The 72,089-nt window shown below is 42.0% G+C and overlaps 1 protein-coding gene across 2 annotated transcripts; it reads right to left on the reverse strand.

The window, feature by feature from the left end:
• Positions 1–11,352: 11,352 nt before the first annotated feature.
• slc38a4 (solute carrier family 38 member 4) lies at positions 11,353–53,197 on the reverse strand. 2 transcript variants are annotated; one of them, XM_041216370.1, is made up of 16 exons: positions 53,106–53,197; positions 43,663–43,894; positions 41,981–42,074; positions 41,699–41,814; positions 36,749–36,822; positions 36,341–36,433; positions 35,183–35,264; positions 29,908–29,990; positions 28,467–28,525; positions 26,883–27,167; positions 26,716–26,795; positions 26,043–26,143; positions 25,679–25,803; positions 16,587–16,731; positions 16,379–16,476; positions 11,353–14,357 (listed from the first exon to the last, which is right to left on the reverse strand). In XM_041216370.1, the coding sequence occupies exons 2-16, from the start codon at positions 43,779–43,781 to the stop codon at positions 14,256–14,258; spliced, it is 1,656 nt and encodes a 551-aa protein (XP_041072304.1). In that variant the 5' UTR covers positions 43,782–43,894; positions 53,106–53,197; the 3' UTR covers positions 11,353–14,255. The 2 variants fall into 2 exon arrangements, with proteins under 2 accessions (XP_041072304.1, XP_041072305.1); XM_041216371.1 differs by lacking the exons at positions 11,353–14,357; positions 16,379–16,476 and adding an exon at positions 21,877–21,939 and having other exon boundaries at positions 16,635–16,731.
• Between the last annotated feature and the right edge of the window lie 18,892 nt (positions 53,198–72,089).

A 72,089-nucleotide genomic window follows, 5' to 3' on the forward strand; every position in this document is an offset into this window, starting at 1 on the left:
GGGTGCACTCAGACACATGACTAGGGGGGTTCGGGGGGGTGCGGAGTGGATCGTCCTCTGGGCCAGAATGGGGAAGAGTATTTTGCAGAGGGGCTTAAACAAGTTGGGCCAGAATGGGAGGATTGCAGAGTGAAGCAGCTCTTTAGTTTACATTGCTGACTTTGCAAAGACTGTCCTTGTCCCAGGGAGGGGGAGGGCATGTCAGTTCAGTGCCAGTCACGCCCAGCATGTTGTGCACACTGCATGGGCAGGCGTGCCATTCTGAAAGATTTCTGACATAATACCAGGTGCAGATGGCACACTCACAGTCAGGGGAGGCAGCTGTAGCCTATGAATGGGGAAAAGGTAGTGTAGGTGCACTCGAAAGTCTCATGGTGGGGAGGGAATCTCTATATTTCACTGTGTAATATAGGCCACAAGGTGGGAGGAGTCATGTCCACATGGGGCATAGGCACATCCACCTCAAGTGACTCGGGGGTAACACAGGGATATCCACCACAATCACAATGGGATCAAGGATTGGAGGGGGAGTCTTGAGAGGTTTTGGATGGCGGGAAACCTGAACAGTGTGATCCTCCAGGACGTTGGGAGGGATTTCCATGGTCACACAGGGAGGGTCCAAGCTAGTCTGGTGCTGAGACCTCAGCACCACTGTTTTACCACTTGAAGTGATGGCGCAGTACAGAATTAAACTGAAGAAAATCTCTGCTGGTGAGGGCACTGAAGCCATTTGGGGGAGTGGTGCACTGTGCTGGGAGGCCAAGTAAATGGGCACGACTGAACCTAGATGAGGAGAGATGTACAGCTGAGACATGTTAGGAGTCTTTCAGTGACAATGCAGGGAATCAGGAGAGTGATGCAATGAAGTGCATTCATGCAAGACTAATCCCGAATATGGCACTAATTGATCTCTTTGCATTAACCCCTTGTTCCCAGAGTGGAAATTCCCCAGAGCAATAATGAGGTCAGGAGCAATTGGGGGACTGGTCAAGTTGCAGATGCATGTTAAAAGCAAGAGCTCAGAATTTTGGCACTGGCAGGTTCACAGATGAGAAGCCTCAGCTTCCCCTCAAATAACCTTAGTTCCTCACTAAACATGAGCCCTCTTGTGTATTCCAAACAGTGAAATCTTACAGTGCAGTGAATGAGGATACCAACGACTGGCCTGAAAGCAGCACATCCAGGCACCTGGCCAAAGCAATCTCATAGCAGTCAGGCATGTAAAGGGGTAGCGAACGGGGAGGAGCACCTTGAAACGTGTCCTGCGCTGGCCGGGATCTCAGTGGTGTATAGGTTCTGACACTGGAACCAAGACCTTGAACCCACTGTCCTCAACAGATATAGGACCTTTGGAGGCTTATACTGACTCATGGCTTTTTCCCATTAATCCTGCAGAGGGGACACCTTCAGGAAGATGGATGCTGGATTTATTGTTGCCTGCATAAACGCATACAGGCAGGAGAGAAGGCAGAGAAGATTGCAATGGCAGCGCCAGGCTCACTAAAGGGAGGAGCTTCATCCTCATGGGCAAAGGGTAGCAGGGGCCCCTCTGGATGCAGAGGATGATACTCACAGAAATGTCAAGCAATCAAACAATCAAACCACCTAGGCTTACTGTCAGGCACACTTCAGAACAGGTCCCATGAGCCCCGTCATTTACCCTAAATTCAAAGACGCAGTCCCAAAATATAATAATCTTATAGACCTCATAATTCTAACAATACTATTTCATCCATGGTCATTATTTGGAAACCTTCCTTACATCACATTCATTGTCACTGTTATCAGCTTCTTCAGGGAGCATTTCACATAGCAAAACATCTTTGGTTGGCTTCAGTCACCAGAATCAATGCATCAACAATTATGGGCCGGGCTTTTGTGTTCTAAGAAGTCGGGGATGGGTGCGGGAATCGGCAAAACTGAAGCCACAGGATCGGGAATTTAAACTTCCCCCTCAAAAAGAGCCCCACGCAAATTTTCAATAAGCGAGAAGAGGTTTGAGTCTGGCTGGGTTTGCAGCCCCACATGCACCTCACATGACATTGGGATGTCATTTACAGGCCAAAGGGAAATTTGTTTTTAATCTCTTAAGTATTTTTGTCAGGTGGGGTAGATTTTGGAAGTCCCACCAGGTAAGAGAGCTTGGGAACCTTGGGGGAAGCCTGCTGAGGAGCTGGAAATATTCTGATAGATAGTGTTAAATGTTTTGACCACTTCAGCTTCAAATGTCATCAGATGCTATATTATAAGTTAAATGTTTTCCTTCTGCAGTGATTGACCACTGGTCTCTGTCCTGAACAGATAAGTTGAGCATTACATTGACCAGCAATAGGTAAATGTGGACTTGCACTGGAAAAGGTGCTACTGTGCATTCACGGGGAGGCGATAGCATAATGGTATTGTCACTGAACTAGTAATCCAGAGAGCCTGGGTAATGCTCTGGGAACCTGGATTGAATTCTGTCACAACAGATGGTAGAATTTGAATTCAATAAAAATTTGGAATTGAAAGCCTATGATGACCATGAAACGATTGTTATAGAAACCCATCTGGCTCACAGAGAAAGAAACCTGCTGTCCTTACCTAGTCTAGCCTACATGTGACTCCAGACCCACAGGAATGCCCTCTAAACTAGGGGGCAACTAGGGATGGGTAATAAATGCTGGCCTGGCCAGCGATGCCCACATCCCATGAATGAATTGTAGGAAACTGTGCTTGGAAACTCTAGTGTCACAAACTGAAGTGATTTAGATGTCCTTAGTGCTTTAACATAGAAAAAAAAAATGGCCTGCAGGTTTAACTTAGGGAAAAACAGCTACCTGCTCCTGGAATTCTTTGAATGACAGGCCATCTGGTGTAGATTAAAAAAATAACTGATGCGTCCAATAGGCTCCATTGTCTGGAGTTGTAATAGTTGTTTTTTTTTGACAGCTGAACATGTTAAGAATGCTTGGGAGAGTTTCAAAAGCTGTTGAAGCACTTAGTTCAGCAGGTGGTGCGTATACAGCTTGATTGACATTTTGAGTTTATTAAAGGATTATCTATCTCTGATGTGGTTTCTAAATAGATGTGTGCTTGTTTTTACAACTGAATGACCACTTGAGGGTGTTTAAGTTTTTCTCAATGGGTCTAGAGGTTTTTTTCAGTATGTGTGTTTGGGTGACAGCTCGATTAGATTGTTAGAAGTTCACTTTTCTCAAGTTCATTTTAAAAGCTTCCCATTGTTATTATGGCTCTTAAGGTCTGCCCATAACAGCTGTGAAAGGTATATGGGGGACATGGAGGGGAAATGAGGGGAAATGAGGGGGAATGGAGGGGGAATGGGGGGAAAGGGGGGAATGGTGGGGAAATGAGCGGGGAAAGAGGGAGAATGGAGGGGAAATGAGGGGGAAGAGGGGGAATGGAGGGGAAATGAGGAGGCATGAGGGGAAATGATGGGGAAAGAGGGGAAATGGAGGAGAATTGAGGGGAAATGAGGGGGAATGGAGGGAAAATGAGGGGGAAAGGAGGGGAAATGAGGGGGAATGGAGGGGAAATGAGGGGGAATGAAGGGGAAAGGAGGGGGAATGGAGGGGAAATGAGGCAGCATGGAGGATTTGAAGGGGCATGAATGGGGCACGGGGGTATGAAGGGGTGAAGGGTAAGGGTAGGAGGCAGAAGAATAATGTGGAAAGCTGGGTCGGCACCTGAACTCCTCTGACACTGACTGCCTAATGAGCCATATCTTGCCCATACACATCTCCAGAGGATAAAAATATGGCGGCTACAGGGGTGGTGGAGAGCTGATGGGTTCAGGTTGGCGAAGTTTGGAACTGCCTCGATTCGCGTTTCTCCAACCGGAGACGGAAACCCAGCCCTGAATCTTAGGTTGCACCTCAGGGCTTACTTAATTCCCACTTGTTTCTGTGTACACAGTTGTCCTTCCTGAACTGTGCAATGATTCAGAAAGGTTTTAATTTATTCCTATTTCTGCGAATTATAGTTTTGTTATTTCTCCCATAAGTAATGAACAGGACTGGGAAACAAACTGTGGAAAACTGCACAAGGACTTGTAACTTTTTGAAAATATTTTTTGAGACAAAATGTTCTTATAGGCAGGCCCAGGATATTACATAAATATTTACACAGTGACCTAATAAAGGTGCACAACTCAACCTTGTACTTCTGTATTTTTCTTTCCAAGTGGTGTGTTGATAAATTGCTTTTCCAATACTTCTTTTCCTATCACTGATTCCGCTCTGATGCCTGCATCCCTTACAATTTTATTACAAAAGGATTTTAGTACAGAGGAGGGAAATGAGGTCAAAGTAGAAAGCTAAAGCATGGCAGTGCTGTAAACTTTATGAAAGGAAAGTAACTACCTTTATATAGAATCCCCAAAGTATTACAAAGTGCCTCGTAGCCAATGAAGCACTTTTAAAGTGTATTCTCAGTGTTAAAATAGCAAAATATAAAAGTAAGGCCCCAAAAAGGGCAATGAGACTAAAGACCGGATAATCTGTTTTAATTATGTTGGTTGGAAGGTAAACACTGTCCAGGACACTGGAGGAATCCACCTTCTCTTGATCAATTAATAGCATGGGAATGCCTACCTGAGAGGAAAGACAGGGCCTCACTTTAATGTTTTATGAAAGGCAGCACCTCCGACAGCTCAGCACTCCCTCAGTACTACACCAAAATGTCAACTTAGATTGTACGCCCAAGTACCTGGAGTGGGGTTATGAAGCCACAGCTTGTCTCAGCAAAGCAAGTTTGCTACCATTGAGCCAAAGCTGACAATAATGGAAAAGCAAGGCTAGTTTAGGTTTTACAATGCCTAGCAAATGAAGTGAACCACCCACATGAAAAGATAATTTATCCATAAATACACCTAAAAAGTGGCTTTTTTTCCTTGTCTTTCTATGCATTCAAGCAACACAGGCCAGTGATAACACTTGTGTGTGCTTTCAGCAGTAATGTGAGGACTCCAGTAAGTTTTTTTTCCAGGTGAAACACCATTGTGATTTTCGACAGAGGGACTTGTAAATACTTCTGATTATTTCATATCATAATTGGACACCCTAACAGTATTTTCCTACATTGTTATATATTGGCAAACCCCATCACAATCAAAAGATATAACTCCTTCCTTATGTGGTCTCTAGAACGTGCAGCCGTATCACAGGGGGTTGGTACATAGCCTCAATCTGGCTGGAACTTTGAACTTTCAAGAGTCTTGTCATTGGCTGCGTGTATGTGGTTGGTTTTGATTTACTCTTCAGCTGTGATTATGCATGTTTAAGTGTTGAAAAGCACTGCAGACGTCATCACTAGCTCTAATGTGGTACATTGAGTACTGAGTCTGCATTCTGCATTGCAGAAACAAAAACAGATCCGCTCGTTCAAGCCACTGGCTGTTGAAGAGGCTGCTCTCTCTTATCGAAAACAAACTGCATTCAGATATGATGGATTCTGTTAGGTGAATTCAGTGGGGTCTGTAACTTTACTATAAAATGACTGGAACACAAGGAGGAAACTTTGTTTCCCCCTCCCATTCCCCCGAAATCTTACTTTTCAGAAATCAATGCCACTGACTAATAACTAGTTTAGTTACTCCTGGCAGCATTATCACTAATCATTGACTGTGTTTAATTTTACTCAGTTAAGGACCAGGTCTCAGTTGAATCTTGACTTGACTAGGTTTGGTTGTTTAAAAAATAATTTCTATATAATATTAAAAAAAACAAAGACTAAACTCCATTTGATGGAACAGAAGACCCCACCAAGAATTCTTGTATCCAGCTGATTTGTCTTTTGTAGATCTATGTAGCATAATAAACTGAGAGCAGTGGGGAGTTTTACTACCTCTGCTAATGTATGCCAGGTGTCTTGTGGCACATCTTAGTGTTAGCCATGGCTCAGAAGTTGCACTCTCACCTCTGAGAGGGTTCAAATCTTACCCCAGAGACTTGCCTCCTATTTCTCATTTACATGCTGTTCTTTGGCAACATCATCCGAAAACACAGCATCAATTTCAACACGTACGCAGACAACATCCACCTCTGCTCTGCATCACCACTCTTGACTCCCACCACGAACCCGAGCCACCAACACCATCCCTCTCCTTGGCAACTACCTGAGGCTGAACCAGACTGTTTGCAACCTTGGGTATCATATTTGACCTCGAACAGACCAAATGTCCACGCCATTACTAAAGCCACCTATATCCATGCCTGTTTAGAGGGAGGTGATGGCGCAGTGGTATTGTTGCTGGATAGTAATCCAGTGACCCAGGGTAATTCTCTGGGGACCTGGGTTCGAATCCTGCCATGGAAGATGGTAGAATTTGGATTCAATAAAAATGTGGAATTCAAATGTCTGATGATGACCATGAAACCATTGTCAATTGTAGTTAAAAACCCATCTGGTTCACTAACACCCCTTAGGGAAGGAAATCTAATGTCCTTACCCACTCTGTGGCCTACACGTGACTCCAGACCTACAGCAATGTGGTTGACTCCTAAATGCAGTCTGAAATGGCCGAGTAAGCCACTCAGTTGTAACAAACCGCTACAAAGTCACAAAAAAGGAATGAAACCAGATGGACCACTCAGCATCAACCTAGGCACCAGAAATAACAATGGCAATCTCAGCCCTGTCGACCCTGCAAAGTCCTCTTTACTAACAACTGGGAGCCAGTGCCAAAACTGGGAGAGCTGTCCCCCCAGACTAGTCAAGCAACAGCCTGACATAGTCATCTTCACGGAATCATAACTGATAGATAATGTCCCAGCCACCAGCATCACCATTCCTGGATATGTCCTGTCCCACCAACAGCACAGGCCCAGACGAGGTGGTGACACAGTGGCATACAGGCAGGAGGCAGTTGCCCTGGGAGCCCTCAACACCGACTCTGGACCCATGAAGTCTCAGGGCATCAGGTCAAATAGGGACAAGGAAACCTCCTGCTGATTACTATGTACTGCCCTCTCTCAGCTGATGACTCAGTGCTCCTCCATGTTGAACACCGCTTGGAGGAAGCACTGAGGGTGACAAAGGTGCAGAATGTACTCTGGGTGGGGGACTTCAATGTCCAGTAGCTCAGTAGCACCACTACTGACCAAACTGGCCAAGTCCTAAATGACATAACTGCTAGACCCGGTCTGTGGCAGATGGTGAGGGAAAAACATGGTTGACCTCATCCTCATCAACCTGCCTGCTGCAGATGTATCTGTCCATGACAGTATTGGTAGGAGTGACCTCCGTACAGTTATTGTGGAGATGAAGTTCCGCCTTCACATTGAGGATAACTTCCATCGTGTTGTGTGGCACTACCACTGTGCTAAATGGGATAGATTTTGAACAGATCTAGCAACTCAAGACTGGACATCCATGAGGAGTTGTGGGCCATTGGTAGCAGCACTCAAAGACAATCTGTAAGCTCATGGTCTGGCATACCCCCCTCTCTACCATTACCATCAAGTCAGGGGGTCAACCCTGGTTCAATGAAGAGGGCATGCCAGGAGCAGCACCAGGCACACCTAAAAATGAGGTGTCAACCTGGTGAAGCTATAACACAGGACTACATACATGCCAAACAGCATAAGCAGCAAATGATAGACAGAGCTAAGTGATCCCACAACCAATGGATCAGATTTAAGCGCTGCAATCCTGCTACATCCAGTTGTGAATGGTGGTGGACAATTAAACAACTCAATGGAGGAGGAGGCTCCACAAATATCCCCATTCTCAATGATGTAGGACATTAGTGCAAAAGATAAGACTGAAGCATTTGCTACAATCTTCAGCCAGAAGTGCTGAGAGGATGATCCATCTTGGCTTTCTCCGGAGGTCCCCAGCATCATAGATGCCAGTCTTCAGCCAATTCAATTCACTCCACGTGATATCAAGAAATGGCTGAAGGCACTGGATACTGCAAAGGCTATGGGTCCTGACAATATTCTGGCAATAGTACTGAAGATTTGTGCTCCAGAGCTTGCTGCACCCCTAGTCAAGCTGTTCCGGTATGGCTACAACACTGGCACCTCCCCGGCTATGTGGAAAATTGCCCAGTTATGTACTGTACACAAAAAGCAGGACAAGTGCAACCTAATCAATTACCGCCCCATCAGTCTACTCTCCATCATCAGTATGGTAATGGAAGGGGTCATCAACAGTGCTGTCAAGCGGCACTTGCTTAGCAATAACCTACTCACTGACACTCAGTTTGGGTTCTGCCAGGTTCACTCAGCTCCTGACCTCCTTACAGCCTTGGTTCAAACATGGAAAAAAGAGCTGAACTCCAGAGGTGAGGTGAGGCTGACTGCCCTCGACACCAAGGCAGCATTTGACCTAGTGTGCATCAAGGGGTCCTAGCAAAACTGGAGTCATAGCTAGCACAAAGGAAGATGGTTCTGGTTGTTGGAGCTCAGTCATCTCAGCTCCAGGACATCACGGTGGGAGTTCCTCAGGGTAGTGTCCTGGGCCCAAATGTCTTCAGCTGCTTCATCAATGACCTTCCTTCCATCATAAGGTCAGAAGTGGAGATGTTTGCTGATGATTGCACAATGTTCAGCACCATTCGCAACTCCTCAGATACTGAAGCAGTCTATGTCCAAATGCAGCAAAACCTGGACAATATCCAGGCTTGGGCTGACAAGTAGCAAGTGTCATTCGAGTCACACAAGTGTCAGGCAATGACCATCTCCAACAAGAGAGAATCCAACCATTGCCCCTTGGTGTTCAACGGCATTACCATCAACAAATCCCCCACTATCCCCTGGGGGTTATCATTGACCATAAACTGAACTGGACTAGCCATATAAATACTGTGGCTACAGGAACAGGCCAGAGGCTAGGAATCGTGCAATGAGTAACCCACCTCCTGACTCCCCAAAGCCTGTCTACCATCTACAAGGCACAAGTCAGGGGTGTGATGGAATACTCCCCACTTGCTTGGATGAGTGCAGCTCCAACAACACTCAAGAAGCTTGACATCATCCAGGACAAAGCAACCCACTTGATTGGCACCACATCCACAAACGTTCTCTCCCTCCACCACCAACGTACAGTAGCAGCAGTGTGTACCATCTATAAGATGCACTGCAGGAATTCACCAAGGCTCCTTCAACAGCACCTTCCAAACCCAAGGCCAGTACCATCTAGAAGGACAAGGGCAGGAGATAGATGGGAACACCACCACCTGGAATTTCCTCTCCAAGTCATTCACCATTCTGACTTGGAAATATATTGCCGTTCCTTCAATGTCGCTGGGTTAAAATCCTGGAACTCCCTTCCTAATAGCACTGTGGGTGTACCTACACCACATGGACCACAGCGGTTCAAGAAGGCAGTTCACCACCACCTTCTCAAAGGCAGTTAGAGATGGACAATAAATGCTGGCCCAGCAAGCGAAACTCACATCCCATGTATGAATTTTTAAAAATTACACTTTCCTTGCCTCAGATCATCTGCTGCTGAAATCCTCACGCATGCATTTATTACCTCTGGACTTGAATATTCTAGTGCACTCCTGACTTACCTCCTACAGACTACCCTTCATAAACTTGAGGCTATCCAAAATTCTGCTGCCCGTGTCTAAACCCATACCAAGTTCTGCTCCCTGATCACTCCAGTGCTCGCCTGGTGGAGCAATGTCTCGATTTTAAAATTTTCACCTATGTTTCCAAATCCTTCCAGTGTCACCCTCCTTATCTCTGTAATCTCCTCTAGTTGTATAATCCACCAAGGTACCAGTAAAGTTCAGTTCTGTGGGAGTACTTCAAAGAATTTTACTCTTAGCTAAGCTAATGGTCTACTCCAGAAAGCTAGTGGTGAAGGATAGAACTGGAGCCAATCTTTGCACACTTTTATATGTATTTACAGAGTTACACAACACAAGTGTATACTTCCTAACCTAATGGCCACAGTTTTAGTTTTTGCCCATTTATAGGGGCTCAAGTGAATTCCCAGTTAAAGCCCACCACCTGCATAGCATTAATCTTAATTAAAATACAATTAACATGTAAAATTTCTCAGTTTGAACTTTTGGCAGTGGAATTTGTCTGAATGTTTTCTATATGGGCTTCCAGAAGACATTTGATAAGATTCCACACAAAAAATTATAAAGAAAAATGAAATTGGCAAAACGAACCCGAGGGGAGACAAGGAGAATTTTGTTTTTATGTCGAGTTATGATGATCTGGAAAGCACTGTCTAAAAGAGTGATGGAAGCAAATTCAGTAGTAACTTTCAAAGGGAGTTGGATAAATATATACCTGAATAGGGAGCTATGGGGAAACAGCAGGGAAGTGGGACTAATTGGATAGCTCTCAGAGCTGACATAAGCATAATGGGCCAAAAGACCTCCTTTACTGTAAGATTTTATGGCCCTTAGGTTCATTTATGTAACAATGCCAATTAGAACAGGTTTTGTTCTATTCCCAGCCCGATATTGACTTGTAACCAGGTTGACACTGTCAAAACTCATTGCACAGAAGACAGTTACAGCCAACAGACCTAGGAGCCATTTTTCATTGAACACATCTGTTTATTAATTAAAAAGATATTGGAGATAGGAAGAAATAAATGGAAATGAAGCAATAGATTAGGTCCGATGGAGTAACTGGAAGCAGCTCAGTGGATGGTTGTGCGACAGAAAAGTGCATCTGAAACTGAAAGGAAGAAGCTACAAGACAAGTTGTGAGAGAGGCAGAAACTTGGCAACATCAAGAAGAGAGGAACAATCACTGGATCATGAAATGATGAGGAAGGACAAGATCAGGAAGCAGCACATCAAGGGATCACTGGAGATTGTGGAAGCACTGAAGAAAGTAGCTGAGAAGAGATTGAAATGGTATGGATATCTGTTGCTGAGAGAGGGAGAGAGAGAGAGAAAACCTAGGGTGAGGCTAGTGATGGAAATGGGAATGTGAGAAAGAAGGAAGGCCTAAGATCAGGTGGAAGGATGAGGTGGGGGATTGGTAGGGAAATGGGTGACTGACAGGATGAAATGGAGAATAGCGCGCAACCAACATTGTGGTGACACCAAGTAAAATGAGAGAAGCTGAAAGAAGAAGAGGAAGAAACGCTGTTAGACCTGGATTGACAGGATGGAGGCATGAGGGTCCTTGATAAAGCCCTCAGGAGTAGGTCCAACCAGATTTGGTAACTCTAATCTAACCCACTGATCCATACATTTCCTACCCATAAGTTTTGTCAGAATCTCTTGTTGAATGACCCAGCATTGCATCTGTTTCACCTAATGCAAGTCAAACAAAAATTTGCCAAGTTGCATTTTAATTCATTTACAGTTCGTTATCCACGGTTCAGAAAGATCGCTTGCACAAATTCAGCATAACAAAATGAGAAAAATGTCTTTATGAAACTTTATTGAGCATTATTTTTTTTCACAATTTTTTTCCGATACAAAAAAGCTGCCTTTCCAGCAATGGTAAGTTAGAAAGGTTATGCCAATTTTAAGTTAACTGGAAAGCAATCTGTATCTTGCCACAGCAGCTTTACCTACCTGTACAAAAACATAAGTCACTTCATGAATACTGTGCATAATTTATATCATAAAACAAAACAAACAGAACAGAATTCATCACTGCTCCAAAAGAATCATGGTAAGGCATTTGAGAGGTCATGGACAACCAGGTTTTGCTTTATTGGAGCAGGTATGAACTGTTTCTTTGAAAAAAAACACTTGAGAAAAACATCAACAAAAAAAAAAGTTAGTTGTCATTTTGTGGCAAGTTTACTAATGCTGAATTGAAAAATATCCTTAAAAGATTTCCAGGGTAAATTGCTCATCAGGCTTTTAAATGCTGTTTGAAATACTCCTGGGTCTATTATGCACAGCCATGCCACTACCTCAAGTGCTTATTGTCCAAGCATCACATGGCATGCTGTCCGATTTCCTGACCCATCAAGGGCAAATACAAATGGTCGGAGGCCAGCCTACAAGGACAGGATTCATCATAGGAGTGAGTCTTAGTCAGTGTCAGATGACTTAGTGCCACAGAGCCCTAAATTCTGGCGCTCATCAGGCCCAATCCCATGGAGAGGCTGGCGGAGTGAAGCACTTTGTCTGAGGTGACACAATCCCGAGGACCATCTCCGTGTATCTGGCCCCAGATCCTCAGTGCCCACGGGGAGCCCTTCATTTTACTAGGGACATATTGACTTCTTCCTTTACCACTCTTTCTGCCTGTAGAATTTTCTCCCTTGAGACCAGCTAAGGTGACACTGAAGCCATCAGAAACCAACTGACGAAAAGTTTGTGCAAAAAGAAAATCTCTCACAATGTAGAGGTTAACTGTCGCATTTCACCAGACAATAAAACTTACATAAGTTTACCATGGGGATCCCTATTTACAATACTTAGAATACTCATGTGAAGACACCATTTGAGTAATCAAACACACCCACACAACATTGGAAATATTCACTTGTCACGCATACTTAGGTCTATAAATAAAGTTCCACTTTGGCTAGTTAAATAAAAATACCTCTGCTGGGCATTTCTTGTCATCATAATGGTCAAAGATCTTCATCATGATACAAACTTGCTCGTAAAGTGATGCAGAAAAATGATTGATATGTAAACTAGGAATAGAAACAAACTAGTTTTGAAGTTCTGGGGTATCAAAAATCCCTTAGAAATCTGTTGGGGCACCAAAACTTGGAGCCGTATCATCAAACTAAGGAAGTGTGAGTTTGTTTCATGTTACATTTTCTAAATGCTATTTTCAAAGCACATTGTTGATTGTTAAATGTTAATCGTGGTAAATCAGACCAACCTCTGAGCAGCTAATGCAGATGTCAAAGTATATTGTGCAACTGAATAAAGGCTCATATTAAAATGCAGCTCACAGTTAAGCTGTGTTACAACCCAACAATTAAAATAACAAGCGCCTGAAGACTGAGCAGACTAGTTTTAAAAAAAAATCTGGATTATTGATCTTTCTAGAGATTTTTTTTTTAAAAAGTAACTGGACAGAAAAAAAGTACTATACATTTAAATTCCAAAAATATCAACTCATAAAAAAAATGTAAATTATATACATTGATGAAATCATAGTTGCCTGCAGCATAACATTCTTGACAGCTGGTGCTGGTTTAACTAAACAAAATAGTTTCTTATGAGAACATTTTGCCCTTTAACACCTTTCTGTTTACGTATGGAAGACAAAGCAGTTAATAAAACCAACACTTCTGTGATTTTTAAAGTATTTGCAAAGCACCATTCATAAGAGAGATATCCTCTAACTTTAAAATGGAAATATATATATATTTGGAGAAGGGGGCGATAGCTTATTTACTTGAACGTATCTTGTGAAATGGTTAAAAAGTTTCAGATTGAAATGAACCCTCTACCTTTCTAAGAAAAGTAATAAATAATGTATACGCTATACTAATATTTCAGTGAAGTTAAAGATTTCTGACACATTGCATATCTTTGCAGATTAAAGGTTAAAATTAAATAAGTTAACTTTTCGAATCAGGTAGCGTAAAAGGTGTAATTTTGTACCTAATCTTATGATTCTTTTATTTGTAATAAGAAGCTGATCACCACTCCAGACTACTAGTTCCAGGTTCCATAATTGGTAGGTAACCAGTGGCATAAAATGGGAGGAGGAAGGTAGGGCAGTTGAGATACAGGATCGGGACATGTGAAAATTGCTAGCCAAATACTTTTTATTCGAATTTAATCTTTAGCTGAAAAATAAAGAAGCTTTGATAAAGGGATGCTCTCTCTTTCCAGGCCCAGCAGGCTGCACCAGATAGATGCACTTTCTATACCTTAAAAGATAAGAAGCTAAATGCAACTGAAGCCTAACAAATCCTGTAAGTTAAAAATGCATGCTTGGTGTAATATTTGAAAATTATATACAACTTCAGAGACAAAGGGTTTCCAGTATTTGAGCAATGGGTACAGATTTTCCTAAATTAACTACAACAAGCAGTTAAGTTGCACTATGTAGTATTGTTCTATTATGTATTTGTTCACAGCGTATCCTACCTATCCTGAATCTGGATTTTTTTTTTTGAAGTCCAAAGATATTTTAAACATCAGCAAAACAATCCCTTGTAAGAACAGATCTTCAGTTATCTACAGACAACATCTAGTCTTAACTCTTGTATGCTTAAGTCTCTGGAATCTTGCTTTAAAAAAAACGAGGAATGGCATCTGACTCCTGCTGTTGCTATTTGCCAGGGCTCTTTGTAAGATGCAAAACGGTTGGTTCCATTTAGTAGCACTGAGCATCTGGTTAATGGCCACCTGAACCTTGTGGGTTGTGAATCCAGTCAATAACAATAAGAGTCATGCTCCCAATCATAAAAATAACTCCAATGGTAAGGAAAATCATAGCCTAGAAAACAAGGAGAACAAAAAAATTAACATTTCATGACCTTTTTTTACCACTTTGATCTAAACAAAAAATGTTCATTCCTAAAAGTACCAATAATAATTGCACATTTCAATACTGAACTAGAAACTATTACGGAATTCCTAACTAATTAAAGGTTTCAGGTACTGGTGCCAGACATGGAATTAACACAAAGAATCTGCAACCTCCATGATAATAATGGCTTCATTACTTAGCAGTTCATTGCCTGATGAACAGCAGGAGCAAAAGGAGGTGCTGCTTTCCAATCATGTTAGATTTAGGGAGCTAGACTTTTTTGCATTCTGTCTATGTAAAATCACTGTTATCTGGGTGAGTGGAGGAAAAATTTGGGACAGGGCCCAGTTACATTAGGTATCTGTCCCTTTTTTATAACCTCCTGCAAACTACATTTGTGAGCAGGCAACCTCTCTTATACCAGTACCCCACACTCACCCTCACTACAAATGCATATGTCAGAAGAGGAGGTGAAGGTGGTATTGCTTCATCACTAGAAATCCTATTAGTTTTGTCCCTTTACCCCCAACAAAAAGTATGATGATACAGACACTGCTGGCATACAGTTAATATTACAAATGGATGGAGATGGTTAACATTGTTGATTAATGAAAGGCAGGGCGATTGACTTAAATTATATTTGCCTGTTTCTCAAATGGCAATTATCGTTACCAAACAAAATCCAAACTTTTGCCTGGAACAGACTGCCCTCTCATAGGACTCCAAGTCAGTATTCCCAAATTCCTCACATCTCTGTTCGGTGATTTCCCAGAAAACATCACAAATAGCATAGGTGCCAGTCTCCTTTATTGTTGCCAGGCTTTGGGAGGGGGTCAGACAGAAGGGTCCTATCCTGCCGATTCTTGATGGTGCCATAGCCCACCAGGAATACAGAAACCTGGATTCAGGTTAAAATTATGCATAAAGGGTAAGCATAGAATTGGAAAAAAAAATGTCTGTTAATGAGTTATAAGGTAATGGAGGCTGAAAAACGGGCAGCAAGTGAAAAAAATGTTACGTTGTGTTGCAGGATTGCAGAACAAGCAAGGTAAAGTCAATTATTAGTTTTTTATGTCCATTTTTATTTACAGTAGTCAATTTTCCAGAATAAAAGAACACAAACTGGCCAATTTTTGGGCTGTGATGGCTTTAATGGTGTGACACCAGAAGCTGTGGAAGAGCAAATGGATTTAGGTGACCACGTACACAAATCACTAGACTTGTACTGCACAGGTACAAATGGTAATCAGAATGGCTAATTGGATTGTATTATCTCAATTGGGCTAAAGCGAGGAAGTGGTGCTTCTGTTGTAAAGAGCCTTGATCAGCCCCCATCTAGATACTACATTTAGATTTAGACATGGAACCTCAGGAAAGATAGATTGGCTGTAAAGTGCAAATTACCAGAATATCACGGCTTAAATTATGAGGAAATGTTGCATAACCTTGAATTTTATTCCCTTCTATTGGTAGGCTGAGGGAGGAGCTGAACGGGGTATTCAATATGCTAGATAGAGAAAATTAATTTCTTCTGGTGGGGAAGCTAGAACAAGTGTGCACTTGTTCACACAAAGGGTAGTGGAAATCTAGAACTCTCTTCCCTCACAAAGGTGGTTGATTAAAAATGTCAAGACTGGGATTGATAGATTTTTGTTAGGTAAAGCTGTCAAGGGATGTTAAACAACAATGGATAAATGGAGTTAAAAGCACGGATCAGCCAAATTCTAACTAGATAGTGGAACAGGATCGCTGGGCTGAAAGGCCTACTCCAGTTGTTATGATTCTAAGACAGCGATGTAGTACAGTGTTAAATTATATTGGTAAATTTCTGGAATCGTGCTCCTAAGTACAGATCCTTTAAACTTCTAATGTGTGCAAGCCACAATTTCCATGATTTCCGGTTCAGAATGGGAGTGCACCTTCACAAAGTTACCCTAACAATATTGGCGTGAACTACTTTGGTGTGTTATGCTGTATCATTTACTGACCCCGATCTTTTGCATGGATTTCATTGATTCTTTCTTCACAAGTCTAATGTAACATGCTGAGGGGAGTATGAAGATAAGCATTGTAGCAGCAGATGCACCTGGAACACAGGAAAAAAAAAAGACAAAAACAGAATGGGATTGATGCATCACATCTGATTAATAACAATAATATACAGTGTCAGTCACACAGCGGTACCTGTGAGCTTACCTATAAACCCAAAAATATCTCTAATGTTTGGAACAAATATCACAAGAAGGTTGTCCAAAATCAGCAGTATTCCTCCAATTGTAATATGTCGTATCCAGTTGAAAGATCTTCTTGGAAATATCAGTTCCTGAATTGATGTTCGGATCTGTAGAGACAGAACATTATTAAAAAGTGTTTCAAACATTTTGCAAACAATGTTATACTGCATCCCTACCCCCTCAACATACCTAAAAGTAACAAATAATTGAGTAACAAATAATCCCAAGGACTGCCCTTGTCAACAGAACATTAGAAATTTTATAGCATCCAATTTCTAATCTACACGGGTTCGTTTTCAGTGTCAGGACCATATGATGCAACATTTCCTAAACTTTATAATTCAAAGTGTTCAGATCTGGGGGTGAAATGAATGGAGATTTGACCTGACGCTTTCAACTGATGTGAGCCATTAAAGAATGGTGCAGCAGCAGCAACTGCAATCTGAAAGCAACGGTCAATATTCAACAACTTTTAGAAAAAGATCAATTTGTGTTAATCCTTTTAGCACAGCAAGCACAATCTGCAACAAAAATGAATACATAGGAACATAAGAACAGCACATGGACTGCGGCGATTCAAAAAGGTTTCTCACCACCACCTTCTCACGGGGAATTAGGGATGGACAATAAATGCTGGACCAGCCAACAGCACCCATATCCCATGAAAGAATTAAAAAAGGACATTTGGTCTCTTGAGGCAGTTCCACCATTCAATAAAGTCATGGATGATCAGCGATCTAATTCCATATACCTGTCTTTGTTCCGTATCTCTTAATACGTTTGGCTAACAAAAATCTATCAATCTCCATTTAAAAATTAACAATTGATCTTACACAATTGTTGGTTGTGGAAGAGAATTCCAAACTTCTACCACATTTTGCATGAAGATGTGTTTCTTAATTACACTCTTAAAAGGTCTGGTTCTAATTTTTAGACTAGGCCCCCTTGTCCTAGACTTCCCACTAGTGGAATATCTATGTAACATGTTGTCTCACAATTTATTCAAGCGCTAGTTAAAATTGACTCTAGGCTTGGAACATTTATTTCTGATAAGCATTTGAATACTCAAGTTTTGGCTTTTTATGACCCCTGAAATTCTGCAGGCCCTCTCCTGGTCTCTCATCGGAACTACGGCAGGAGAACGGGAGAACGCCTGTGAAATTTCAGGGTGTAACTTTGAGAGAAATGGGAAATTATATTGGCAAAACCCTTTCATTGTTCAATGGTTTCATAGTTCATTAATACTAGAAGGGGAAATGAGAGACTTGGTGGCATACCTGGCTTTAAATTTATAAAAACGGAGTTAAAATCGTGTGCGACATGCTTCATCATTGATGTAACTAAAAGGCTAAAGCCGCTCGTGGGATGCAGTACATAAATTGCACTGACCTTTATTTGAAACAGGAATACCAATGTGAAGTTTTGAGCAGTGGATCAGTTGTAATGAACACATGGAAATACTAGCACGAAAGTTCAAGTACAACAGTAGGTGTGGTGTAAAGAAAATATTTCAATGCAGACGTAAAAGACTTTTTTGTCTGTTGAAGGATATAGTGGTAAAACTAAAATATCTTCTATTTGAGAATAATTCACAGCTGAAAAGTGTCCTTTTCCCGTACACTTGCCAGCTCAAAAAAGTGGTTTACAAATATTTTTGAATTCAACAAGGAAAGACTGTGACTCTTGCTTCAGTTTAATAAACTTTGAAATTAAATTATTAGTGTGGCAGCTTAACACCGTTGTATGATATTCCTCTACCTCCTATTTCAACAGAAATGTAAACTGGCTTGTTTTGAGTCAGTTAAATCCTTTATTAAAGTAGCAGATAACAAAATTTCATTCTAAATTTTTAACGAATTATATGGTAATATACCCTCATTTTATGCAATTGTATTACATCTGCAAGCCCTCAAAATTGTCCATCATATTTAAATAGAATCAAGCTAGAAAAATGATATATCATTGAAAACAATAGAAGAATGTATGGAAAAGGAGAACACTGCAGTAGATTAGAATCCTCCCTTCTCTCTCCAATATCCTCAAATGCATTGGTACCTCCCAGTTAGATGCTCACCACCCCTACAATGATTTGTTAAAATCAAGATAGCCCTGGTCAAGGGTACCTCAACATCCTTTGTAACTATGACTATATTTCTGCAACACTCATTCACCTCTCTAAGGTATTTAACTGCCTCTGCTCCATGGTTCACCTTCAAAATACTTGCTTTGTATGTTCTGCCATCACCTGCTCCATTGCAGCCAGCACATCACCAGCAATTGCTGTCCACCTGTCCTCTAGATTGTCCAAAGTTCCATCCTTGGTCCCCTTCATTTTCTCATTTCCACATTACTCTTGGTGGTAATAATCAAAATCACGGAGTCATTTACATATAACTGTTGGGGACATCTAGCTTGCCCTCTCCACCATCATCCCTTTGCTATATCTCCAACATCAATTTGTGGATGGGACAGAACTCGCTTCGTGGCAACTGCTACAATGAGAAGACTGAAGTCACCTTAATCAGATCCTGCTAAAAGCTCTATATCTTTGCTACTGATTCCACCTTCGCCATAGCTTCTTACCCAATTCAAACAAGATGTTGTGCAACCTCAATATCTTGCCAGCACAGAGGTGGGTCCGACTCCCATATCTTATCAATTAGGGTGCTAATTGCCACCTCTGCAATATTAACCCTGTCTGTTTTTATCTTACTCCCAATTACAATCCTTCTATATGCTTTTGTTAACTCTCCTCAACTGCTTCAGTGATCTGCCCATCAGCCTCCTGAGCTCCATAAGTTCCAATTTGTCCAAAGTTGTGTTGCCCACATTCAGACCAGCTCATCGCATCACTACTGTCATCCCGGTCCCCACCGCATCACTACAATCCTTCACGGTCATCCTGGTCCCCACCGCATCACTACTATCCTTCACCGTCATCCTGGTCCCCACCGCATCATTACTGTCATCCCGGTCCCCACTGCCTCACATTTTTAAATTTGTGGCCTTCATAAAATCCTCCATGGCTTCAGCCTATCCAAATGCTGAAATTTCCTGCAGCCTCACATCCCAGTCTGTGCCCTCTGTTCTCCTGTGCATCTCCCCACCCTGGCTCACAGCCTTTAGTTGTAAGAATCCCTTCCTAATTCTCAGCACCTTAGATCTATCTTTCCCAACATCAAAAGCCTCATCAAAAAGCATACTTTTCAGCTTTGCTTCCAGCCATCTCTCCTACCACTCCTTGGTATCCTTTTAGGTTCTTGATACAAATTGCTTCATTACATAAATATATTAGCTGGAAAAAGTATTAATTTAATTTGGATGTGGGGTTGCTTCACAAAGCCTGTATTAATTCTATAAATTCAAGTGGACAGTCCTTCAGAATTGGTTAGTCATGTGAATCATGTGATATAGTTTAAGGATATAGCCCTTCAGGCAATGAAGGACAGGTGGAATTGAAGGAAAGCTTCAAATCAGTTTCCCCTGATACAGTAAGTTATTCTTTCATTAAAAAAAGTGCTGTAATAAAGCCCTGATTAATTATTGCAATATTTCAAACTTCTAAATTCTTGGTTAACAGACAGAAGGCCACAAAATGCCACTCAAATGGTTTCTCAGGCCTAATACGCCAAAATTCTTTAAGTGTATTGAGATCACTATAGCGCAAACTAGTCTACTAGGTCAATGCAACAATTTCTGAAGAAACAGCTTATGAAATTTCAGCTTGTAAGGCATGGTTGTTAGCTCTTTCGCATTAGCAGCAACTGTTCTCAAGATAATCTTTAAAGTTTTGCGTTAAAGGATGGAGTAGCAAGCTCTAGTGTTTCACCTCAGTTCTTTGCAATGCAACAGACAAGCTTTTAGGCATTAGTTACAGTAATGGGGAGGATTGAGCATGACACGTATCCCACTATCGAGTCTTGAATGAATGGCTAGCAACTTTCAGCAATAAGAAAAATGAATGATAAGTAATTTATATGTGCATTTTTCCACCAATGTATCCTTTTTTAAAGCGATGAAATGCACTTGTTGGTGAACATTTTATGTTTAGTAAGGTGAGAAATGGAATAATTTCCATGATGTCAGAGTCAAGCACTCCCCAGTCAAGTGTACATAGTTAGACGCAGAGTAACTCAACCCAACACTGTACTTCAGCCCTAACTTCAAAAGAGGACACAAAAACAAAAAAAACGCTGGAAAAACTCAGCAGGTCCAACAGCATCCGTGGAGAGAAAGACAGAGTCAATGCTTTGAGTCCGTATGAGGAGTCAAATGAAGTGTTGACTCTGTCTTTCTCTCCACAGATGCTGTCGGACCTGCTGAGTTTTTCCAGCGTTTTTGTTTCGGATTTCTAGCATCCGCAAAATTTTGCCCTTATTCAAAAGAGACATCCTGCTGCACCAACAGAACAATGTTCTATTCCCACATTAGCCATCTGTCTGAGATAGCCAATTTAGTATCAAATTAGGAGTTGTCTTGTACTGTTGACTCATGCACTTTAACACTGAATTAGACTACCCACGTTAATTTCGTGATAGGTATTGCAGGTGAACTAAACTCTTTAGTCACAAGAAAACAACACTGGTCAACACCAAGGTTTGCATTCGAAACAGTGCCTAGCACATTTTCCAGTCAGGGATTTCCAGATCAGTTAATGTACAGCTTCAGCTGTAACCTCTTCTAAAGTCTTCCATTTCACTTATATGACCTAAACTGAGGTGGCAATCAATCCAGCGAGAACTTGGAAAGATCTAAATCTGCCGTGGCTCAGGTTGGATCAATCAAGACTCAATGGCAACACTTTGTTCTATGGTGTTCAGGACTTTCATAGACACAGCAGTGCATGGGCAACAAGCCCCAGGTGAGTCACACTGCAGATACTTTTTGTGATGCAGACATTGTAAGAAGATGGGGTGGGGGAGGATTTCTAAAAGTACATTTAACTGGGATGAATCACAATTAAAAAGCAATTGCAGAATGCCACATAATACGAAACAAATGCTTCAACGCAGTACCATAAAGCTGGATCACTTGATTCTTTCTGGCATGTACAAAAGGCTGGAAAGATTGTATGAATCAAACTGAGCCAAGCAAATACCAGACAAAAATAAGTAATTGCAAGGCAATGCAAAATTGCACTAACTTGTTGCGAAGCTATATTTCAATGGTTAGGTCACTCAATGCCACCTTAAAATGTTTTTTTGTTGTGATAGAACAGTAATGGTTCTGAGATACATTACAATTAAACTCACCCCACATTCTGCCTATAGGCCTCGACTGGAAGAGCCACCTCTCACTAATAAAGTGCTCAGATCCTATGGCGAAAAGAACTACAACATTGTCTTTACAAATAACGTGACAGTTGATAATGAAGGAGATTTCTGGTAACAATTAAACTCTGCATGGCAAAACCATTATGATATAGTGCAGATCTTTCATAAGTTTCACCTTGTGGTAGTGCTGTCACACAAAATTGGATTACATTCATTGTTAAATCTTAAACCATGCCCGCAACAAGACCCTAATCAGATGCTAGTCTTTCCCTATTTTGAACTCAAAGCAAGTTGTTTTTGTTCATGCAACATGGATAATTAACGATGCCAATCTCATTTTAATTTGTTTTGTTAAAGGTCATTCAAAAATTAAGATTATAAAGTTCATCCAGATGTCTTTTCCATTAGGCTGAACACATTCATTTCTAGGATTATAAATTAATTTGTCAAGTAAATTAAAGCAAATTATCAATGAAGGTTAGTTCATCAAAAACAGCTTTATTTTAATTCAAAGAATGTCAGCAGTGGGAAAATAAATGTTTTGCTCTTTAAGGCACCTCACATCAGCATTAATATTCCTAGGTTAAGTATAGCAGAGATGTGTAATCCTTCTGTTAAATTCGAGATCAGAAGAGCATCCACAACTTGTATCAGGAGGAGATTCTCCATTTCTCACGCTAGCCATGCTTATGTCCTCAGAGCGATATTACAGTATTGTTCCAATTTGTGCAAAATCATAGCCCATTATGACTCAAACCTGTTTCATATACAAAGCTTCTAGCTACCCAGAGCAACTTCCATCCTACAAGCCTAGGCAAGATTTGAATCCAGGATGCAGAACAATGTGTTGCTTCTGCCCAGTCCCCAAAGAAACATGGCTTTAAAAATATTGCTTTGTGGTATTGCTATTTTCACCTCTCCTACTGCTTGACATATATTAATTTAATTCACTGGGAAACAAGTAACTAGGATAGAACAATACAAATGGCTGTGTGGTTGGCAGGTGCTCTCTCAAAAAGTGATTTGCTTTAAGAAACCAAATAGGGGAAGACTACCCAAGGACTCTCCAAACATCGTGTCTTTTAGACACCTCTGGGAGTAATGCTTTATGAATACTAAACTACTTTGTTCTGTCTGAATGCATTCCCAACAAAATTGCTATACATAATTTATCCTTGAAATATACTTCCTGCACTTAAAGGCTTTACCTCCTCAGCATGCCATATTTATAATCACAGAACATTTTTTCTAGGTCTTATTCATATTACTACATATATGTGCCACATATAACCTATATAACTACTTAACCTACATAACACAGTGGCAGCAATTCAAAAGTCATCCTCTGATTGTAAAGCACATTGGGATATCCTGATGACATGATATGGTACTACAAAAATGAGAGTTCTTTCTTTACAAATCTACAACGAGAGAATTGATTTGTGCATCAAGGACAAAGCCAAACATTAGACATCCTGAAACCAAAAATGTTCAGCCTAACCAAGATTTATATCAACAGGAGACTTTCATTAAGCTGCAGTTTGGAAACACTGATATACAATTAAAGTAAGATATACTGCAGTCAATCATAAAAAAGTTCAATTAATTTTAGCAAAGGTGGAGTGAGCAGTAAAACTTGCCATCATTATGAAAACCTGGATTGCTAGAACGAGGGATATTGTGCTGCCTGATTTGGCTTACCCGAGATTCCCAAGCTGAAGTGAGATGGCCTGCAGGCCTAAAGCAGAAAGTTGAAGCTGCCAGCGTGCAAAACACATGCCACCACTGTGGCTGATCTGGCAAGAAGCGTAAGAAAGAGATTTGAAGAGTCATTGCCCTTCACACCTGTTGGATCAAACCAGAGTGAGAACTCACATAAACACCTGTCAGGACAGGCCCAAACACCCAGATTCATTTGGTCATAAATCAACATAAAGAGCTTCTTTGTTATTGTTTTCTTTTCCTTAAACATTTAGTTACTAGAAAACAAGCAACAAAAGCAGTCTGTTGCCAACGGTTTCAGTTTATAAAGTGAATAATACAACTTTATCCAATTTATTTGTTTTAATGCCAAGGAAAATATTGTTCAACATTGCTACTCATTATCTGCTTAATAACGTTTACAAAAATGTACTTGATGCTATTTTAAATACACTAAAGGTCTTATGTGCAGAGAGACCCATTCTTCTGGATTCCCTCGTACACAGGCCAATTTGGTGACATTGTTTGAAGGGGGGGACAATGTGACTCAGAGCAGTACCATTACTGACAATGACAGTTGCAACTTTTGGACCATGTGATTGAGGTCTGATCCAGCACTGCTTGACCCTAGGAAAACTCACTGCTGTTGAAGTAGATAGCACAAGTCAGTTTTTCCAAAAGGTTTGACCTGCTCTGGATCACCTTCCAAAATGGACTTCATTGAACAGACCAGTTCTGGAATGCACAGGGGCTCCTCCATGTCACCAGAAAGTGCTAGAGGCAAGGAAACCCAACAGTGGATTGACTTTAAAAAAATTGTCAAAGCACATTTTAAAAGCATACAACGGGAGAAAACATTGTAAAACCTTCCACCCCCGAAACCTTACTTCACCTTAAAACAACAGTTTATTTCCAGCAACAAAAGCCTGATTTCTCTTATCGTCATTTAAGGAAACATCCCACTGCATATTTTATTTTACTTCATAAAAATAAAGTGAACAGCTGGCAATGCACAACTTTAGATAGCAGAGAACCTTTAATGAGTTTTGTTTATACAGCACAACTTGCTGAACACATGCCATTATTTTCTAGTTTAACGGTTTATACAAACGGTGTATCCAACCTACTTACAAAGCCTGTAAATTCAGACTTTATTAGATCTTCAGGAGAAGGGATTTATGTCAGGGTGCTTTTATTGCTTTTATTTCATTAAAAGTTTTGTTCAAGGCCAAAATTAGTGCCAACATTGCAAATTATTCCATTCCAAGACATTGGTGGGGGGTGGGGGGGGGGGGTGTGGTGGCTGATTTTAACTTCTAGCCGGGAATGAGGTCTAGCAAGCGGCTCACCCACACAGCAGCAAGAAGCAGTTGCCGAACTAAAATCAAGCAGCTCGGAGGATGCCAGGGACCAAGGGGACAACCCTTGGCACAAGATAGGTAGATTGGTGAGATTCTGGACAGGAATTTCAGTCAGAAAGTGGGGGAAAGCCCAGGGTAGAGGAGGCCCAAAGTTTCCTTGTGGGGTCTGGAAGATTGAAAATTATCCCCCGAGTGACAATATAAAAGTTCTAGGTTAGCGATAGACAATAAATTACGAAGTATAGCTTCCTCTACTTTGAAGTGTGCCAAGCTGCATTTTCCATTTGCCATTCCAGTCATCCATTTATCCTCATTATGGAGTGTGTAGTCCTTTGAACCGTAACTGCTATGAACTTTGTTGCAATTACCTAAATTTGTTTCTGGGTCCTTATGGCTAAAACAATACATTTACCCTCCCAAAATGGGTTAGATTTTACCTGAGATCATGGATGAAAGACAGGCTAAGTTGACACATTTTTAGAAACACAAGTAGTGTTTTGATGGGCACTTTGAATGAATCTGTCAACTTCAACTTCCTTCACAATCATTCTGAATTCAAATTTCGACATGCTGGCACCACGGTGTTAAGTGTGATAGTTGGTGACGAATGGATTGTGAATTTTTCATAAATGCTAAACATGGAGAACCTTCAAAAGTAATAAAAGGTAACCACTTGTGTTTGAAAGTTTAGGATCATCATGAGGCATGTTCTTACTTACTGGGAAAAGCACTATGGGCACAGTCAATGTGACAGCCACCAGCACAGCTAGACGAACACACAACACCAAAATGTCAAACTTGTACACTCTTGTAAAGGTATGAAGCAATTCCGTTTCAACTTGTCCTGTGCGTGGGAAAAAAAAAACACAATCACAATTAGTCTTGGCTGGAAACAAAGAGGTAAACATTGGCACTTCATTACTCTTCAATTTGACATTTTGGGAGTTAGATTAATTGGAACACTGAAACAAAAACGCGCATTGACAGTCAACCTTCACATTTGGTTCGAAGAAAAATAAATGTCTAGATTATCAATCTCAGTGTGTTGGATTTTACCATAGCATTCCTTGCATTCTGACTCACCATAAAAGGTCAGGTAACCAAAAAGAGCAGCCAGCAGATACATGATGAGCATTGCAGTAATCGACAGATTGGAGACATATTGCATTTTCTTCTGAGAGCGGCTGGAAAGTAAGCAGAATTATTTTAAATTCTCTGCAAGATACCTTGCCTGCTCAAAGGAAGATTTGTCCTTCCAGTTTCAGGCCCCACGCCCGCACCTGAAAAACACATGCTGGCGGAACCCGACATGCAAATAAAGACCTGAAGTGATGTAAAAACAGCAAATACTGGAAATACTGTGAGTCAGGTAAGGGCGTGTCTGTGGAGTGAGAAAAATAGCGTTCATGTTTCAGGTCAACGACCTTTGATCAGAATTCGTCAGATCTGAAAGGTGAACTCTGTATCTCTCTCCACTGGCGCTGCCAGACCTGCTGAGTCCTTCCAGCATTTTCTGTTTTTATTTCAGTTTTCTAACCATCCACAGTGTTTTGCTTTTACGTGAAGTGACAATTCATAAGAGGTGAAATAAATTGACAAAAAAAAATCTAACTTCTTCAATTTTCTTTTGAACAGAACATGGGGAAATACTCCAGTTAGACTTTAAGCCTCCTCCAATACCTTTGTGAACTTTTTCATGGAATGTTTGTAAACATAACATATTGCAATGCTAAATGGCTATCTGTGAAGTTCTTACCCTTTAAGTTCGCTGTAGATTGGAAGTACTTCAGGATGACACACAAATGCAAAGGCCAGGATGGGAATGGTGTAAGCTGTCTAAAAAAATGAAGAAAGTTGACCCATGAAGCACTGAACTAGCATACAGGGGAATTGTTTGCTAAGTACATTTAAATTCTGGTATACCTGCGAGTTGAAGACCAAGTATTTTGGTTTACACATGTCGGCTTCAATGTGGGCTTCATAACTGACACCATTGGTATGGATGCGGGAATCATCTTCATCTTGTGTTGCTGTGTGCCCATTAACGTAGGGCATCATGAGGTTCAGGTCGTGATCAGAGGTTTTGTTACGTACCATTGGATACATGGTTACCAAGTGTCCTGTAGTGTTTGCCAGTGCTGTCAGGTTTTCTGAATAATGACCCAGTGGAGGCAATGGACAGGGGATCTGAAATTTCTTATATATTACCTGTAAGAATATTTTAGTAGTATTTAATACTTAGTGTAAATATACAGTATCAATATTGCTAAGGTATAAGGCAATCCACCATACTACAAAAGACGACTTTGACCGGAATTTTACTTGGAGGCAGCGGCCCCATACCCCCAGCTAAAAAGTCAGGGACGAGCTCACCTCCACTGGACTGAAGAGTCATGACTTAATTTTACACCCGTGCCTAAGATCTTGGCTTCCATCTGGGAAGAAGTCACGCCTCTGAGAGCTACTGGACAGTCACGGACCTGGACCTAAAAGTCTGGGTTTTTGCCGGTGCCAGGCTGGCCGGGGGTTGGAGCGCCGGGTTCATCCGGGCAGGTGGGGTGGATGGAAAGGGGAGGGGATGGGACAGGTGCCCGGAAAGGAGCCCGTCACCCCACCCCCCTCCCCAACCTAGCAACAAGTCTGCTAGGTTTTAACTGGCAGCCTGGACACTTGGCCCTGGCACCAGTTGCTGCAGGTAAAATCCCAACAGCAGCAGAAGGAGGTCCTTTGGTGCCATTGATTGGCCACTTAAAGGCCTCAATTGGCCCACGGGCATGCCACAACACCTCTCCACACTGCAGGTGAAATCCCAGCTGCGGAAGGTAGGGACAAGCATGGTGCTGCCACCATGGCTTTTGTGCCACCCCTCCTTCGAACAAGCCATGGGGGAGGGCATGAATATTCGGCCTTTATATATGAGGGGTAAGCAACTTATTCAAACTGACTTAAGGTATATTATAGAAAATTGGTAGATGGAACAACGTTCATTTATTCAGCACCTTTAACCAGAGAATGGGCAAGCAATATGCTTTCTACAGATGCCCTCTAGGGGTAGGCGTCACAAGGTACAACGTGTCATTCAGGCAGAAGGCCCAATCCAATTTTCCCGCCTCTTGAGGAACTCTTCTGCCCAACAGCTCCCTGCTTGCCCCGTTCAGACTAGGGACTGATTAGAAGTTAGCAGTGGGTGACATTGAACCTAGGCAATAATGCTGAGTTTGATGGTGCTACTGTTCTAATGCTAATACAGAAAGAGTAAATGGTTTCTTATGGTCATTATTTATGGGAGCCTTCTAATGTTTCTCTGCAATTGATGCGAACATGTGATTACAAGCTCCTGCTATTATATCACAGATGCGATCTTAAAGTGCTAGTTCTCTACTGGAGCAAACACCTTGAATTTACATAAACTGATGGATCAATTGGCCAGTCTGCATTCCTGCACAGAATCTCCCCATTCTAACACTAGCCTTGTTTTAATATTGAATGTAGTCTGTTTATACTTACAACGCTAACAAAAAAAACCATACAAGAGAGAGAGAATCCACTTGTGTAACCAAGATACCCTGCACAAACAGAAAGGAAATAATAGTGATTTAAATTATCTATTTTTTGCTTCTATGGCCACACTAACCATATATTTAATTATGATTTCTTAACAATTAAATACTTCAGTATATAGTCAATGAACAATTCTGATCATTATGCTAACATCAAAATAAATTATCAGTTGTTCCTGAGTGATTTCAGTGGGTCATATTACCTAAATACAATTACATAGAATGTACAGCACAGAAACAGGTCCAACCAGTCCATGATGGCATTTATACTTTACTGTCCTCATCCCATCCTTCTTCATCAATAGGAATAACTTCTCCTTCATATGCTTATTCAGCCTTCCCTTAATGCTTTATATGATTTGCCTCAACTACCCCCTGTGGTGATGAGTTCCACATTCTCATTGTACTCTGAGTGAAGATGTTTCTTCTGAATTCCCTAGTTGATATTTCTTTTCATGGGACGTGGGCTTCACTGGCTGGGCCAGCATTTGTTGCCCATCCCTAGTTGCCCTGGAGAAGGTGGTGGTGGCTACCTTATGTTGATGGCTACTAGTTTTGTTCTTCTCCACAAGTGGAAGCAAGCTCTCTGTGGCTATTCTATCAACATTTTTCATAATGTTAAAGACCTCTATTAAGTTGCCCCTCAGCCTTCTCTTTTCAAAAGAAAATAGACCCAGCCTGTTCATCCTATTGCCAATGCTGGTGATAATTACTGTAACTTTATGAAAGCAGATCTTGAAACAATATATATATTTTGATACTTCATTTCAACTGAGACAGAACACAGTTACTGAAACAGAGCAATTTCTGAACCTTTGTTGAGTATATCCATTCCACAACCAGTTTGATAAGGCTGTGCCATCAGTAAGATGCCAATACATGCCAAGCAAGATGCAAAGGATAATTTTACAAATATGTATTTTACAACTGTGGAACAGTAATTTTCTGCGATAAGGAAAGAAGTCTTTTTGATTCTTCAGTTCAACTGCAAAATACCAGAAAGATGCCTAAATTGGATTGTGATAATATAAGAACATACGAATTAGGAGTAGGAATGGGCCACTCAGCCCCTTGAGCCTGCTGCACCATTCAATAAGATCTTGGCTGATCTGAGTGTAACCTCAATTGCACATTCCCACCTACCCTTGATGACCTTCCAACCCCTTTGCATATCAAGAATCCGCCTAGCTCTGCCTTAAAAACATTCAGACTGCTTCCACAGGCTTTCGAGGAAGAGACTTCCAAAGACTCATTACTATCAGAGAAAAAAGTTCTCCTCATCTGCCTACGGTTTAATTTTAACACTCCATTTAGTGCTGGCACAGGCAGCAGAAATAAAATCTTGCTGCTAGACTACAGGAATGTTATGTACAGGAGAAATAGCTTACCTAAATTCTTTAGAAAAGTCAGTGGCAGGATAATACACAGCGACACAATCACAACAAGGTAGTTGCCATTCATATACCATTCTCTGAAAAAGAAAATTTTATCTCATTATAATTTCATTGCATTATAAACAAGGCTAAAAACTGAGGAACGTCTGCAACCTTCAAGTTCAAATTGCTTTATGTCTTACCACTGGGAATGCTGTCTCAAAAGCTAACATAATAATTCTCCCCAGATCCCATAGGTAATGATTTATAAGGTTAAAAACTTTGGTGACTGTTTGTGGGTTGAAAATGGGTGCTGTCTTATACACAAGTAATATGAACGTACGAACACGGAACAGAAGTAGACCACTCGGCCCCTCAAGCCTGCTTCGCCATTCAATAAGATCTTGGCTGACCTGATTGTATTGTGATGTATGGCCCTGAGTGTGAGCCGATGGGCAGAAGAGAGCCAGCTTAAGGAAGAAGATGGCGGTTACACCTTCTTCTGGAAAGGTAGACCAGTAGAAGATCACCACCTCCACGGGGTTGGCTTCGCCATTAAAAATGAACTAGTTGGCTGCCTCAAAGATACCTCTTGCAGGATAAACGAGCAGCTCATGACCCTTCGGCTCACCATAGCCTAGAACTAATGTGTTACAGTCCTCAGCGCATACACCCCAACACTGGGTGTTACAGATGAGACCAAAGAAGAATTTTACTGCTGCCTCGAACAATCCCTGGTCTGAGTCCCAGCAGGCGATAAGCTGATCCTTCTTGGCAACTTCAATGGGAAGGATACAGTCATCTGGGGAGATGTAATTGGCAGAGAGGGGGTAGGGAAATTAAACACCAATAGTACCCGGCTCCTGACAAAATGCCTAGAACACGGCCTTGTCATGACCAACACCTTATTCCGTCAGAGAGACAACTACAACACCTCATGGCAACACCCTCACTCCAAGCACAGGCACCTGCTCGACTACATCATTGTCCGAGTAATGACTGCAAGGACACGTATATCACCTGCGCATGAAAGGAGACGACGACTGCCGGATGGACCATCACCTAATTCGCTCTGTCATCATCATCAATGTAGCTCCAAAGCAGCAATGGCAACAGAAAAAATGCCACAGGAAAATCAACACTGAGGCACTCAAGGACACTGATAAGAGAGCCCTATTCAGCCAGCGCCTCATTGTCAACCTGGCCACTCCTGCCCACAGTGCCTGATCTGCCCTCAAGGCCTCCAATGTCAGCTCCTGCGGAAAGACATCACTCGACCAGGAAACACCAAGATTGGTTCAATGAGAATGATCAGAAGATCCAGGAGCTGATAAGCCACAAGCACAAAGCATTTCTGAACCTGAAACAGCAGCCCAACTCGGGAGCAAGAAAGCAGCTCTATAGCAGCTGAAGGCTGAGGTCCAGCAAAAATCCAGCGAAATAAAGAATAGACGGTGGGTGGAGAAAGCGCAGGAGATCCAACAGTTAGCCGACAACCATGATGTGTGAGGTTTCTTTAGAGCAGTCAAGACCACCTATGGCCCAAGCATCCAAGACCCTACTCCACTGCTGACCAAGAACAGAGAGGTGCTCATCAAGGACAGAGGGGAACTAAAGTACGGTGGAGAAGCACTATTGGCGTGAATACATGGCCTCATCTCCCTTATCTGGAAGGAGAGCATGCCAGGAGATCTCAGAGACAATGTAATCATGTCCATCTTCAAGAAAGGTGATAAGTCTGATTGCAGTAACTATAGGGGAATCTACCTGCTCCCTGCCACAGGGGAGGTCATCGCAAGAATCCTCCTCAATCACCTTCTCCCTGTGTCTGAAGACCTCCTCCCAGAGTCACAATGTGGGTTCCGCCCACTAAGGGGCACAACAGACATGATCTTCACTGGTGACAACTACAAGAGAAATGTAGGGAACAACACCGATCCTTGAATATGGTCTTCTTTGACCTCACAAAACTCTTTGACACTGTCAACAATGAAGGATTATAGAGCATCCTTCCTTTTGGCTGCCCCCAAAAGTTTGTCACCATCCTCCACCTGCTCCACAATAACATGCAAGCTGCGATCCTGACTAACAGATCCACCACAGACCCAATCCATGTTCGGACCGGGGTCAAGCAAGGCTATGTCATCGCACCGACACTCTTCTTGATCTTTCTTGCTACAACACTCCATCTCACCCTCAGCAAGCTCCCCGCTGGAGTGGAGTTAAACTACAGAACAAACGGGAAACAACCTCTGCTGCCTGCAGGCCAGATCCAAGATCGTCCCATCCTCGGTCATTGAACTACAGTTTGCAGATGATGCTTAGGTCTGTGCACACTCTGAGGACGAGCTCCAAGCCATTGTCAACACCTTCACTGAGGTGTAGAGAGCACGGGCCTTGCACTAAACATCTGTAAGACAAAGGTCCTTTACCAGCTTCCCCCCTCCACATCTCACTGTCCTCCAGTTATCAAAATCCTTGACAAGGCCTTGGATAATATGAACCACTTTCCATATCTTGGGATCCTAATGTCAACAAGGGCAGACATCGATGACGAGGTTCAACACCACCTTCAGTATGCTAGCACAGCCTTTAGCTGACTGAGGAACAGAGAGTGTTTGAAGACCAAAACCTCAAACCCAGCACCAAGCTCATAGTCTACAGAGCAGTAGTGATTCCCTGCCTCCTATATGGCTCAGAGATATGGACTATGTATAGCTGGAACCTCAAAGCTCCAGAGAAGTACCACTAGTGCTGCCTCCGTGAGATCTTACAAATCCACTGGCAGGATAGGTGCACCAGCATCAGTGTTCTCGCTCAGGCCAACATCCCCAGCATTGAAGCATTGACCACACTCAAACGGCTATGCTGGGTCGACCACATCGTCCGCAGGTCTGACATGAGACTTCCGAAACAAGCTCTCTACTCGGAGCTTTGACACGACAAGCCAGCCCCAGGAGGGTAGAGGAAACACTTCAGGGACACCCTTATAGCCTCCTTGAAAAATTGCAACATCCCCACCGACATCCGGGAATCCCTGGCCCAAGACCGCCCAAAGTGGAGGGAAAGCATCTGGAAAGAAGCAACACCTCATGTCTCATCGCCAAGGGCTAGGTGAAGCCAAGCATTGACAGCGAAAGGTGTGCGTGTCAACCGGACAACCCACCCACCCATTCCCCCTACCACCGTCTGCCCCGCCTGTGACAGAGGCTATAGGTCGCGCATTGGGCTTTTCAGTCACCTGATAACTAATTTTTGTGTGGAAGCAAGTCATCCTCGACCCTGAGAGATTACCTAAGAAGAAGAGGAAGAAGCATGGCCCTGTATCTGATCTTGGGCTGTGCATTCCCCTGCTACTCATTTGATTCTGCTGTTCTTCTAACTATTCTTGACTCAGCAGCATTTCTCACATCACTGCAGTTCCCAAACTCCCATTTATGCTTCGCTTTCACAATCACCAGCTCTCGATCCATGTATAGACTGGAAGCATATTGAACTATCTTCACACATTACATGAAACTTACTGCTCTCTATGCATGCTTGTTGCTTGTCATTGTTCCAGCTCCCAATCCCACCAAGGCATCTTAATTGGAGAGTAGACAATAGTCTTATAATTGTATATTGAAACCTATTAAATTTTTATTTATATTTACCAAACATGATGCTTGTGAAAGGTAACAGCTTTCTAACTTGAAAACTTTGTACAATAATTGATATTTACAACACTCATCACAAATAATTTCGATTTTGTAATGATTATACTGTTGCAAATATCTATCTCATATTGGTCGAAAAACACCAGATTCAGATTGCCATAAATGCCCTGCACAACATACTATGTTTCAGGACTGGGCAATATTTTAGAATACAATTTGTTTTCATTCCACCATGGGTGTCCATCTAATTCATTAAATTTGTCCAGTGTTGTCATTCTTAATAGCAAATCAATGATGTAAATGTTCACAGGTTTGGATGTCAGTTGAGGCTTGACAATTAAGAGTTCCCACTACTGACTAGTCTGCTAATACTCACAGGTAGGATTGACAAATATAAAGCCCATTAATGATGATGTTTCTGAAATAAACGTGAAAAATTATTTTAAAACAAAGCTATTTTTGATAGGATTTATTTGGAGAACTGATGTTTTGGTGTTCACAAATTCGACAGAGCTGTTCAACCGATGCCCAGAAATCGGATTTTCATTGCGTGATTCCCTAAGAAACCATGGGGCAGAAACTTTCACTTGTTGGGTGGGCTTGTGCCCGACCCAAACGAGCGTAAAATGACATGCGATGACGTTGGGCAAGCAACCCCCATGCCACCGTGCACTCATGCCATATTTTGGATGGTGGGCATGCGCGGGAGTCAGCAGTGTGCCCACCAACAATTAAGCAGCCTATTAAGGCCATTGACGTCATTATTAAAAGCAATTTTGTGCTGCCTATCCAACCTCATGGTCAGCGGGTGGGCTTATAGGCCAGGTGGATTTTTTGCGAAACCTCACCCACGGGTGGGATGAGGTTGGGATCCGCCATTAAAAAAAATAAATTTTTTTCAAACCATTTTTTCTACCATGTCCCATGAATCACATGAGGGGACATGTTTTTAACATTTTTAAATTCTTTATTTTTTATTTTAAAAATCTTTAGCCCCCCCCTGAGGCAGCTCTTACTGCGTGCACCCACGCGCACGCATGAATTTCCAGCGTGCGATTCATGCTGGCTGGCGTTAATTGGCTAGCCAGCGTGAATTTGCAGTCGGGACCCGATTGCAGGTAGCGGTCCGTTTTGCAGATGCTCCCGCTCACCTCTGCCCGGTGACTGGGAAAGTCTGGCCAATTGACAGGCAGGGACGGACACAAAAAAATGGGAATTTGTAGCGGGGTGGAGGAGGTGGGTGGTGGGGGGGAGGGCGGTTGGTGGGAAATATGTGTAAGGGAAGACGTTTTTCCAGATTAGCAGACGCAAACATGGAGGGAACCAACGATAAAAGTGTAAGCAGAGTTTCTTCCGCCGAAGTTACATCAGAGGAACTGCAGAGATAATTCCTGGCAGGAGTGTCTGTGAGGAGGCAGCTGAGCTGTGAAACTTCATTTGTGACTAAGAAGAGGGACTGAGAAAAGACTTGAATGGTCATCTTAGAAAGAAAATAGTTAATTTTTGAAACTGAAGCTTAGATGGTGAGGAAAGGACAACTATTCACTCTCAACACAATTACTGCTTTACACAATTTTGTAAGGAGCCATGGCAAACAGATATATATATAAAAAATGCTTCTTTTACATACATACCCATTGATCTCTTCAGTTCCCATAAATGACCGTATTACTTCTGGTAGTTCATATTTGATTATAAAGAGGTAGCTTGACATAGCTGTAACAGGAATAGCTTTATTAGATAAAATGCTGCTCTAAGTATAATTTAATTCAGTTTCAGCAAAGGCTTCCTGAGGATTAAAGAATTTAGCAAAATAGTTTTGCTCTGCTTTTGAGGAGTGGTGGTGGGGAGGGGCAAAGAATCCATGTATTTGCAAACAAAATGCTCCAACAAACCTTTTCTGGTTTTTTTTGTGGCAAAATTCAACTTGCAGTGCTAATTTTTTGCTAGCATGACGAGAGTGAGCTATTGGAGGTTGACTCGCATTCATGATTGCGTATAGCAGCAAGAAGGCAACTTCTACAGGAGATGTGAGAATGGAAAAAAATAGACGGTTAAAAAGACGATGGGCGGAATTTTACAGCCCCTGGCAGCGGTGGGATCTTCCGGTCCTGATGAAGTCAATAGAGTTTTGAACAGCTTGCCGTATTTTCCGGCCCATAAAGTTACAGAGGGAATCTCCAGGGGACAAGGTAATGTTTAAGGCACTGGACAATCAAGCTGCAACTTAGCAATAACCACAAGACTTAGGGTAGGATTGCATTTGTCAGTGAACTATAAAAAGAATTCTCCATTGCATAGTGTAATAGGATAGATTATTTTTCTGGAGGTGGGCCTAATGGTTGTGGAATGTCTCGGTAGTGAAAAATGAGAATCCGGCAGGGATGAATGCACGCATGAAAAGGAGCTTGCTGAATTTTCCATCTATTGGGTTAAATGGAGAGAGAATCAGGCATTCCAATATGCTCAAATGCAGGATTTGGCCAACCTGTCCATTGAGCTGGAGTCTCAGGCAATTCCGATTCTGATGCCTGTTTGCACCCAGCAGTTTTGTGAAAATCCACTGGATTCAGGGAAATGTGGATGTGAATTTTCTCCTGGGATTATTGTTTCTAAAGCTTCCCCTCCACCAAGGTTAAACACAGAATGAAAACGAGTTTTCAATAGACACCCCATTATTAAAAATCTAATGTTCAATCCTTAGTAAAATAACATTAACGTGAGGATGATGGATTGGGATGCCATTACAAAAAGAACAGACTTAAATGTAGATTTTACCAAAAAATAGTTACCTCCAATATTTTGCATGGTAATAGAGCCAAAAGCTGCAATTTTCCCAGGCCACCCAAAAGCTCGTTCTCCTAATTTCTCATAAATCAAAGAGCCTGATTGAGAAAGAAACAAAGAAAAACTTCAGTTCAACGAAATGATGGCATTACCGGCATATGATTTAGTGGATAAAAATTCATTCTGGGCAGTATGCAAAATAAACAGTAATGGACAAATCAGGTGCTCATTTACACTCTTGAAAAATATTCTATTGGCTTCATAATAGAACTGAATATCAACTGCAGAATGTAATGGATGACTGATGTGCTACTGTTCATTTAGCACTGAAAACCAGAGGTGATTTTTCACCCTTAAATTTTGGCACACGCGCTGCTAAACAGTATCTGCTACATTTCAGAAAAGTCATGTACCTCCTTCTTTTGCAGTCTTTAGTAAAAGGTGAACAGAATACAAGGATAATATTGCCACTGCAAGTAACAGGATCCTGTAAGCGAACAAAAGGTGGTTTACAAAAAGAATTGAGAACTAACTATGTATATCCCTGAGTACAAACGACAGGCATAGTGTTTGGTTATGTCAAACAATCCTTATTGAGTTTTTTTTAAAACATTTAACAGAAGTGCTTGGTTTAAAGTTTCATTTGTTCATTTCTACTAGCCCTCTGGTTTTGAATACAAAACATCATTGTAGTTAACTTGTGAAATATTGCCTGGCCAATTCTGTCTAGATAAGTAAATAGGAAGGAAAATGGAGATGCTGAAAATCTGATACAAAAACAGAAAATGCTGGAAACACACAGTCAGTATTTGTGGAGTGCTGAAGAGTCTGTAGCTGAAGCATTGCCTTGCCTGCTCTTTAGTGTTTCTTAGAGATGCTGGTAAGGCTGCTCCACACTTGTAGGGCAGAATCTTCTATCTGGTGTGCGGGTAGCGGGTGCACTATGCAGTGGGATGCGTGCCTGTCATTAATTAAAGGCCTTGTTAAGGCCATTAACTCTCTAGTCGATCAGGATTTTGAGGGGCCCGTGCGAACTTCGGCTCAGCGCACGGGCACAACAGGCAGGCGGTTAAGTGATGTTTTTTACAAACCTCATCCAGTTGCGGGTTTAAAAACTTTTAATAAAGTGTTTGTATTCTTCACTAACATGTCCCATCTCATGTGAAATTTTCACATGAGGGAGACATGTTAATGATTTTTTAATTTTTCTATTTTTAGAGTTTCACAGAGTTTCAACGATCTCCCTTAGCCTCAGGGAGATGTGCGCTCTTTTGTGCACATGTGTGAAAGTTCGCACTCTGACAATTGAGGAATCCCACCACCCCCCCCACCCTGCCTGCACAGGAACTGCATAGCGCTTCCTGTCGGGCGACACGCTGGGCGGGCCTTAATTGGCCCGCCCACTTAAAATGGCAGCGGGGCCCGTTTCGGCGGCGGCGATTGGCTGCCTGCCCGCCCATCAAGGGCAAAATTCTGCCCATAAAGATTAATAGGACCTTGGGCAGTGAATGCTCTGACTAGTGTACATGAATTTGTCATTTCAACCCGGGATCAAAAATGACCACAAGGGTTTCAGTTCAACGCTACAACTAACAACAATTTAAATAAATTGATATTATGATCTCTTGTGCACAATTGCTTCATTAAGGGTTCCAGACATTCCTTTTGTTGAGACTCTGAGCACAAGACTATTAAAATATTTTGGGATCAATATTTTAGAGGGAAATCAGATTATTAATTGTATTTTCATTTATTATTCTCTTGGTATTTTATTTACTAATTAAACAAAGCAGGTTTCTATAAAATGTAAAAAAAAATGGATTATTTTTCACTTTGATTTCGATGACTGTTTATTCCTGGATAATGTTTTTGCCGTAGATTGCTTCAGATCATGATTTTATCTTACATTCTTCCTGTGTTCTTGCAATGTATTTTAAACAGACAGGAGACACTGATCAATTTTACATGGTTCTAAAGCTATGTGCATAATTCATGATAACAATTGGCCTCAATAAATTTATGATCACTAGGCATAGGTTAGAAAATAAACTAAAACAATCTATGACTAGATTAAAAAAAAGTGCTGGAAAAACTCAGCAGGTCTGACAGCATCTGTGGAGCGAAAGACAGAGTTAACGTTTCGAATCCGTATGACTCTTCTTCAGAATGAGTTTTTCCAGCACTTCTTGTTTTTGTTTCAGATTTCCAGCATCCGCAGTGTTTTGCCTTTGACTAGATTAAGTTTTGAGGGAAGAATAGTTAAAAATTAGACCAAAAAGGTTAGTTAAAAACACACTGATTTTGTTCCAAAACATTGGACTATCCACACCTTAAAAGTTTGTACCGTAACACTTGCATATCAAAGAAATAATATTAGGCCCTTAGCTCCAAAACATAAATTAAATGTGTGCCAATATACACTGATCACTGATAATTTTGTGGATACAGGAACAGCAATGTTCCATTTTAAGTTCACATACATTTACAAAGTCCAGCAATCAGATATTGACTGATCCTGGAGTGCTCTGGAATGCAGAAATATAATCGCGACTCTCTTTACATAAATAACCAACAGCTGCCACTGTTCATTAAGATTGTTATCCTATATATTTCAGAGTGTCTGCTATGTTATTCATCTGCTTCCTCCCTTGCTTCTGCACACCCTTTTTCAAAAGGAAGAGGCTGACCCTTAATAACTCAGCAATTATAGCCAGGAAGTACAAACTTTGTCCTACAGTAGATCAGTTCAACCTATTTAACCTATTCGACCTTTATCTGTTTTTATTTCAACCTACTTTGTGTTAAGTTTCAAATAGTGCTGTAGTGAACATTCTATATCAATGACAATGCAAAATTTAACGGAAAACATGTTTAGTAACAACTTTATGGGCAGAATTCTGCCCTTGGTGGGTGGGCTCGGTGGGCCTGAGATGGGGGTGGGGTGGGGTTGCAAGCCAGCCGAGTGCAAAATTCGCACATGCGCTGGAGTGAACACTGCATAATCTCCCTGAGACACGGAGTTGCCGTGGATGAGGTTTCCAAACAAATGCCGCTTGGCCTTTTCGCCTGCCCGCCAAACGTTAGGTCGATCGGGCAGTGAAAAACTTACGTTAATAGATAATTTAATGGCCTTAACAGGCCTTTTAATTGTCGGCGGGCGCGCTGTCGACTCCGGTGTGCGCCCGCCCACTGAGCTATCGCTTGGCTGACATCAACGTGCGTCATTTCACGCTTGAGCGGGTCAGGCGCATACCTGCCCGCCGAGTTAAAATTGCTGCCCTATAGGTCAGAAATAAAATGCTGTAAACACACAGTAGCGCAATCAGCATTTGTGGAGCAAACAGACAGGATGCATACCCTTCTGGATAAGCTGAACTATGGGCTGAATGCTTTTTCGTCGATGGCCAAGTCCCACTGCCAGCGATGAAAGCAGGTAACTGACCCCGCTCTGGTGGGTGGCGGAGCCCTGGGACTCTGCTGGGGTTGCCGTCCAGTTGAGGATGGTGGCCTGCCACCGAGAGCTGCTGGCTCAATCAGAGGGAGGCTTGGCAGCCTCAGCTGTACCACCACTAGTAGTGGTCATTGCTGAGGCTCCATCACCAGGGAGAAGGAGATGTCCTCGAAGAGCGGAGTGTTTGGGGAAAGCTGGGGCTAGGCAGGCAGATCCCAGTGAAGGGGTGGGGGGGGTCGTGGTGCACAGGCAGCATCGTTGCTGCGGGCAGCCAGGTAACCATTGCGTCTGGAGGCCCCTCCATGGGCCAAGGAGTACCCATCAAGGAGGGCTCCCCTCACCTCCGAACCCGCTTGGGCAGGGCGGGGGAGGGGGTGGGTTGGAGGGGCCAGTAGGATTTACCTGATGGTCTCCTCGTAGTGGCAGGCCTTCCCAATTCGGGACAAACATGCCCTTAATTTGCCACTTGAGTGGTTCAATTTTTCTCCCAGCATGTGTCCATGTTGCCAAGTTCCTGCTGCTGGTAATATGGCATGGGGCGGGAAGATGTCTGGTTCCCCTCTGGACATCCACCCCCACTATATTGCCAGTCCTCCTGCCTCCCAATCTGTCTACAGAGGGCCAGAAAAATTCAGCCTGAATGAGTTAACAGACATTTCAAAGCAAGCATGGAGAGGAAGCATCAGTGGAAAAATGTAACAGACAATTTCAGCCAAGTAATAATAGCATTGCAGAAGTAAAAGGCATTAAAGTACCACAGGACAAGTGAATAACTAAAGTAGTGAGATGCATAACAAGGCTGTGGAATGAGTGAAATGGAAAATCTGCGGGTCAGATATGAATAAAAAAAACAGGTTTGAAATTGAAATAGAGCTGCTCAAGAAGTACAGAGAGTCCACTAACTCCAAAACAGATCAACAGGAAATAGGTTTGATCTGTCTTAATGATTTACATGAACTGTCTCCTTCTCGATATTGACATTAATTTGAAATGATGATGTACATAATCAGAAACATTTTCCCTGTGATATGTCTTTGTTCTCTTGGCATTAGTGGGATGAGTCAAAGATTCTCCTCATACTTATTAAGATAAAAGGGCGATTGGGATGAACAGACTAATCGCATAGCTCTTTCAAAGAGCTGGCACATGGATATTGGGCTGAATGGCGCCCTCTGTGCTTTGGTGATTCTATGATACCTCTGCCCTTGATGGATAAAATGGCCCTTCTGATTGTGAAGGGCTGAATTATGAGACTACTGCTGAAGAAAGGGATAAACCTCATTGGCAATGAGTGCACCTCAGAGAATTGGGGCTAATGTGTTAATTTTATCTTCAAACCAGGATTGCATCTAGATAGGCTACACGGTGGGATTATCTCACAAAAGCCCTTCTGTTGTGTTCATTCTTACTCCAGAAAACAACCCTTTTGAAGAAAATGGCATGACTGATAAAGCATCATACACCTGCAACAGCTTTTCGATGAGATGTTAAACCGAGACCCCATCTGCCTTCTCAGGGGCAAGTAAAAGAACCTATGGCACTCTTTTGAAGAAGAACAGGAGAGTTCTCCCTAGTTGCCTGAATCAATATTTATCCCTCAATCAACATCACTAAAAGCAGATGATCTTGTCATTATCACATTGCTGTTCGTGGGAGCTTGCTGTGTGCATATTGGCTGTATGTGATTAGATTTTCAAAAGTTCTTCATTGGTGTAAAGTATTTTGGGACATTCTGAGGCTGTGAAAGGCATGATTCAAATGCAAGTCTTTTTCCTCTTTTTGGGCAACTGTATTAGTGCTTTAGTTCATGCAGTTTTCTGTGTTCTACCCTCTGTTTGGCCAATATTTTGGATCCCAGTCAGCAAATTATATTCATTATATCTTATGAAATAAATCAGCTTTCAGTACTCACACAAACAGTACGATTCCAGTATTGGCCATTGCATAGGATAGGCCAAGAATGCCACTACCCATGATAGCATTACTAAGATTAAAAACTGACATTCCAAATGATGTCATTCCAGGATGCTGCACAAAAGCAAAGTTGGAAGTCAGTACAATTCCATATTGTCATGCTACATTTAATATTAATTTTACATTAAGTAAAAAAAAGGAATCTTTTTCACTAATTACAGATTTAATTACTAATAAAAAAAACTGACAAAATAAACAATGGACTGACAGTATTACTCACATATTCTTCTTGATAATCTTCATATTTTGTTTTCCCCGAAAATTCGCTTGTTAAGAACCTCTGAATTTCGACATCATCTTCATCAACAAATTGACTAGGGAAGAGAAGCAAGTCAAAGTAAGGCAAAAGCTTGCTGGAGTTTCAGTCCCCAAGACAGGTCGCAAAACTGATCTTTGTCTCTTTAAATGAAGCACCTCATCCTTGTGAGGTAACTATGAATAAGGACGGCCACTTGGCTCATCTTGGTCATCCAATCAGAAAGATGCTGCCTTCTCCTCATTACTGCATTTTAAATTATTAACTCTTCTTCTCCCAATCTACCCAGAAGACCCTTCCACACATTCATCTCTTTAATTTTGCTGGTATTATTTCAAACAATCATAGTGATTTATACTCCTTTCCTCCTGTAGTATAAATTGTCCTGATAAGCGCAAGATGAAAAGCTTTGGCAACATATCTCTCTTTTCAGCAATATTAAAAGTCCATCGCTTTATGTGAAGTCAAACTTCCTAACCTCAGCCCCAAGTCTTTCATTTTACTACTTTGAACATGCAATCCCATATTTTAACCTGATGGTTTAGATTGATTTCCATCCTACATTTTCCACGTCATTTACTATCCACTATATAATCCCTTAAGATTCACCTCTCAGTTACAGCCTTTCAAATTTCAGGTTCTCCAGTCCTCTGACTCTATAATCCTCATAGTTCTTCACTAATTGTCCTGAGGGCATGAATGACACAAATGCCAGATGCTGTGTTTACTTTTGTTACAGGAAGGATTGGATGGGGTCACAGTATTCAAGCTGAGGTTTGACCAGGGAATGATACAGTTTTGAATATGACTTACTCTAACTTCTACTCTACCATATAGTTGGGCATTCTGTTTGTTTCTGATATATGTTAGTTGTTCATGTTGAGACTAAGATCCTGAGATCCTCTGAACTATCTGTAGTAACTCTGGCTTCTTGAGTAGCCCTGATTTTAATCACTCATTAGTGCCCATGCCTTCAGCTGCCTAGGCCCTTAGCTCTTGGTTGTCCTCCCTAAACCTCTCCACCTCTCTTTCTTTCTATAAGATGGTTTTTAAAACACACCCCTTTGAACAATCTTTAAACATCTGCTCTAATATCATCGTATGTGGCTTGGTGTCAAAATTTGCTTCATAACGCTCCTTGAGGTACCTTGGAATGTTTTATTACTTAAACACCGCAGTATAAGTACAAGTTGTTGTTGATGATCCCTTTCAACTTCACCTTTGGCTATTTTAACAGCACCCAGGGAGTAGTAATTTTATCCTTATGTACATTATTTTATGGTTTCCTATAATAAGTTATATTTGTTGTTGTTCCATCCATGTACACATTGTCTAATGCAATGCCTGGTTCCAGAGATGCCAATTCATCATTAACCATAGCATTCACATAGCCAAGCAAACAGTTGCCCTTTTGTTTGAGATAGTTTAGCATTAATTAAAATGAATCTCCTTCAGGTGCTGTGTTACTTTATGAACCTTAAGTTCTCTCCCATAATAACGTTTAATACATTCAAGGTCAGGTGAAATATTGAAATGCAGAACTCAAGCTCAAATAGATTTACTTAAACTCTCTTCTGCTTTTGAGGTAAATATTCTTGTAAAATATTGATTTCAATCATCTGTTTGTCTTGTACTTTCACGCTTACCTGCTGATGGTAGCTTTTTCTGAATCTGCCAATTTAGTATAGCCTTCATCCATACTGCTTCCACTGTTACTCTCATCATCCACCTCAGTACTAAGTCTCTTAAGCTCCAGGCGATCCATTCTTTTTGTCAATACAAAGTCAATACAATACAAAGAAAAGGAAAAACAGTACGGTGATCCTTCAAATCTTTTAGGATGTTCAACTTTTGTATTTAGTTCCTGTTTAGAGTGTTCTGTTGAATAAAAGTAAGAAGAACAATTACACTGGGTCAATATGCTCTGCGTAGCAAATAGCACACTTATTTCATGCCTTAGCCCTTTCACATTTACCCTTCTGTAAAATATTAAAAGAGGTGTTGTCATATATTTGTCAGGGCGTTTATTCTCTCCATTGACGTCAACAGTTTTACTATGTAACCAAACTAAAAGGTAGGCTACAAACATAATGTAGTGAGAATATAATACCCTTAAGACAATATAAAAAGTTCAGACAATTAATGAACAAGCAAATAAAATATATAAGAGCAAGTAAGGATTTTTTCCGCTGCTCATTATACTATTAGAAACTTTACCGCAAAAGGCTATTGAGGCACAGACTATGGCCTGAATTTTTCAGTCAGTGGGCGGGCTTGGCGGGAGCAGGCTGGGGCGGTCGCAGAGCTGAACGCCGCCCGCAATCGGCTCCGTGCTGCCATTTTATGCTGGCAGGCCAATTAAGGTCTGTCCAGCGTAAGACGTGAGCGGTAGCGCTACCTGTGCGGGTAGAGGGAGGAGGGAGAGTCGGGGCCAGCAACCTTTTGCGCATGTGTGCGAAAGAGCACTTCAATCTCCCTGAGGCACGGAGCTGCCTCAGGGAGATTGAAGTGCTTTTGAAATAAATAAATAAATGGATCGAAAATTTAATTAAACATGTCCCCTCATGTGACTGTCACATGAGATGGGACATGCTTTTATATTTCAGAAATTTAAAAAATTTTATCCATAAAAGCTTTAGGAAACCTCATCCCGTTCGTGAATGAGGTTTCCTAAAACCTGTGAAAGCTGCTTGGCCTTTTCGCCTGCCCGCCAGCCTTAAGGTTGGACGGGCAGCATAAACAATGTCCTTAATTACTTCCTTAATGCCCTTAATAGGTGGTTTAAATATTGGCGGGCGCGCAGCCGACTCCAGTGCGCGCCCAGTGAACAAAACATCAGGATGACGTCAGGATGCATGCCCAACATCATCGTGCATCATTTTACGCGTCAGCATGTCAGGCCCATCCCCGCAGGCTGACTGAATAATTCAGGCCTATGACATAATTTACATAGGAACTGGGCAGGACTCTGAACAGAAGGAATATTAATGGGAAATGTCAGAGACATTTTATTAAAGTAGTTAGCTTCATCTGAAATGCAGGACCAGTCAAATGACCTATCTCTGTGTCTGAAAGCCAGCAATGAGTTATGTGGATTAGCTGGAGAAGCTAGGTTTCTTACAGCAGTGTAGATTAAAGGCAGATTTAGTAGAGGTGTTCTAAAATCCAAAGGGTTTCATAAAGAGTAGACAGGGGAAAGCTGCTTCCATAGGAGGAGGGTTGGTAAGCAGTGGATCCAGATGTAAGATAATTGGCAAAACAAAGGGTGGTGGGGGGGCAGGTAGGGGAGAATTATTTTTATACAGTGAATTGTTATGATTTGGAATACACTGCCTGAAATGGTGGTGGAAGCAGGTTCAATAATAACTTTCGAAGGAAATTGGATATATACTTTGAAGAGAAATGTTTGCAGGACTTTAGGGAAGGAGTGGGGAAGTAAGATTAATTAGAAGGCTTTTTCAAAGAGCTGACATAGGCGCAATGGACCAACTGGTCCACATCTGTGCATTATAATGGTTTAAAAATGTGGTAAAAAGGATTTAGATTGTACTGTTAAAACATTATCATGCAGATACATTCTGAGAAACTTAAAATAAATAGTTAAACCTTGAATTTATTCATTTAAAATCTATGTTCATAAACAGTAGTTTTATTTTATTCTCCTGTCCAGAGCCTAGCCAACAGTCCAAAAGTTAGCCAGTTAAGTGGCCTATGATCAATGCAGTTAACTACATGTGGGTAAAAGGCTTTGATTGAGTTGTTACTTGAGCATATATAAAGAAACACTTACACTGGGATGAGGGTTGAGTTAGGAGGTGTAATAATTCACTCTGTGAATAAATCTAAACTGAATAAAGATTGGGTCTGGTTTCATTCTTCACCAACTTAACACCCTACCCCCTCTTAATTATTACTTGCTGGGTGAGGGTAATTTTTGATTTCCCCTTCTAAATCCCCCACCCCACACGTCACCTCTGATGAGATCAAATACTCTCTGTGTGTAGAAACCATAAGGGTCATCATGAAACACACTACGATGTGCATGATGCCCCAATATAGCTTAGTGTGTTTTTGAATGAATGGGGGTTTCAGCAGGGGATGGATCAACAACCTGTTCTAAACTCCACCCGATGTTTCTCTCCATGGACAAAAATAGGACTGTGTACATAACAGATGGGCTATTTGCTACTGCTAATTTCCACCACTGCTGAGAGTTAAAATCAGCCCTAATGTATGTTTTTCTCTGCAGTGCTGATTTAGATAGTTGGGTAATTAGCCATAGTCCATGAAGGACCAATGGCATCCTTCTCCATTAGAGACAGACAATTGGTTATATAGCTTGAGGGGCACCACTCAACAGCAAGCCTGGGGGGATGCAAGGAGGGAGGCCTCCATGAACGAACAGAGCCTGTATGGGGATTGAACCAGTGCTGTTGATGTCATTCTGCACCACACTCTAGCCATCTAGCCAACAGAATTTAGCCCTGCCCCAACTCCTTATTTCTGAGTAGTGGATAGCCATAATCTCCAAAACGATATAGATGGGTTGGTGGAGTGGTCGGTAAAGTGGTAGATGGATTTTAACATAGAGAAGTGTGAGGTCATAGACTTAGGGAGGTCAAACAGTTACAGGGATTACACAATAAATGGGAATAGAATAAGAGGGGTAGATGAAGTGAGAGATCTTGGCGTACAAGTACACAGGTCCCTGAAGGCAGCAGTTCAAGTAGACAAGGTTGTAAAGAAGGCATATGGAATGCTCACCTTCATTGGCAGAGGTATAGAATATAATAGTAAGGATATAATGTTGGAATTGTATAAAATACTGGTGAGGCCACAACTGGAGTATTGTGTGCAGTTCTGGTCACCACATTACAGGAAGGACGTAATCGCTCTGGAGAGAGTGCAGAGGAGGTTTACATAAAATGTTGCCAGGGTTAGAAAAGTGTAGCTACGAGGAGAGATTGGATAGGTTGGGTTTATTTCCCTTGGAACAAAGAAGGCTGAAAGGTGACTTGATTGAGGTGTACAAAATTATTAGGGGAATAGATAAAGTGGACAGGATAAAATTGTTTCCCGTGATGGAGAACTCTAGAACCAGGGGACTTAGATTAAAGATAAATGGCAGAAGGTGTAGGGGGGACATGAGGAAGAACTTTTTTACGCAGAGGGTAGTGGGTGTCTGAAATTTGCTGCCCATGTTGGTGATAGAGGCAGAAACTCTAAACTCTTTTAAAAAGTACCTGGATCTGCACCTTAAAGGCTGTAAGCTGCAGGGCTATGGGCTGGGTGCAGGAAGGTGGGATTAGAAAAGGCACCTGGATGTCATCGGGCTGGCATGGACAAGATGGGCCGAATGGCCTCCTTCTGTGCTGCAACTTTTCTATGGTTCTATGGTTCTAACACAGCACATGAGTGCTCAATACCACACACTGCTCATATCAATAAATAAGCACTCCCCAAATATTTACCCTTAACAACCAGTATTATCAACCTTCGCAACTGGCCAAAACCACTATATTAGCTGCTTTAGAAATTGTGCAATAAGGGGAGAAGGTTAAATAGAAACTTCACTGATAACCAGACTGCACTATTTGTCAATGTGATCATGTGGGTTTGATACAATAGTTAGTACTACTAATACAGGATCACAAGAACACAAAAAATAGGACTAGGAGTAGACCATTCGGCCCTTCGAGTTGCTCCACCGTTCCATGTGATCAAGACTAATCTTAGGCTACAACTCCACTTTCCCGTCTGCTCCCCATATCCCTTAATTCCCTGAGAGACCAAATATCTGTCTATTTCAGCCTTAAATGTACTCAATGATGGAGCATCCACAACCCTCTGAGGTAGAGAATTTAAATAATTCACAACCTTTAGAGTAAAGTAACTTCTCCTCATCTCAGTCCTAAATGATCAGCCCCTTATCCTGAGACTGTGCCCTCCCCCCACCCCACCCCAGTGTTTTAGATATCCCCGACCAGTGGAAACAATCTCTGAGCATTTACCCCATCAAGTCCCTTCAGGATCATGTATGTTTCAATGAGATCGCCTCGCATTCTTCTAAACTCCAGGGAGAACAGACCCAATTCAGCCTCTCATCATAGGACAAACCCCCTCCTCATTCTAGCAACCAGTTTAGTGAACCTTCACTGTACCGCCTCCAGGCAAAGAGCTATATAAATGCAAACCTTTTCTTTTCTTTTTTTTTGGGCATTTTCCTGTGATCATCTCGGTCACCATTTACAAAGTACCACACAAAATGGTAAGATTGCGTCTGTGTATATAACAGGTCGGGGGTTGGGGGTGATGTGTGTGGGGTGGAACGGTTGGGGGATTGTTACAACCACAGATAAGGACAATTTCCTTTGGCGTTCCTCCTGTAATATTACATCCAATTCTTCAGCACCAAAGCGGGCAATGTTGTTCAGCTTTGATACTGTGAACAAATTAGTCCATCAGTGGGATTTATTCAGCCTGATGGGGGTCTCACCCGCCAGTCAGAGAACTGGTAGTTCCACCCCACATCGCCCACCACAGCCCCCCCACTCCCCACTCCCCCCAAAGGGCCCGATGGATGTGGCCACTGTTGGGCCTTCCATGAGATTCAGGATCCCGGTGGCAGGAGTCCAGCTGGCCTGGAGATGCCAGCCAATCAGAGGCTGGCAGCTCCCCATTGTGCCAGTGCAACTGGGGGCAGTGGCAGCTGTTGGCAATGTGCCCACCAGAAACCCAGGATCGTCAAGCAGGCCAAAAGTGAATGAGGGCAAAATGGAGATTGTAGGGTGGCGATCGCAGTGGTTGGGGTTGTGAGAGGGTGCCAGGGGATGGGGATCGGGGGCAAGGACAGGATGTGGCTTTCAGTGGCCCCCTTCTTGGATCTGTCAATCGGGCACTGAGTGCCTGATAAAAAGGAGCCAACCCCCATTCTCCAGGAGATTGTTAGCAAACCTGGCAGGATTTGCCAGGCGGCTCTAATGAGGCACAGGAAAGCTATGTGGCCCCCATTTAATCCCTGAGCCGGCACTAAATTGCAGTGGACTTGGGGGTAATGGTGTCAATTGGCTCATTAACCAGTCTAACTGACAGCCTGCTACCGGCAACTAGGAATCTCCGTGTCAGCCCCTTCCACCCTCCGACTTAATTGATGGATGTTTTGCGGCTGCCAGGAGACTAACATGGGGCCTTGCCCATTATTAAGTGGGCCCAGCTGCTATGGTTCCCATCACGATGGGCTGGATTAAATCTAGCCCTACATTTTTGCCATCACAACTTCCTTTGACACCATCAAACAACTAGCCTCTCCTAATCTTAGATCCCCAGAGAAGACTACTGTAGGCCAATCTCTCTATGCAAGCTTTTCATTTCCAAATGCCCTGTTCAAACAAGGGGAAGGGACTTGCGTCTCAAAATTCAGTGCCCATCCACCCCAGCGGCTCAGGCAACCCCATGTCACTGTCTGCTCCAACCCATTCTTACCATAATAGCAAAATCAGTGTAAGGACTTGATCAAGTTAGTAGTAGCTTGTCGATGAGAACATTGGGAGACATTACTATCTGGTAACCAGCACATCATATATGAAAAGAGCCATCCTTCATTAATGCCAAATAATGCATTCAGATGTAGGATATTATGGCTATTAAAACAAACATCCCTTGACTTGAAAATATTTACATAACTGAGAGTGCATATAGATTTTAAATAAATCAAAAAGAACAAAGAAGTCATTGAATGCAGGAATGGTATGAAAAGCATTAATCTGGCATTGATAATTCATGTTATCATCACCTAAAGATATGGATGATGAATTTTAAACCAGGCTCAATGGGGCAGGTTTTGCGCCCCTACTGGGGATGAAGACAGATGGGAACTAAAAATATCCCTTGCTGGTTAGCATGCCGATTCTCTGGCTGCATGGCACACCTGGGCCATTTTTGCAGAGGCAGGATGAAGTGGAGACAGCAGGGCTACCCAGACGCAAGTTCTGGGGACATGGGTTCAAATCCCAACAGGGCAGCTGGTGGAATTTAAATTCAATAAACAAATCTGGAATTAAAAGAAAACTAGTCTAATAGTGACCACAAAACCATTGTCGCTTGTCGTAAAATCCCATCTGATTTACTAATGTCCTTCAGGGAAGGAAGTCGGCCACCCTTACCTGGTCTGGTGTACATGAGACTCCAGACCTACAGTAATGTGGTTGACTATTAAATGCCATCTGAAATGGCCTAGCAAACTACTCAATTGTATCAAACCACTACAAAGTCTAAAAGGAATGAAACCAGATGGGCCACTCAGCATCGACCTAAGCACCAGAAATGACAACGGCAAACTCAGCCCTGTCAACCCGACAAAACCCTCCTTACTAATATCTGCCAAAATTAGGAGAGCTGTCCCATAGACTAGCAATGGCCTGACATAGTCATCCTCATAGAGTCATGGGCAGAATTTTCCCCCCATTGGGGGGGGGGGAGGTTGACGAGCGGGCGCAGGGAGGCGCGCCTCTGATCAACACCCCCAATTAGGAGCGTGCTGCCATTTTACGTGGGCGGGCCAATTAAGGCCCGCCCAGCGTGACATCTGCAAGGAAGTGCTATGCACTCCCTGTGTGAGTGGGTGGGGGGGGGGAGGGGGGGCGCTGTTTACCTAAGCCAAGAGTACGCTCTTTCACGCATGCGCACAAAAGAGCGCACAAAAGAGCGCACTCATCTCCCTGAAGCAAAGTGCAGCCTCAGGGAGATCAGCTGTACATTAAAAATCTGAAAAATTGAAAAAGAAAATGTCCCTGACATGTGCCCTCATGTGACACTGTCACATGAGTTGGGACATGTCCATAACTTTTAAAATCACTTAAATTAAATTTTTAAAAACCTACATGAAACCTCATCTCGCCCGTGGTTGAGGTTTCATGCTTTTTCTAATGCCCGCCAGGGCTCCCGGCCTGTCTGCCAACCTTAAGGTTGGACTGGCAGGTCCATTAATTACTTTAATGACTCTGTCAATGGCCTCAATTGGCCATTGACAGGTCGGCGGGCGCACAGTTGATTTTGCTGAGCCCCTGCCTACCTGAAAATTTAAATGGGGCATCACTGTGCGTCATTTTACCCGTCGGCAAGTGGGCCCCACCCCCCCCGCTCGCCAATGGGAAAATCCTGGCCCATATCTTAGAGACAATGTCCCAGACACTTCCATCACCCTCCCTGGGTATGTCCTGTCCCATCAACAGGACAGACCCACAGCAGGTGGCGGCACAGATGGCATGCAGTTGGGAGGTAATTGCCCTGGCAGTCCTCAACATGGCCTCTGGACCCCATGAAGTCTCATGGCATCAGGTCAAACATGGGCAAGGTAACCTGCTGGTTACCACCTACTGCACCCCCCTTCAGCTGATGAATCAGTACTCCTCCATGTTGAAAACCACTTTGAGGGAGCAATGAGGGTGGCACAGAACGTACTCTTGGTGGGATGCTTCAATGCATATCACTGAGTGTGGCTTGATAGCACCCCTACTGACTGAGCTGGCTGAGTCCTAAAGGACATAACTGCTGAACTGGGTCTTTGGCAGGTGGCGAGGGAACCAACAAGGGGGAAAAACCTACTTGACTCAGTCCTCACCAATCTTACCTGTTGCAGATGCATTTGTCCATGACAGTATTGGTAGGAGTGACCACCAGACAGTCCTTGTGGAGACAAGGTGCCATCTTCACATTGAGGATACCCCCCAGCATGTTGTGTGACACTAACACTGTGCTCAATGGGATAGATTTCGAACAGATCTAGCAACTCAAACAGGGCATGCATGAGGTGCTGTGGGCCATTAGCATCAGTAGAACTGTATACAACCACAATCTAACTTCATGGCCTGGCATATTCCCCACTCTACCATTTCCATCAAGCCGAAGGATCAACTCTGGTTCATTGAAGAGTGCAGAAGGGTAGGCATACCTAAAAATGAGGTGTCAACTTGGTGAAGCTATAACACAGGACTTCTTGCATGCCAAACAGTGGAAGCAGCATGCGATAGACAGAGCTAAGCAATCCCACGCCAATGTATCAGGTCTAAGCTCTGCTGTCCTGCCACATCCAGTCATGAATGGTGGTGGACAATTAAACAACTCACTGGAGGAGTAGGATCCATAAATATCCCCATCCTCAATGATGGGGAAGCCCAAAACATCTGTGCAAATTTCAAGGCTGAAACATTTGCAGCCATCTTCAATCAGAAATGCAGAGTGGATGATCCATCTTGGCCTCCTGCCGAGGTCCCCAGCATCACACAAGCCAGTCTTCAGCCAATTCGATTCACTTAATGTGATATCAAGAAATGGCTGGAGGTATTGGATACGGCCCCTGACAACATTCTGACAATAATACTGAAGACTTGTGCTCCAGGACTAGCCGCACCCCCTACCCAAACTGTTCCAGTACAGCTACAACATTGGCATCTACCCGGCAATGTGGAAAATTGCCTAGGAATTGAAGTATCAGCAAAGCTCAGTATATGTTAAAGCAAAATCCTTCCATGTTGACATAACCTTAGCTGAATTGACATTTCTCTGACAGTACAAATGAAATTCTGATGCAAATGAACAAATTGTTTTTTTTTAATGCAAAAATAATATATGTATTCAGCAAACAAAATGTTATATTAATGACAAAGGTTTTCGTTATCAGACAGAGGTAGTAAAAGAGGGAGAAGCCTAATTTAGTTCTAATTGTGATTGGCAATTTTCTTTTTCCTAATGGAAGCTATAACTCCCTCCCATCAACTCAAGATTCAATGGGGCTCCTGTGTTCAAGGTGGGAATAAACTTCAGAAGCTATTAGTTGTCCTGAGACTAAAGTGTGAAGTAGAAACTTTATATATTTATGTGAGGCTACTTCACCCATGCATATACATAAAATCAGCATTATATAACTCAATATGAAGAAGTATTTTGTACATGAATTAATAAAACATATCCATAAACCGCAATCATTAGATTTAGAGATATTAAACTAGAATCTCCCTGGGTTGAATTTGTTTTAAAATGCTTCAATATCTGCAAAGTTATAATAGTTTAAGAACAACTCAGGTGCACTTACCTAAATTAATCAATTTCCTTCAAGTAATTCAACACTGAGGTGCTGCTTCTTTAACTTTTTAAAATCAAATCTTAATAATTCTGAAATTAATCTTTGCTTGCCTGTTATAAACAAAACAAAGTGACAAATTAGGCATTATGAGTGGAGTAATTAACTAAAATCCAAATTAGGTCAAGGTCAGAATTTAATTCTTGATCTTTACAGAATTTTATTTGAATAGGCAGAGATTTCATTAAAACAATTTTTGTGTGCACAAATATTCTATTCCTCTTAACTTAAACTTGATTCATTTTAATTATTTGTTTATTTCAATTGTAATTCTGCAAAAGTAAAGCTTTTTTTTACCAAAAGTGCTCAATCCATTTGCAGGATAGTTTGATCAGAAAAGAACTTTCCTTGAATAGGTTTTCCTTAAGGAGTCAGCCTAGGCTCAGGGATGACTCTCACTTCTGTCAGAATGTTATGGATTCAAGCCCCACTCAAGGATTTGAAGGCATATAATCTCAGTTGATATTCCAGTGCAGTACTGCCGGAGGGCAGCCGGTGAATGGAGAAGTTTACTATTCTGGTATCTTTGGCAACAGTTATCCCACAATTAACACCACCAGAGTTGTTTAATTGCCAACGTATCCCCATTGCTGTTTGTGGAAACTTGCTGTGTGCAAATTGGCTGCTGTGTTTCCCTAAATTACAACAGAGACTACACTTTTAGAAGTGACCACTTGGCTGTGAAGAACTTTGGGATGACCTGAGGTTGTGAAAGGCACTATATAAATGCAAATTCTTTCTTTCTTCTCTGCCCACTCCTATTCTGAAAGCTCTGAATCTTGCCAAGGTACAGTTGCACAGACATTGGCTGCCCTATAGTACCCTGCTCAATTGATTTCAGATGAAGCACGTAGCTCAGTTTTAAACAAGCCCCACTTGTTTTAAATCAAGTCTGATATAAGCCTGGGAAAACCAGCCAAAATACAAATGAAGTTCAAATAACTAGAATCCATCTTCATATATCTGTGATCATTCAAGGTATCTTAACGGGTTATATATCCATGTCGTGTATTATAATATAAAGAGCTACTAGTGCAAATTCCTAGTGCAAAACAGTACCAGTGAGTCTCCATTTAAAATTATTTTACAGTATTTGCTTTTGGTTTTGAATAAAGCAAATTTATATTACTTGAGGTATAAAACATTTCAAAATTCGGTACATTGTACATATTTTGATATCCTTTTCACCATAAATTACTGACACAGCTCAAGATAACTTTACATCATGTTATCCATTTCCATTATTCCCATTCTTTAACCCTATTATCGAAGTATCAAACAAAGAAGAAAAATTACCTGGTAACATTTCTGAGCTTATGATTATTTGGAACTAGCATCCAAAAGACTGCTGGATGAAAGCAACCAAAACATGATGAGGACAACTTTAACCAAAAGAACATGGTGTTTGGGTGTGCTATTCTGCAGTGTAACTTAATCAATAGTTGACAAGACATTCTTTTCTAAAATTACCACATTACAAGAAAACAAATGATAGTTTTCCCAAAGTACCATCAGGAATAAATTGACTAGTATTCAATTTCATTTTATAACAATGGATTTGGCAACCCTTCTAATTATAATATTGACTAAATATATCCCACAGGCCAAATCATTGAAAAATGATTCTATTACAATTCCATAACCATGTTAAACAAAAATGAGAAGTGTTACAGCCAACATGTTTAAAATATGTAAGCAAGCCAAAGTATAAGCATTTACGCTCATTCATTCAGTTATGAAAGCCAACATTACCTTAATCCATATAATAAACTTCTTTCTCAAATTATTGCTTAACTCTGAAAGGCAACTTTTGTACTGCTGCACATAGGACCTTTGGCTGATTGCATCACATAGACAGGTGAGCAGATGAATAAAAAGAGGGGGAGTACACTACGAGAGCCAATCATTAAATGTACCAAACCCAACACTTCCATTTAAAGATTGCTTACATCAGCAATATCCAAAATCAAGATTAACCCTGTCGCTGTTTAACCTATCAATCTGGCATGAAAACAAAATTCTACAACTGACATGACATTCAGGAGAAGGTCTGATGGAAAAGAAACACCTTCTGGACACTAGTACAGTGCAATGATTAGAAATGATCTCATTGTCAGTTGCATGATTTTTATTGCTAGCGCACATACAGTTTTTACCAAAATGATCCCAGAAAAGTTATATTGTACTTTATGGATGAACATTCATGGAAAGGATAACACAAAACACCATCAGATTTGAAAGCAGCAAAGATTAAGTAACTTGGGAAGTGTTGATTCATTGTAAACAAGCTTAGATTTTAATCACCTGGGGTTGTAGGAAGGAGGAAAGACACTGGAGCGCCATAGATTTATGGAGCTGGGAGAAAATGAATCAGAGTGAGAGACAGTATGCTAAGTTTGGATTTTAACATCTTGGGGAAACAGAGAGGAGCACACATACTACAACATTAGGGTTGCCAACTGTGATTAAATGTATTCCTGGAGGTTTCATCACATGGCTTTCCTCCAATGTTTAGCCATTATTTGGCCAACACATCCATCCTTGTGACGCACTGACTTCCTCCGGTAATTGGAAAGCAAAATGACTCATTACCGAATTGGCTGAAGCTTGGCTGTGAGCCAAACAGCCTTTGCTTTTTTCCCCCATTTTCAATATTTTTATATCAAGTAAAAAGAAATGTTCATGCGGTGAAAACTGATTCGTTGAATTCCTTCAAGCGAGAGCTAAACCAGTTTCTAGACCAAGAGCACCTTGTATAAAATAAAATATATTTCTTTAATGTCCCAATGATTTTTCTCCAGGAATGCACACAGCAGTGTCCTGGAGATTGATTTTCAATTTGTGGAGGCTGCAGGCCAATCCCGGAGGGTTGGCAACACTGTACAACATAATGGGAAGGGACAAAAGCTAATAATAGTACTATCAATAAATTAACAACAGAAGATTGCAGCAAGAGGAGTAGCGATTGGGAACCAGAGAAATGAGAGGGCTCCCCAAACTGAAAATAAGTTTATTTTTATATCCTGAGCAGGGATGCAAGAGAAATGGAAAGCCCCTCCTCCTAAGAGCAGAATTCAAGTGTTAATGTTGAGCTTATAGATGGTTAAATGTTGTTGAGGACTTATGTGTTTGCTATAAGGGAAGAAACCATGGCAATGTGGGACTTCTATTTGAGGTCAGAAGAGGGAGTGAGCTCAAAACTGTTAATGGATGAAGAAGCATTAAGATTGAAATATCAGAGATAAGAAGTAATATCTATTTGTTTGATCATGTCTGTATCTGGTGCCAGTAACTATACACAGATCATTCTGTAGACAGTTAGTTCCAAACAAATACATTAGGAAGGAGTGGCGGACCACAAGATCAAATTATACAAGGCTGGAACCAGCCTACCTATAGGTGGTTCTTTTCCCAAGGAGAGTGAATGTGTAGAATAGGCTGCCAGTTCATGTGGTGAAAACTGTTTGCTGAATTGCTTTAAGTGAGAGCCAGATGAGTTTCTATAGAGAAAGCACCTTGTATAAAATCTAGGTACTGTATAACATTAATACCAAGCAGTCCCGTAGATTAGTTACAATCTTTTAATGAGGTCAGAGGAATTCTGCAAATTTTTCTCCCTCCACTCCAGTTAATTGACTGCAGTTATTCAATGGATTTGCCCCTTTCAGGAGATTACATGGCGCCGGACAGTGTGTTTACTGTGAAGCACAAGACAAGCTGGATTGACCAGTGGGTCTTTCCATGTCCATCATTGTTCGCTTGTTTGTAAACTCGCAAGTAACCTTTTTAAGACGTGACGATTTCAGTTTGGCTTCCGTTATCCTTTAGCAAAACAATTGGTACTCCTGGGAAACAAATAGATTTTGAATCAATACAAAGGTCGGATTGTGCTGCAAGTACCTCACCATGCACCAGTCAAGGACAGTATAGCCTTGTGCACACGTGCCAATCGTAGTTCAATTTTGTCAGTGGAAAGTTGGCTCTTAGTCAACTCAATATCTTTCAAAATAAAGTTTATAAAGTTTGCAGGCACTCATTCTTTACCCTTCACTTGGAACTGATTGCATTTATACTACAGCAGGTGTAAAGCCTCTTTATTTCAATCTAATGCCTTTTTTTTTAATCTTTCATGTGATGTGGGCATCGCTTTTTAGGCCAGCATTTATTGCCCATCCCAAATTACCCATGAGAAGGTGGTGGTGAACCAACTTCTTGAACCACTGCAGTCCATGTGGCGTCGGTACACCCACAGTGCTATTAGAATGGGATTGCCAGGATGTTGACCCAGCGACAGTGAAGGAATGGTGAAATAGTTCCAAGCCAGGATGGTGTGTGGCTTGGAGGGGAACTTGCAGGTGGTGTTCCCATGCATCTGCTGCCCTTATCCTTCTCGGTGGTAGAGGTCACGCGTTTGGAAGGTGCTGTTGAAGGAGCCTTGGTGAGTTTCTTCAGTGCATTTGTAAATGGTACACACTGCAGTTATTGTGCATTGGCGCTGGAGGGAGTGAATATTGAAGGTGGTGGATGGGCTGCCAATCAAGTGGGCAACTTTGTCCTGGATGGTATTGAGCTTCCACAGTGTCGTTGGAGCTGCAATCATCTAGGCAAGTGGAGAGTATTCAATCACACTACTGACTTGTGCCTTGTAGATAGTGGATAGGCCTTGGAGAGTCAGGAGGTGAGTTACTCACCTTCAAGATTTCCTCAGCTAAAATGCCCCATCAGTTCAAAGACTTCACACCCGATAATACAAAGTGAAAAACACTTTGCAACTCAAACTCTGGTCTACAACAGCCAGAAAAAATATTAGCCCAGGTTTTAAGGTTGTAGTGATGGTGAAACTGTCAGTGTTCACCATAATTACCCAGTGAAACTGACAGCAACTGCCGCACAAGCGCAGCTAAACGTGGAAATCCAAAAGTTGCTGTTCCGTGCTCCAACAGAGGGTGCACTGCTGAAGTCCCACGGTTGACAATCTAGCAGATATCACTGAATTGATGAGATCGTTCTTTTACTCTATAATGCCTCTGGTAAAAAAATTCCCAAAAGGCTCTACCTTGTTAACGAGGTATAACTAGGTTTCTAAAATACAAACATATGAATTAGGAACAGGAGTAGGCCATTTGGCCCATTCAATAAGATCATGAATGATCTGATTGTGGCCTCAACTCCACTTTCCTTCCTACCCCTGATAACCTTTGACTCCTTTGTCAATCAGGAGTCTAAATCAGTCTTAAGAAGATTCAAAGGCCTGCTTCCACTAGTCTCTGAGGAACAGAATTCCATAGACTCATGATCCGCTGAAAGAAAAAGAAAATTCCTCATCTCAGCCTTGAATGGGAGACCATTTATTTTAAAACTGTGTCCCTAGTTCTAGTCTCTCCCACAAGGGGAAACATCTTTTCAGTATCCATCTTGCCAAATCCCCTCAGGATCTTATATGTTCCAATAAGATCACCTCGCATTCTTCTAGATGCCAAAGGATACAGGTCCAACCTATCCTATAAAAAAAGGAGACCAAAACTGTACATAATACTCCAGCTATAGTCTCACCCACACCCTGTACAACTGGAGCAAAGCATCCCTACTTTTATATTTCATTCTAAGATAAAAGCAAAAAACTGCGGATGCTGGAAATCCAAAACAAAAGCAAAAATACCTGGAAAAACTCAGCATGTCTGACAGCATCTGCAGAGAGGAACACAGTTAACGTTTCGAGTCCGAATGACTCTTCAACAGAACTAAGTAAAAATAGAAGAGAGGTGAAATATAAGCTGGTTTAAGGGAGGGTGGAACAAGTAGAGCTGGATAGAGGGCCAGTGATAGGTGGAGATAACCAAAAGGTTTTGTCACAGACAAAAGGACAAAGAGGTGTTGAAGGTGGTGATATTATCTAAGGAATGTGATAATTAAGGGTAGAAAGCAGGACAAGCAAGGTTCAGATAGTCTTAGTGCGGGTGGGGTGAGGTGAAGGAATCAAAAAAGGCTAAAAGGTAGAGATAAAACATTTGATGGAAATGCATTTAAAAATAATGGAAATAGGGGGGAAAAGAAAAATTATTGGGAAAAAAGGGGGGGCGATCAGAAAGGGAGTGAGGATGGAGGAGAGAGTTCATGATCTAAAATTGTTGATCTCAATATTCAGTCTGGAAGGCTGTAAAGTGCCTAGTTGGAAATTGAGGTGCTGTTCCTCCAGTTTGCGTTGAGGTTCACTGGAACAATGCAGCAAGCCAAGAATGGACATGTGGGCATGAGAGCAGGGTGGAGTGTTGAAATGGCAAGCGACAGGGAGGTCTGGGTAATGCTTGTGGACAGACCGAAGGTGTTCTGCAAAGCGGTCATCCAGTCTGCGTTTGGTTTCTCCAATGTATAGGAAACCGCATTGGGAGCCACAAATGCAGTAGACTAAATTGAGGGTAGTGCAAGTGAAATGCTGCTTCACTTGAAAGGAGTGTTTGGGGCCTTGGACGGTGAGGAGAGAGGAAGTAAAGGGGCAGGTGCTCTGTGGTTGCATGGGAAGGTGCCGTGGTAGAGAGTTGAGGTGTAGGGGGGTGATGGAGGAGTGGACCAGAGTGTCCCAGAGGGAATGATCCCTGCAGAATGCCACCAGGGGGCGTGAAGGGAAGATGTGTTTGGTGGTGACATTATGCTGGAGTTGACGGAAATGGCAGAGGATGATCCTTTGAATGCGGAGGCTGGTGGGGTGATAAGTGAGGACAAGAGGGATCCTATAATGTTTCTGGGAGGGAGAAGAAGGTGTGAGGGCGGATGCACGGGAGATGGGCCGGACACGGTTGAGGGCCCTGTCAACCACTGTGGGTGGAATACCTCGGTTAAGAAAGGAGGACATGTCAGAGGAACTGTTTTTGAAAGTGGCATCATCAGAACAGATGCGAGGGAGGTGAAAGAACTGAGAGAATGGGATGGAGTCCTTACAGGAAGCGGGGTGTGAGGAGCTGTAGTCGAGGTAGCTGTGGGATTCGGTAGGCTTGTAATGGATATTGGTGGACAGTCTATCACCATAAATTGAGCCAGAGAGGTCAAGGAATGGAAGGGAAGTGTCAGAGATGGACCATGTGAAAATGAGTGAGGGGTGGAAATTGGAAGCAAAATTAATAAATTTTTCCAGGTCCATCCCATTCTCTCAGTTCCTTCGCCTCTGTCCCATCTATTCTGATGTTGCCACTTTCAAAAACTGTTCCTCTGACATGTCCTCCTTCCTTAACCAAGGTTTTCCACCCACGGTGGTTGACAGGGCCCTCAACCGTGTCCAGCCCATCTCCCGCGCATCCACCCTCACACCTTCTTCTCCTTCCCAGAAACATGATAGGGTCTCCCCCTTGTCCTCACTTATCACCCCACCAGCCTCCACATTCAAAGGATCATACTCCGCCATTTCCACCAACTCCACCAAACACATCTTCCCTTCAACCCCCCGGCGGCATTCCGCAGGGATCATTCCCTCTGGTCCACTCCTCCATCACTCCCTACTCCTCAACCCCCTCCCACAGCACCTTCCCATGCAACCGCAAAAGGTGCAACACCTGCCCCTTTACTTCCCCTCTCCTCACCGTCCAAGGGCCCAAACACTCCTTTCAAGTGAAGCAGCATTTCACTTGCACTTCCCTTAATTTAGTCTACTGCATTTGTTGCTCCCAATGCAGTTTCCTATACATTGGAGAGACGAAACGCAGACTGGGTGACCGCTTTGCGGAACACCTTCGGTCTGTCCGCAAGCATTACCCAGACCTCCCTGTCGCTTGCCATTTCAACACTCCACCCTGCTCTCATGCCCACATGTCCATTCTTGGCTTGCTGCATTGTTCCAGTGAAGCTCAATACAAACTAGAGGAACAGCACCTCATCTTCCGACTAGGCACTTTACAGCCTTCCAGAATGAATATTGAGTTCAACAATTTTAGATCATGAACTCTCTCCTCCATCCCCACCCCCTTTCCAATCCCCCTTTCTTTCCCAATAATTTATATAGATTTTTCTTTTCCCACCTATTTCCATTATTTTTAAATGTATTTCCATCCATTGTTTTGTCTCTACCTTTTAGCCTTTTTGGATTCCTTCACCCCACCTTACCCCCAGTAGATCTATCTGTACCTTGCTTGTCCTGCTTTCTACCCTTAATTAGCAAATTCCTTAGATAATATCACCACCTTCAACACCTCTTTGTCCTTTTGTCTGTGACATCTTTTGGTTATCTCCACCTATCCAGCTCTACTTGTCCCACCCCACCTTAAACCAGCTTATATTTCACCCCTCTTCTATTTTTACTTAGTTCTGTTGAAGAGTCATTCGGACTTGAAACGTTAACTGTGTTCCTCTCCGCAGATGCTGCCAGACCTGCTGAGTTTTTCCAGGTATTTTTGTTTTTGTTTTATATTCCATTCCACTTGCAATAAATGACAATATTCGATTTGCCTCCCTAATCACTTGCTGTACTTAACTTTTTGTGAATTCAAAGGCAAGGGCAGCAGACACATGGGAACACCACCACCTGGAAGTTCCCTTCCAAGCCACTCACCATTCTGAATTGGAAATATATTGCCTCTCATTCACTGTCGCTGAGCATATTTCTGGAAATCCCTCCCTAATAGCACTGTGTGTGTGCCTACACCACTTGGACCGCAGCAGTTCAAGAAGGCAGCTCATCACTACCTTCTCAAGGGCACTTAGGGTTGGGCAACAAATGCTGGTCTAGCTAGCAATACCCACATCCCATGAATTAATTTTTAAAAATGCACTAGAACACCTAGAACCCTCTGTATCTCAAGAGTTCTGCAATCTCTCCCCACTTATACAATTTTCTGCTTTTTTATTCTTCCTGCCAAAGAGCACAAGTTCACACTTTCCCACATTATACTCCATCTGCCAAATTTTTGACCATTGACTTAACCTATCTATATCCCTTTATAGACTCCTTTTTTGTCCTCTTCACAATTTACTTTCCTACCTATTTTTGTGTCATCAGCAAATTTAGCAATCATACATTTGATCTTGTCATCCAAGTCATTAGTATAGACCATAAATAGTTGAGGCCTCAGCACTGATCCCTGTGGCATTCCATTCATTACAACTTGCCAGACCGAAAATGACTCATTTATGCCTACTCTCTGTTTTCTGTGATCTAACCCATCTTCTATCCATGCTAATATGTTACCCATTATAACATGAAGTCTTATTTTGTGTCGTAATCTTTCTTGTGGCACCTTATCAAATGCCTTTTGGAAATCCAAGTTCACCACATCTACAGGTTTCTCTTTATTGATGTTGCTTATTACTTCATCAGAACACTAATAAATTAGTCAAACATGATTTCTCTTTCACAAGACCAAGTTGCCTCGGATTGCATTGAAGTTTTCAAAGTGCCCCACTAAAACCCCCTTAATAATAGATTCCATCAGTTTCCCTATGACAGACGTTGAGCTAACTGGCCTGTAGTTTCCTGCTTTCTGTCTCGCCCCTATTTTGAACAGAGGAGTTACATTTACTATTTTCCAGTCTGATGGGATCTTTCCAGAATCTAGGGGCAGAATATTGTCGTCGGCGTGCAGGGGCAGGCCTGACACTCTGAAGCGTAAAATGACATGCGATGATGTCGAGCATGCGTCCCGATGTCATCACGTGTCCTTTCGATAATTTGTTCGGTGGCTGAGCACCCGCCGAACTGTCAACAGCCTATTAAGGCCATTGAAAAAGTAATTTAACTTATTAACAAAGCTGCCCGTCCAACCTTAAGGTTGAGGTTTCCTGAAGGTTTTATAAAACAATTAAATAAATTTTGCAAACTTGTCACATGAGGGGACATATTTAAATAGTTTTTATTTTAAAATAAGTTTTATTCTCTACTTCATCTCCCCGAGGCAGCTCCGTGCCTCAGGGAGATTGCTGCACTCTTTCATGCGCATGCGCGGAAGAGCGCAGGGCCTGACTCTCCCTCCTCGTCCCGCCCGCACAGGTAGCGCTGAGCGCTACTGGCTGCACGTTAGGCTGGGCGGGCCTTAAGCGGCCCGCCTGTGTAAAATGGTGACGCGCAGTCGATCGTGGGTGGTGATCAGCTCCCCATCTGCCCCCGCCCAGTCTGCCCGCCATAGGAGAAATTCTCCCCTAGGGAATTTTGGGAAATTAAAAACAATGCACCTCAGCAGCTACTTATTTTAAGGCCCTAGAATTAAGTCCATCAGATCTAGGGACTTGTCAGCTTTTAGTTCTAACAATTTTCTCAGTACGCTTTCCCTGGTGATTATAATTGTTTTAAGTCCTCCTTCCCTTTCACCTCATGATGCGCACTTATTTCTGGGATGTAATTTGTATCCATGTACTAAGCATGTAACCATGTACTAAGTCACAATTATTGAAGACAAACCTCTCTGGCCCTGGAAAACTAATTTTATACTGTATAATGTAATTTCTTCCCACTATAATAAAAGTTGCTAGATTTTTAAAAATATAATAAAATATAAAAAATAATTTCTATGAAACTTCAGCTGCTATGTGTTTGGCCCAATCTTTATTTGCTCTCTTTTCCCACACAATTTAAATTTTATGAAAGCATGAGAAATACTTTTCCACCAGTCTGTTCAAGCTCCGCAAGAAGATGGCCAACCAGCCTGCTCCCAGATCTCCCAATGTGCCCTGGTCAGCAGCCAGGAAATGCGCCCAGGGCAACATAATGACATGTCACCCTCCAAGAAGGTTATTTTGCCTTCCCACAGAACAAGGAAAAGCCAAACCAATGACCCATACTGCCATGCAACCAAAGTACCAGGTTGGCAATTTTTGTCACGGCCAGTAGCAGCCCATATTTTTAACATGTGAACAGGAGGAACCGAAATACTCATTCCAGCTCCACCTTCAGTTGAGTGCTTTTTTACTGGCTGGTTCCAGCAATTCATTCAAGGCCGTTGGTTAGGCTGCACACAGACTCAATGGGCAAAATCTTCTGCACTCGCCAGCAGCGGGAATCGCTCCCACTTCTGCGCCTGCCACCAAACTTAGACTTCAGAACGGAAGATTCCATCCAATATCTTCTGCATTCAATTCCTGGTTGGCTCCTTAAACATTAGTTCCCAAAGTAGCATATTAAAGGAGGGCCATAGTGCCTATGCTAGACAGATGCCAGAATTTGCTATGGTGCCCAACCTAATACGGATATATTTTCAAGATGTGAAGGTGGTCCCTTAAATTGGACATCTTCCTGCAACTTCCAGGCCTGTATCTCCAATATGACAGGCTGGAATCTCTGTGCCTTACCTAAAATAATCAAGGAGAACCAAAAAGAAAGTTAAAAAAAGAATTTCCTTTTGTGCATGGTTTACTTTAAACAGCAAACTATCCAAATAGAAATATATTGGTGCAATCTTAATACAACCTTCCCAAGTGCATTTTGAAAAATATGTAGACTGACATGTGGCATAAACAAGCACAAGTTGAGGGTAAGGGGCAGGAGGTTTAGAGGGGATGGGAGGAAGAAATTTTTCACTCATAGGGCAGAATTTTGCCGTCGTGAGCAGGGGGCAGGGCCTGCTCACTGACATGTAAAATGACACGGGATGATGTCAGGCGGAACCCCCGATGTCATCCCGGTTCATTTAAATTATCAGGAAGGCGGGCCCGCAGCAAAATCAGCTGTGCGCCCGCCGACCTGTCAATGACCAATTGAGGCCATTGACAGTGTCATTTAAACAATTAAAGGACCTGCCCGTCCAACCTTAAGGTTGGTGAGTCGGCCAGGAGCCCTGGCGGGCAATGGAGAAAACATGAAACCTCATCCACCGGCAGGATGGGGTTTCGTGTAGCGTTTTAAACCTTTTAATAAAGTTATTATGTACATTATGAACATGTCCCATCTCATTGTCACATGAGGAGGACATGTTAGGGAATTTTTTTTTCTATTTTTAATATTTTTAAAAGTGTCAGCGATTTCCCTGAGGCAGCACTTAGCCCGCACAGGGAGTGCATAGCACTTCCTGCTGGGTGTCACGCTGGGAAGGCCTTAATTGGCCCACCCACATAAAATGGCGGCGGAGCCCGCTTCTCCGGCGGGGATCGGCTCCCTGCCCACCGGAGATTGGGTCGGGCCCGCTTGCCCGACAGGCAGAAAATTCTGCCCAGAGGGTGGTGGGAATCTGGAACTCACTGCCTAAAAAGGTGGTAGAGGCAGAAACCTTCATAACATTTAAGAAGTATTTGGATGTGCACTTGCTATACCATGGCATACAAGGCTATGGGCCTAGTGCTGGAAAATGGGATTAGAATAGTTAGGTACTTGTTTGACTGGTGCAGACTCGATGGGCCGAAGGGCCTGTTTCTGTGCTGTAGACCTCTATGATTCTAATTTAGAGTTTTAGCACACTCCATGAAAAAAATCAGAGAGCATTCTGCATATGTACCACAATGCTTCTCTTCAACCTTCTGCAGCTATCTCCAGAAAACAAGGCACTACAATCATCACTGTGTAAGCAATACCCACCCAAGATGTGATGTAGGAACATACATTTAACTTTACCTACTGATTCAGCCTTGTATATGAGCGTCTGTTATAAATGTGCCATTGTCATGTCAGCTGCTGGTTCTTGCAAGTCAGAAATTGCAACCTTTTTATTTCAGTCTGTTGTTCACAAAGTAGACTTAATGCTGATTGTGGTAAGATGAATCCCAATTCCAGTGATAGTTTTAAGGCACTCAGAAAATATGACAGGCTCTCCAATTACACAGCATCATTAACAGGTAAAATATTAGGTATAGCAAATAAAACAGCTCATGATTTTATACCCCATTCACGCTGCAGAAATTGATTCCTACCAGTGCCTCCAGAAGTAGCAGCTGCTGGATGCAAAGGTTGTCACTTTCCACTGGCTTAGCAGTGGGTTTGAGTGCCTTGGTGTCCCTGATCTAGGGAGAGGGATTGAATCAGCCTGGAGCTCCACTCTTGATCAGTATGGAAATGTATGCAGCTCAACTTGACTTTTCACTGAGTCACGTTGACTCAGGAAACTTTTAAAAATGGCAGGTGTGTCCTGATTCTGCGATTCTTGACCCCATTCCTGGGCTGTCTAATTTTTGGGAGTGCCTTATAGGGTGTCGGCTAGTTCCTGTCAAAAAACCGCATCTGGCACTTCCTACCTGGCTGGCTCCATTGCAGAGATAGGCATGCCCTACTCCTCCGCAATTTTCACAAAGTCGGATCAGGTTGTTAAAGAGTCGTGGTTCACAACCCCTCAGAGATGTGCATGAGGGGACCTTTTTAAAGGTAAGTTCAAAATGTCCCCCTCATGTCCCCTACACCAAGCTCAGTCCTTCCACCCACTCCCATGGCCCCACATCCCCCTGATGTCTCTCTACCCACTCCCAATGGCCCCTCATGCCCCCAATGCCAAGCTATGGTCCTTCCATGCCTATTGACCCCCTACACTTTCTAGGACCAATGAACCTCATAGTGTATAATGGCATGCATAAAAAAAGCTTTCAGTAAAAGTAATCAATTGATAGCATTCACCTCTGCTTGAAAAAACAGTCTGGTCTGCAAGCTAATAAAAGTGTCAATCATCCAGGCCCTTCAAAATTTCAAAAATCACAAATCATACACCCTTGTCGGCTGAGAGCCCAGATAGCTATTATAATAATAGAACATCTGCACCCCAGGGGAAACATTGTTTGACAGCTCAGGCTCTCTGATCCCTGCAGCCAGTTTCACAATGTTTGTTGACACAAGCTAAGTGCTTTCAAGAGTTTGCGGACAGAGTCTTGGTTTAACAATACACCTCTGATGTCAACATCTTATTAATCACATTGTTCAGGTCCAATGGCAATCACTTTGTTAAATAGAGATTACATTGTAAAGGTTTAACGACAACAACTGCATTGTTCAGGCAACTTCATTGTTAAATAGGTGATGGGTATTGGTCCATCTTTAAATGGGAGAGGTAACCGATGGGCACTGCGGGGACTGGAGTGCATCATAGACCCCAAAAATCATATTTTAATTCGATTTATGTTTTCTTTAAGATTTTGTTTTTAGTTGCAGTATTCCTTTAAGGGACCACCTCCTTTTACTTACTCATTTGTCCCTGAATTAATTTGTTAATTTGTTCTATTTGTTCTTTGTTGTTAATTTGTTATGTACAAAAGTGTATAAATGGGAGAGTCTGTTACTTTGATTTGCTGTTTTGGAAATAGACCTGTATTAAGGAACAGGCTCGCTTCAAACTCATTCTTCCTCTACATACAATTACTGGAAGTAACATCCGACAGTTCAGTACACCTCATTAATGTATTAGAGTGTTAGCCTTGATTTCTGTTCTCAGTCAGACTTGAATCCTTGACCTTCTGTCTCAGAGACAAGAATGCTGGCAACTAAGCCACAAATGATGAGTTTATCTGTTTGATTGGTGGTAATTCAGAGATAAATGCCAGCTAGCACTCCAGGAGAACTCCAATTTAACATCTCATCCAAAACATGGCACTTCCAACAATGTTGCATTCCTTCAGTAGGAAAATGAAAAAGTTAAATTAAATATTACAGAAGGAGGCCAATTGGCCCATCAAGTCTATGACAGCTTTCCAAGGAGTAATCCAGTCAGCTCCACTCTCCTGCTTGATCTCTATAGCTCTGCAGGTTTATTTCCTTTAAGTGCCCATTCAATTTCCTTTTGAAATCATTTATTATTTCCGCTTGCACTATTCTCATGGACAGCGAGTTCCAGGTCATTAGCAGTCGCTGTATAAAAAAAATCCTCCTCGCATTCCCCCTGCATTTCTTTCCCAAAACCTTAAATCTCTGTCCCCTAGTCCTTGTACTATCAGCTAATGGGAACAGTTTTTCCTTGTCTACTTTATCCAAACCTGTCATAATCTTGTACACTTCTATTAAATCTCCCGTGAAGCCCAACTTTTACAGCCTAACCTTGCAACTAAAATCTCCCATCCCTGGAAACATTTTGGTAAATCTCCTCTGCACCCTCTCGAGGACCCTCACATCCTTCCTAAAGTGTGGTGGCGCCTGGACACAATACTTTAGTTGGGGCCTGACCAGAGCTTTATAAAGGCCCTGCACAGCTTCCCTGCTTTTGTACTCAATATTTCTATGTATGAAGCCCAAGATCCCATATGCTTTGTTAACCAAACTTTCAACATGTCCTGACAGCATCTGCGGAGAGGAATACAGTTAAGGTTTCGAGTCCGTATGACTCTTCATCAGAACTAAGGAAAGATAGAAATGAGGTGAAATATAAGCTGGTTGAGGGGGTTGGGACAGGTAGAGCTGGATAGAGGGCCATTGATAGGTGGAGGCAAAGAAAAGATTGCCAAAGATGTCATAGACAAAAGGACAAAGGGGTGTTGACAGTGGTGATTTTAGTTAGGAATGTGCTAATGGTGACATTAAGGGTAGAAAACAGGACGAGCAAGGGACAGATAGCCCTAGTGGGGGTGGGGTGGGGGGAAGGGACCGAAATAGGCGAAAAGGTGGAGATAAAATAAAGGGATGGAAATAAATTTTAAAATTTAAATATTCATATTTCCAGCATCCACAATATTTTGCTTTTATTTCAACATATCCTGTGACCTTCAACAATCTATCCACATGTACCCCCCAGGTTCCTCTATTCCTGCACAGTCAGCTTCGGTTATATGCTTAAGTCCTTGGGGTGAGGTTTGAACATATTGCCTTCTGACTCCAAGACAAAAGTGGCATGACTGAGGCAAGCTGACAGAGATAAATTTAGAGAGTGCTCAACAAATAGTCCGAATATAATGATCAAACATTTAAAGAAAAGATATTACTTTGCAGTGCTAATATTGCTGGTAATATTGCTGGCAATGTGTTGTGCCCCATCAATTTCCATTTTGATATCAGAAAGTTAACAACTGAAACACAGAATCATTAGAGTGCAGGAGGAGGCAATCCGACCCATTGTGCCTGCATCAACTCTCCAAATGTTGCAATTTACTTACAGCAGATTCATTTGCACAACTGTATGTAGATAAGCAATTAATATTAACCTGCATTTCTTTAATTACCATTGTGGCAATTAAAAATAAAGTCATAGCATCAGGTTTGACATTTAATTGCTGGAAACGTCTACACACCAAGTATTTTGATAGTTTTTATGGTTATTTCTTGCCAAAGAAATGCTTTCTCAAGAGAGAAAAAATACACCTTCAAGGTCTATTATCTTGACAGGTCCAATCTACCTTTCAACAAAATTTACAATTCACATCCCACAAACTGAACAATGTGAAACAGGATCTTAACATCTTTCATGTAAAGCAAACTGAAAATCATTATTTAACCTGAGATGGCACATTGATTGTGAAGGGGTCGAATTTAGTAAGAATGTAAGTGGAAATGCTTGCTAAATAAACCACACATCCCTTTCAAACAAACAGATTGGGATAAAATCTATTCACATCTTTTATTTTAAGCAAATTACAAATCAATATATATATGTTATCAAAGGCTCAAATTAGAAAAAAAAATGTAAGGTGAAAGTACCTCAGCTTGATTTAAGAGAAACAAACATAGGAAAGCCGATTAATCATGTAAGCTCCAAGCTCCCTTCAAAAGTTAGTCTCTCGCATCTGTTATTGTCTTTGGCTGGAGAGAAAGCAAGACTCAGCACAAACCACTCTCTGGACGGTTGTGCCATTCGTTAGTCAACCCGCTGTGGGTGCTTTCGTAAAGTGAGGAGTGATATCTTATTTCTGGGCACACATCCAAAACTCAGTTTCTAGAGAAGATTTAATTGTCATATCAGCCAGCGATTCAAATTTTGGTTCCATTGTTAGTACCACAGATACAGGGCCACCGGAACACTGAAGGATTTTTACACAATCTTATCAAAATAAATTGTCTGAACATATCATTACTATTGCAGTACAGTAAATGAAGAATTAAGTAACCAAAACAAATAGGTTTCTGAGCAACATTCAAACATTAGTCCATTTTTGTTACAGAAATAACACCAACTTCCATTTATGTGGCATTTAAAATGTAATAAAACATCCCATTGTCTTTCAAAGGAGCATAAATCAGACCGCCAATGAAGGAGACATCAAAACTGGTGATCAAATGCTTGGCCAAAGAGGTAGGATTTAAGCAATGTCTTAAAGAGAGGTGGAGAACTTTAGGGAGGAAATTCCCGATCATAGAGGGTAGATGGTTGAAGGCAGGGCTGTCAATGGTAATGCGAAAGATGGAATGCACAAGAGGTTAAAGTTTGAGGATTGTAGGAGTGGCGGGAATTTACAGGGATTTGAGGCCATGGAGGGATTTGTACATGAGGATGTACAATAAAATTGAGACATCAGTAGACTAAGAGCAAATGTAGGTCAGGGCATAGAAAGGTAATAGGTGAATGGGAACTGGGTGCGATTTGGCTATGGGCAGAGAAATGTCACAGTGCTGTATGTTGGAACACTACTGCGATGAAACCATAAGAGGTTTTAATGTGTCAAAATGTTTCCTGTGCCTTCCAGGAACTTCTTTTCATTTGGATTTCTCAATTTCTCAAGTCATTGGTCAATGCAAATTTGTTGATGTCAGAACAGCTGGAAATGCATCTAACTCTCATGATGAATTATTAGTTGAAAAGTGATACTGCATTTCAAATTACTTATTTGAGATCTGTGACATGAAAAAGTGCAAGAAGGAGAGATCAAATAACATCACGTAAGTGCATTTATTTTTGGTTGGATTGACACAATCTACTCAGGTTTCATTAAAGAAGTTATATTAGTCATACTGTAAGTGTGGTCAATAACTGATATTATGCACAGGATATGTAAAAAAACTATCATAACTCCTCAAGCTGCAGCTCCATAACCTACTGAATATCCCACAATCTATTGTTTGATCTCTTAATTATGAAGTGATCCCTTTTCTATGACACCTGCTCCTCTCTTTGAATATAATGTCATTATTTCCCCTTGCTCCACAAAGATGATTTTATTTGCTTAAGTGTATATTAGCTTGTTATAAGCTTGTATGTTTACTTGTCACAAAAGCAGATCACACACAATATTATGTTTGGGCAGTCTACTGTGGATCTGTATCCCTACCGATCTCACTAGATGCAGGTCTCTTGTGTATGTGATGTTTAGTTGTTAGCCTGACCTGTTGCCTTAAGGCTGTGTTTCAAGTATTGTGGGAAGGTGTTGAAAATGAGCACATTCTGTTAATTGTACATACTTTGCAAAGTGCTTAGGTCAATCAGAAGGCAGCTGTTAGCTCTTTCTAAATTTCAGGAGGCTGCTTTGTGTCAGTAACATGTGATAATATCACCTTGAAGTGTGGCATGTGATGGATACATCATAGATTAAATTTTTAATACATATCCATTACAACAACCTGGGTTTATAGTGTATGGTTAACAAGGTACTTCACAGAAGCATAAGGAAAAGAAACTGATGCCAGAGAAGTATAGGAAGTGCAGAGTTTGGTCAAAGAGGTGGGTTTCAAGGGATGCAGAGAGACAAATGAGTTCCAGGCAGTAATACCAAAGCATGGGGCTAGACAGCTGAAGACAGGGCTAATAGTGTGGCATTGGTGGGGGTTGGAAAATAATGTGGGACGAATAAGAGGCCAGAGTTTGAGGAATGGAGAGTTTGAGAGGTTATTGTATAGGGCTGTAAGATGTTGCTGAGATGGGGAGGGGTGAAACCATTTAGATATGAAGATGAGAGTGTTGAACAATTGGAAGCTAACCCAGGTCAGTGATGACAGGGTGGCACTTGGTGTGGGATAGGATATGGGTAGCAGAAGTATGAATGACTGATTTTAAAGGGTGAGAAATGGGACGCCATCCAGGAGAGCATTGAAATAGTTGAGTCTGGAAGTGACAAATGAATGGGTGAGGGTTTTAGCAGCAAATAAACTATGCAAAGGGCTGAGGGGGAAAAAATTCTGGACCTGGAAGTCGGTAG

This window comes from Carcharodon carcharias, chromosome 21, assembly GCF_017639515.1.
Source record: "Carcharodon carcharias isolate sCarCar2 chromosome 21, sCarCar2.pri, whole genome shotgun sequence".
NCBI lineage: Eukaryota > Metazoa > Chordata > Chondrichthyes > Lamniformes > Lamnidae > Carcharodon > Carcharodon carcharias.

Bases quoted from the DNA above. Each gene is read 5' to 3' on its own strand.
- slc38a4 (XM_041216370.1), bottom strand. From the start codon at position 43,781: ATGGATCGCCTGGAGCTTAAGAGACTTAGTACTGAGGTGGATGATGAG. The intron at 36,823-41,698 runs GTGAGTACTGAA...GTTCGCTTACAG, and splicing joins ACTGGAATCGTACTGTTTGT to GATCCTGTTACTTGCAGTGG. The intron at 29,991-35,182 runs GTATGTATGTAA...TTTCTTTTTCAG, and splicing joins GGAACTGAAGAGATCAATGG to AGAATGGTATATGAATGGCA.